The sequence below is a fragment of the Salvia splendens genome, chromosome 2, assembly GCF_004379255.2.
Source record: "Salvia splendens isolate huo1 chromosome 2, SspV2, whole genome shotgun sequence".
Classification (NCBI taxonomy): domain Eukaryota; kingdom Viridiplantae; phylum Streptophyta; class Magnoliopsida; order Lamiales; family Lamiaceae; genus Salvia; species Salvia splendens.
Genome location: NC_056033.1, coordinates 41,794,352 through 41,863,236, shown reverse-complemented (window position 1 = coordinate 41,863,236; position 68,885 = coordinate 41,794,352). Strand labels below are relative to the sequence as shown.

The 68,885-nt window shown below is 39.4% G+C and overlaps 9 protein-coding genes, 1 long non-coding RNA gene and 2 pseudogenes across 14 annotated transcripts; 3 read left to right on the top strand and 9 right to left on the bottom strand.

The window, feature by feature from the left end:
* The window catches only part of LOC121767009, a 981-nt pseudogene extending 127 nt beyond the window's left edge, over window positions 1-854 (bottom strand).
* Window positions 855-17,279: 16,425 nt separating this feature from the next.
* On the bottom strand, window positions 17,280-19,256 carry LOC121780145 (cytochrome P450 94A2-like). The gene is made up of 2 exons (XM_042177666.1): window positions 19,185-19,256; window positions 17,280-17,813 (listed from the first exon to the last, which is right to left on the bottom strand). The coding sequence occupies exons 1-2, from the start codon at window positions 19,254-19,256 to the stop codon at window positions 17,280-17,282; spliced, it is 606 nt and encodes a 201-aa protein (XP_042033600.1).
* A 4,857-nt stretch (window positions 19,257-24,113) lies between these two features.
* Window positions 24,114-27,125, bottom strand: LOC121766989 (probable myosin-binding protein 4). Of its 3 annotated transcripts, none has more exons than XM_042163212.1 (3): window positions 26,878-27,125; window positions 25,233-26,471; window positions 24,114-25,111 (listed from the first exon to the last, which is right to left on the bottom strand). In XM_042163212.1, the coding sequence occupies exons 2-3, from the start codon at window positions 26,377-26,379 to the stop codon at window positions 24,225-24,227; spliced, it is 2,034 nt and encodes a 677-aa protein (XP_042019146.1). In that variant the 5' UTR covers window positions 26,380-26,471; window positions 26,878-27,125; the 3' UTR covers window positions 24,114-24,224. The 3 variants fall into 3 exon arrangements, with proteins under 3 accessions (XP_042019146.1, XP_042019153.1, XP_042019150.1); XM_042163219.1 differs by having other exon boundaries at window positions 24,114-25,108; XM_042163216.1 differs by having other exon boundaries at window positions 25,233-26,460.
* Window positions 27,126-35,328: 8,203 nt separating this feature from the next.
* Window positions 35,329-38,640, top strand: LOC121792929 (fructokinase-1-like). Its single transcript, XM_042191068.1, is given in 6 exon segments — window positions 35,329-35,838; window positions 36,636-36,880; window positions 36,980-37,271; window positions 37,662-37,773; window positions 37,776-37,813; window positions 37,959-38,640. Coding segments are annotated over 6 exon segments (1,440 nt in total). The 5' UTR covers window positions 35,329-35,472; the 3' UTR covers window positions 38,346-38,640.
* Window positions 38,612-39,841, bottom strand: LOC121780136 (annotated as a pseudogene).
* Window positions 39,842-40,361: 520 nt separating this feature from the next.
* Window positions 40,362-42,393, bottom strand: LOC121792928. The gene is made up of 5 exons (XR_006048961.1): window positions 42,364-42,393; window positions 42,045-42,262; window positions 41,467-41,914; window positions 40,983-41,218; window positions 40,362-40,843 (listed from the first exon to the last, which is right to left on the bottom strand). It is a non-coding gene; the product is annotated as an uncharacterized LOC121792928 (long non-coding RNA).
* LOC121792927 (calmodulin calcium-dependent NAD kinase-like) lies at window positions 40,584-44,448 on the top strand. Its single transcript, XM_042191067.1, has 8 exons — window positions 40,584-40,788; window positions 40,944-41,167; window positions 41,246-41,304; window positions 41,413-41,634; window positions 41,761-41,887; window positions 42,103-42,422; window positions 42,505-42,649; window positions 42,775-44,448. Exons 1-8 carry the CDS (start codon window positions 40,584-40,586, stop codon window positions 43,012-43,014), a joined length of 1,542 nt encoding a protein of 513 aa, XP_042047001.1. The 3' UTR covers window positions 43,015-44,448.
* Window positions 44,449-44,595: 147 nt separating this feature from the next.
* LOC121792926 (histone H1-like) lies at window positions 44,596-45,759 on the bottom strand. The gene is made up of 2 exons (XM_042191066.1): window positions 45,482-45,759; window positions 44,596-45,375 (listed from the first exon to the last, which is right to left on the bottom strand). The coding sequence occupies exons 1-2, from the start codon at window positions 45,683-45,685 to the stop codon at window positions 44,725-44,727; spliced, it is 855 nt and encodes a 284-aa protein (XP_042047000.1). The 5' UTR covers window positions 45,686-45,759; the 3' UTR covers window positions 44,596-44,724.
* Window positions 45,760-55,665: 9,906 nt separating this feature from the next.
* LOC121766976 (probable WRKY transcription factor 21) lies at window positions 55,666-57,764 on the bottom strand. Of its 2 annotated transcripts, XM_042163207.1 has the most exons (4): window positions 57,593-57,764; window positions 56,607-57,451; window positions 56,406-56,531; window positions 55,666-56,036 (listed from the first exon to the last, which is right to left on the bottom strand). In XM_042163207.1, the coding sequence occupies exons 2-4, from the start codon at window positions 57,320-57,322 to the stop codon at window positions 55,892-55,894; spliced, it is 987 nt and encodes a 328-aa protein (XP_042019141.1). In that variant the 5' UTR covers window positions 57,323-57,451; window positions 57,593-57,764; the 3' UTR covers window positions 55,666-55,891. The 2 variants fall into 2 exon arrangements, with proteins under 2 accessions (XP_042019141.1, XP_042019133.1); XM_042163199.1 differs by having other exon boundaries at window positions 56,607-57,764.
* Window positions 57,765-58,722: 958 nt separating this feature from the next.
* Window positions 58,723-62,043, bottom strand: LOC121766972 (signal recognition particle 9 kDa protein-like). Its single transcript, XM_042163195.1, has 4 exons — window positions 61,823-62,043; window positions 61,665-61,733; window positions 60,246-60,339; window positions 58,723-59,075 (listed from the first exon to the last, which is right to left on the bottom strand). The coding sequence occupies exons 1-4, from the start codon at window positions 61,892-61,894 to the stop codon at window positions 58,996-58,998; spliced, it is 315 nt and encodes a 104-aa protein (XP_042019129.1). The 5' UTR covers window positions 61,895-62,043; the 3' UTR covers window positions 58,723-58,995.
* Window positions 62,044-63,735: 1,692 nt separating this feature from the next.
* LOC121780127 (GABA transporter 1-like) lies at window positions 63,736-65,653 on the top strand. Its single transcript, XM_042177653.1, has 6 exons — window positions 63,736-64,024; window positions 64,263-64,357; window positions 64,427-64,613; window positions 64,673-64,812; window positions 64,898-65,113; window positions 65,176-65,653. The coding sequence occupies exons 1-6, from the start codon at window positions 63,736-63,738 to the stop codon at window positions 65,560-65,562; spliced, it is 1,314 nt and encodes a 437-aa protein (XP_042033587.1). The 3' UTR covers window positions 65,563-65,653.
* A 107-nt stretch (window positions 65,654-65,760) lies between these two features.
* Window positions 65,761-67,962, bottom strand: LOC121792925 (40S ribosomal protein S21-like). 2 transcript variants are annotated; one of them, XM_042191064.1, is made up of 4 exons: window positions 67,824-67,962; window positions 67,380-67,448; window positions 67,017-67,149; window positions 65,761-65,966 (listed from the first exon to the last, which is right to left on the bottom strand). In XM_042191064.1, the coding sequence occupies exons 2-4, from the start codon at window positions 67,427-67,429 to the stop codon at window positions 65,901-65,903; spliced, it is 249 nt and encodes an 82-aa protein (XP_042046998.1). In that variant the 5' UTR covers window positions 67,430-67,448; window positions 67,824-67,962; the 3' UTR covers window positions 65,761-65,900. The 2 variants fall into 2 exon arrangements, with proteins under 2 accessions (XP_042046998.1, XP_042046999.1); XM_042191065.1 differs by having other exon boundaries at window positions 67,380-67,478; window positions 67,824-67,946.
* Window positions 67,963-68,885: the final 923 nt, after the last annotated feature.

Here is a 68,885-nt window from a genome sequence, read left to right as displayed (position 1 = left end):
TTCTGCAACAACAACAAAATTCCCCCAAATTCAAAAAAAGCCCTAATTTCCTCAAAACCTGGTTCCAACCACCGACGGCAATCCGCCTTCCGCCACCTCATCCTCATCCAGGAACAAATCCTCCGTCATCCTAAACGCCGCGTGCGCCACCACCACCGCCACCACCGCGATCGAAACCGACACCACAACGTTCAGCCACACGTTCGTCAGCACCAGCGCCAACACCGTCACGACCGCGAGCGCCGCCAGCACGGCGCGATCGTCCACCGCGCGGCCGAGCAACACGATCGGCTCGTCGCGGGAGAAGTAGAGTACGAGCCAGAACACGAGGACGATTAGAAACACGATCATCGAGATCGGGTGGTAGAGCAGGCTGAGGAAGACGATTATGAGCGCGATCATCGCGTAGTTCACGCGGAAGTAGCTGAGGTTGCGCCTCAGGCGGGCGGAGAGGTCGGCGAGGCCGTCGGGGAAGTTGTAGGAGGACGGGTGGGATAGGAACTCGCGCCACGAGCGGCGCGTGGGGAAGACCGACTCCGTGCGAGACTTGAATTGCGGAGGAGCACGCCGGAATCTTCGCCGGCGCCGCTGTACGGAGGGAGGCTGCTGTATCCGGCCGGCGACGACGACATTGGTTAGGGATTTGGATTCAGAAATTAGAGGAAGCGGCGGCGGCGGAGTGTTTGTTTGTGATGAATATATAATTCATGAATTACAGTACTACTATAAAATTACGGATACATCAAATCTTATCTTCTTGATTATTTTTGATTCCCAGAAATTCATTTTGAAGGTGCAACCAATAATTGACTAATCAAAGCCTACTTTATTTATTAATTTCTCATTATTTCGGATTCAAATATTTTCCGTTTTAATGCAAATTTTTTTGATCCGTTGTGACGCTCAAGTAAAAGAAAAAGTTGTGTAAAATATCTATTGTAAAATATTGATATTGAGCTTAGATAAAATTAAAACAATTATGCAATTAAAACAAATCATTAGAAACACTATCAAATTATACCAATGGTAATCGCGCAATTTCACGAGAAAAACCTTTGAATATTTGTTGTTAACTTGATTTTTCAAAACTTATTTGTTTTCTCATTTTTTAACATTTGAATATTTTTGGTTAAACACTTGAATTTGAATTGTAGTGAAGTAGTATTAACTTTGTTTTCTAGAATATGGTGTGAGTAAGTTGTGAATAATGAAAACTACTAATATCATTGCAATGAAACATATGAAAATTATTGTATCGAAATTTCAAACACGAAATTCAACACGAAATTCATAATGCATATCTAGTCCATATCAAAACAATTTCATGCGGCCAAGGGGAGGATAAGGGGCATTTGTCCGTCCCATAGTAGATGTCATACTTGGGATATGACACGAGATTTTAGAAGATGTTATTTTGTGTGTTAAGTGGTGAGAGAAAATATAATTTTATAATTGATGTAAGAAGGAACTTTTTCCAAAAGAGGAAATGTGACATCTTTTATGACAAACTAAAAAGGAAAATGTAACATCTACTATGAGACGGATGAAGTACTATTTTGTTATATAATAATTTACTAAAATGAGTCCAACATTAGTTATACATTGCGGCAAAAGAGGGAGGGAATTCAGCCACATGTCGTTAGTGATACTAAAAGATGCACTTTCGCAAACAGTTTGGATTGCGTTTTATATAATTAATAAAAAAAGCATTGGTATTCACAAATTTCTAAAATAAAGAATTTTGGTATAATTCTACTTTCTTTTTTTTCCTAATTTTAAAATTGATTAAAAATATTATAAACTTTATTTTTCACCTCCGGCCCAAACAAAATATTTTTAGCAATATTTTACGTGAGAAATTGTGAAATCTTTTTAAGTTCATGTCTAATTACACTATTTTATTCTTTATAGCCACCGATAAAAATAATAACAGTTACGCTATTTTATTCTGAGTGCGGCTAGTTTTAAAATTTAATAAAAAAAATTATGTTTAGTTCATAACTCCCGAAATTGATTGACATTAAAAATAATAATAAAGTAGTACGAGTACAATTTATATATTAGGTACTTAGAGCAACACGTGAATAGCATCACTCAATACAAGATTCATCACTTTATTGGATATAACTTTAAAATACAAAGGGAACATAAAAGAAAGATGGATCTCCGAAGATAATAATCATACACAGTTTAATCGACAGTGGGAGTGACAATGATCTCGTTCACCACAACCCAGACGCGGTTGCAGCTGAAATTCAAGATCTTGGGAGATCCTTCTTTTATAATTATCGATGTCACAAACTCATTCTCACTCTCTATTATAGCCGATGCCTCTTCCCCGTTCTTCATCAACAACTCTGGCCACGAATTCTTCCCTATACATACATTCACAATAAAATTAACTAAATATTTCATCTCAACTTATATATATATAGAGAGAGGGACATTCAACAAAATATATGTAGCTAGAGAGAATTAATTAAGGTTGTTCTTGCCTGGACATATTGATTCATCTACTATTGATTGCATGCTTGCTTCTTGCTTGAGTGAATTTTAGATGATTGATGATGCTATATTTGCAAAGACTTCACAACGTATTATTTACACAGATAAATAGATAGAAAGAGACAATTGCACGTTTACAGATTTTTCACGTTTAGAATAAAGTTTGAAAAATGGGACAATTGCAATTTTTTTATTATCATTTTGCAATATTTCTTGCTATGAATTTATGAGGAGATACATTGTCCAAACTTTCTCCTTCACACACAAATTTGATCTTATCCTTTCTCAAAAAATAAAAATAATGAATAAATCAAGAGTGTGTTTATTAGTTCAAAACTCATCTCTTAGGCCATCCACAATAACCGCCCAGCGACCGCCCAGCCGAGCGCCGGCGCTGGGCGGTTCGCTGGGCGATCTATTGCAGCCGCCCAGCGGGCGATTGGAGAGAGAAACCGCGCAGCGCTGGGCGGTCGCGTGGCGCTGGGCGGTCCGTTCGGCGCTATTGCAGCGCCCGGATCGCCCAGCGCACCGCCTAGCGCGAAAAAATAAATTTTTTTTTCGAAACACTATATATACGCGCTTTGTTCGTCATTTTCCCGTATATGTCTCGTAAATTAAATTTCGCATATTGTGTGATTGTTAATTATTTCATTTTGTATATATTTGTTAATAGTGATGTGGATAGTATTATTAATGTTTCTCGTATATGTCTCGTAAATTAAATTCCGTATATTGTGTGATTGTTAATTATTTCATTTTTATATAATTGTTATTAGTGATGTGGCTATTGATGTGGCTGGGCTATTTATGATGTGGCTAGACTATGGCTGAGCTATTTATGATGTGACAGGAGGATTTTTAGTGCTGATGATGTGGCAGTGACTAGGCTATGGCTGGGCTATTGCGGGGCTATTCCTATTGTGGATGGCCTTAATGAAGAGAAATTTGAAATGTCTCAACTTTTTTGCTTCGTTAGATCTGAATAATAGTCGAGTTGAGACACTAACATTTTAATGTTTGTACAATGAGCATACAGCATACTCTTGATCTTCTATAAGAAAAGGATAAGTTCAAATTCTAATTACTTGCACTCTAACGTAAAGGTAACTCATGCTCTTGATTTTTAGAGAAAACATACTTGAATTAAACCAAAAAATGATGAACTAACATCATAGAAACAATTCAGAATATATATAAACTTATAAATGACACGAGTTTTAATGTGTTATTGGTAAAGTAAGAGAGGAATAAGAAAAATTGAAAAACTAAGAGAGACAGAGGGGAAAAATGTAATGAAAACAGTGTTAGTGGATTGTGAAATCTATATTAGTAGTAGTACGTAATTGGTTATAAACTTCTCATATTTGGACTTTGATATAATTTTATAGGATGATTAAAAATGGTAAAACTAGTCTATTTTTAAGAGCCGGAATGACTATGTAAATAAACAAGCACCACACATTTTATATTTACTATACTTAGGGTGTCCACTATAGGGGGCGGACAGCCCCCTCCCACCGCCGCCCCCCTTCTCGAACCGCCGCGTCAGCCGCGGCTACTGCAATAGACAGCCGCGGCTATAGCCCCACTCCTTCTCTCTCTGCCACCCTCAGCCGTGTCCTCGCCCCGCACGCGGCGATTCCGCGTCCGCCGTCCCTCCCCTCACCCGCCGCGTCCACCCCCGCGGCGGACACCCTTCCCACTATAAGCCGCCCCGCTTCCGCCCCGCCATCGCCCCGCTCGCGGCTATAGCCGCGTCCACGTTATAGTGGACGCTCTTAGTAGTACCTTTTGTAATAAGAGACTATGGCGAGTAAATGAAGGTTTATTAGCCTTTAATAAAAGTAATGCACTTTTGTTTTGAGTTAATTATCAAATAAACTTTTATTCTATTTTTTTGAAGTAGACTTTAAACCCACTTAACAAATTGTAAAAAAGGAGAATTTTTTAGTAAATTAAAAAAAATGTTGTCGGCAACAAATAATTTGGACTGGAGATGATGTCTGAAACCAAACAATTTGGGCCGGAGTTAATATCAACTGCATCCAATTTAATCAAGAGGAAATTTATATAAAATATCATCTAATTCATTATAGCCACCAACAAAAAATATATTAAAAGTAATATTACATCCGTTTTATTATAGTTGCAACATTTATTTTTAACATGTGATTTAAAAAATTTACTCCATATCTTATTAGTAAAGTGAAGAAAAAATAAAGTAAAAGAAAAAATAAAATAAGCGAAAATAAAGTTAGATGAAATTACAAAAATACAATTAATTTATTTATTGGACACTTATCACAATACATAAGCATCTAAGATAAGAACATTACATTAGATTCATCACTTTATTCGACAGAACTTTGAAATTAAAAAGGAAAACATAGAGATGGATCTCCAACGCTCACTATAGTATAACACTATAGTTCAACCGACAATAGGAACACGAATGACATTTCCACAATCGTTCACCCAAACAAAGACGCGGTCGCAACGGTAATCGAAGGTAGTGGGACTTCCATCCTTTAGAACTATCGCCGTCACAAACTTATTCTCACTCTCTATCACCGCTGCCGCGTCTTCGCCCTTCTTCATCAACAACTCCGGCCAGCAATTCTTCCCTATACATACAATATTCATATTAAAATTACCTAAATATTTCATCTCAACTTATATAGACATTCAATAAAATGTAGCTAGAGAGAATTAAGGTTGTTCTAGCCTGGACATATTGATTCATCTACTATTGATTGCATGCTTGATTGGCTTCTTGCTTAAGTGAAATAGATGATTGATGATGATATATATTTGCAAAGACTTCACACCATATTATTTATAGAGAGAAATGGAAAATATAGATTTTTTTAGATGAGAGAGAGAGATGTTGCACGTTTAGAATGAAGTTTGAGGACCATTGCAATTTTTGTACCATCATTTGCAATTTTGATCTTTTTTATGAATTTATGTGGAGATACATTGATTTTATGATTCTTATCCATTCGTAAAAATAAAATCGAGAGTGTGTCAATTCAAATAATAAAAATATCAAGAGTGTGCTGTAATTTGGTAATGTGACTACTCATTCTCCAGAATTTCAAAAAATAAAATAATCAAGAGTATACTGTGAGAATGATTTGTTTCTTTATTATCGAATTATAATTTAACCGACTGTGGGAGTGAGAATGATTTGTTAAAATGAAGTTTGAAATTGCAAATATTTTATTTTTATATAGGGTATTTATCATTTGTAATTTTGCTTGTTATGAATGTATGTGGTCATATATTTTCCAAACTTCTAAATAGTTTCCCCTCTTTAAAAAAAATCAAGATTGTGCCAATTCAAGAAAAATAAAAATAAAAATCAAGAGGGTGAAATGCAATTTAGTTAGTAATGTGAATACTAATTAATTTTTTTTATTAATGAGCTATTAACACCAAGTTATATTACACACAAAATACAGATTCTAAGACGAATCGATAAAAAAATAATATTACTATAATATTTGATCATTAAAGCATCTAGATTAAAATTTAAATTCAAAATTTGTTTAGTTAGTTCATTACTACCGAAATTGAAAGGAAAATCGAGAGAAAGTTTTTGTTCGGATCCACATGTTATTATTGTGAAATTATTCTTTAATTAAAGCAATGCATATATGTATTGTATTAGTTGTCAAATAAACTTTAATCCCATATTTTTTGGTAAATTAGACTTTAATTAGTACCTATTTTTTTATTTTTTTCTTGAATTGTGGTTGTTTTTAAATTTGCATTTTGTTGGATAAAGTCTTAACTTTCCATCTAATATGGTGTATATAACATTTCATTACAAAATTTAAAGCCAAATTTATTCTGAAGCCAGAAACATAAATTTCATGCACCAAGTATTCTCACAAAACAAAGATAGTAGTACAATTTATTCATTGTGCACTTAATAGCATTACAACATTAATACTTCGATATCAGATTCATCATTTTATTCGACATAATTTTAAAATAAAAAAGAAAACATGAAGGATGAATCTCCACAAATGATCTCAGTGCAATTTAACCGACATAGGGAGCGGTAACAACGTAACCACAGGCGTCCACCCAAACCCTGACGCGATTACAATTGATTTCCTTGGTAGTGGGAGTTCCTTCCAGTATAATTAACGCCTTCACATACTTATTCTCACTCTCTATCACCTCCGCTGCATGTTCGCCTTTCTTCCTCCCCTATACCTACATTCACATCAAAACCAAATATCATTTTCATCTCAAGTTATTTTATAAACATATAGTAGATAGAATTATTGTTGTTCTTGCCAGGACAAAATGATGGAAAATCTAGAATTGATTGCATGCTTGATTTCTTTGTGAGTGAATTAGATGAAATTGGTTGATGATGTTAGATTCTACATACTTCGCACCATATTTATTGAGAGAGAGGGAATTGCACGTTTAAAATGAAATTTGAAATATGGGACCATTGCAATTTTTTATTTTAATATTTAGGGAATTATAAGTTTCGAATTTGATTGTTATGAATTTATGTGGATATACGTAGTATCATCCAAACTTTCACTGTCACTTCTAAGTAGCCGTCGATCCTTCACATACATAAATTTGATTTTATCCTCTTATAAAAAATCTAGAGTGTGAGAATTAAAATATAAAAAAATGTGACTACTAATTTACATGAACTAGCCATTAAAACCTAATTATATTACTCAATTAATTAAGCAAATTATTGATTTCATTGAATCCAGTTAAATAGTAGTATCATTAATTATTGAATAAAATTCCGAGTAATGTTCTAGTTGTAAGTTTAATTCAGATTTTTATGCCAAATAAATAAGAAAACCAAACTTACATTGTTTTATTCTGCACTAAAGTTCGTAATTAATGCATATTTTTATTTTCTCTTCTCGTTTAGATGATAAATAAGGGTAGTTTTCCATATATTCATATAACGACTCGAAACTTTCGACTTATTGGTTAAAATAGTATATCTCGGCATATCATATTTATTAGTAGTATTTTTAATAATTAGAGACTATCGAGTAAAATGAAGGCTGTATATAAAATTATCCTTTAATTAAAGAAATGCTTTTTTGTATTGGGTTTGTTAACTCTCAAATGAATTTTATTAGACTTATTCCCAAATCAAAGGATATTGTCAATATTTTTTGTATAGTGGTTTTAATTTGTCGAACAAACAATTTCGACGTGTCTCGACAAAACTAGAACAAATTTAATGAAAGAAACTCATTCCATATTTTGTTAATTTAAGAGTAAAGGTCAAAAGTGGTTCTGAACATATGTCGAAATTACGATTTTGGTCCAGAACATTATATTTCGAATTATTTGGTCAAGAACAATTGAAAACGGGTCGTATTTAGTCCTTTTTTGGATGACACCGTTTAAAATTAACAGTCAACGACTGTTGACTGTTAATTTTATGCTGCCGTCCAAAAAGGACTAAATACGACCCGTTTTTAATTGTTCTGGACCAAATAATTCGAAAGATAATGTCTTGGACCAAAATCGTAATTTCGACATATGTTCAGGACCACTTTTGGCCTTTACTCTTAATTTAATTCAAAAACTCACTTATAGCTAACGCTTCTGCAAATAATTACTTGGATCGCATTTTATTTGTTAAAAGAAAACATTAATACTCACAAAATAATTTTAACCTTTTCTTCTTCATCAGGGTTTTCGAATTTTAACGAGTGCATATTTAATGTAACTTTTTCATTATATTTCGACCCGTGAAATTTCACAAGTATTTCCAAAAACTTGAAGTTGTGTAGTCCGCAACAAAGAAATAAAGTAAATAAAAGTAAAGTACGATTTATTTATCGGTTTTTTATTGCATATACAATGAGATCCATCACTTTATTAGACATAGACTTTAAAAATAAAAAGAAAACACAAAAGATGGATCTTTTGAATTTATAATAGTATGCAGTTTAGCCAACGTAGGGAATGCGAATGACATTTCCACACTCGTTCACCACAACCCAGACGCGGTCGCAGCGGAAATCCAAGGGAATGGGAGTTCCATCTTTTATAATCGTCGCCTTCACAAACTTATTCTCGCTCTCAATCACCACCACCGCCTCTTCCCCGTTCTTCATCAACAACTCCGGCCAGGAAGTCTTCCCTATACATACATTCATAATAAAATGAACTAAATATTTCATCTCAACTTATATATGGAGAGACATTAAATAAAACAGATGTAGATTAGATTGTTCTTACCTGGACATATTAATTGATCTACTATTGATTGCATGCTTGCTTCTTGCTTGAGTGAATTGTAGTAGATGATTAATGATGGTATATTTGCACAAACTCCACACTATATTATTTATAGAGATTAATAGATAGAAAGAGAGAAATGCACATTTATAATGATTTTTCACGTTTAAAATGGAATTTGAAAAATGGGACCATGGCTATTTTTTATCATCATTTAGCAATATTGCTTGCTATGAATTTATGAGGAGATACATTGTCCAAATTCTTGCTACTTCACACACACAAGTTTGATCTTATCCTTTCTTATAAAAAAAAAAAATCAAGAGTGTGTTCATTCGTACAAATTCTAGAAGAGAATTTGAAATTTCTCAACTTTGCTGCTTCAGTTAATTAAGTATCGAGTTAACATATTAACATTTTATATTTGTAAGAACTCTAAAATTAACTTTTGATATTGAGAAAGCATTAATTGTTGAATTAAATTATATCGTGAAATCACACATATTACCATGCATAATCGTGGTGCCGAAGTTCGTTACCATTCATTGTGGGACAAGTTTCTTCATTTATTCATATGGTAACTCGGTTAAATGCATTAATAAGAGGAGAAGCGGTTTACCAATTAAACTACGCCACTGAACGACAAAGTACGAGGTAGGGAGGGGCTATGCGAATATGAGTTTGAATCCATATTTGGGGCTATGGAGAATTGAATATATTTTAAGACTATAACCCCAAATAAATTTAGTATAAAAATATATTCAAATTCTCCATGCCCCAGATATGAATTCAAAAATAGTACTTTATCCAAATTATAGTTTTACCTAATATTTTTTATAATAAGAGACTATAGCGCGAGTAAAAGTGTGTATAAAATTAGCCAATAATTAAATAAATGTATTTTTGCATTGGGTTAGATGTCAAACGAATTTTAATACTACCTTTTTTTTTGGTAAATTAGATTTTAATCCAGAGTTGGTAATGTGAATAGTAATTTTCCAGCAATATAATGAGTTATCAAATAAACAAATTATATGATGAATTGATCAAATATTTCCAATACACACCTCAAAATCTATATTACCAATATTTTTTTCTTGATTATAGAATAATTATTTAACCGACAGTGGGAGTGAGAATGATATTTTTTAAATTGAGGGACAGATGTAGACAGAGACAATTGAATTTCACGTTTAAATGAAGTTTGAAATTGCAAACTCTTTTATTTGTGTATAGGGGATTATCATTTGTAATTTTGCTTGTTATGAATTTATGTGGACATACATTTTCCAAACTTTCCTAAACTTAGTACGTAGTAGTATTCCCTCCTTCGCATACACAAGTTTTGCTCTTATCCTTTCTCATAAAAAAATCAAGATGCCAATTCAAAATAAAAATAAAAATTAGGAGTGTGCAATGAAATTTAATTAGTAATGTGAATAAATATTAATTCTACATTAATGAGCTATTAACACCAAGTTATAATACTTGATTAAATAAATAAATTGAAAAGTGCTAGTAACAGTTTTATTTTCACACAAAAAGTACGGATTTTAAGATGAATTCATCAAAAATAATAGTTATAATTAATATTTATCTTTAAAGCATCTAGTTTAAGGTTTAAATTAAAATTTTGTTTAGTTAATTACTACCGAAATTGAAAGGAAAACAGAGAGATTTGTTCAGATCTTCATATCATTGTTGTAAATTTATTCTCCAAACTGATAAGATTTTTGCTTCCAATTGATAGACGTACGTTCTCAAAATTCTTATTTAAGATCATTTTGATATGATCTATTTATTGTGTTCATTGTCAAATAAACTATTGTAATAATGGAGTGCTCATTTCAGTTGGAAGAAGAAGGCAGAGTTCGGTAAGCTCGGCTTTGAGCTGGAACTAGCCGAGAAGAAGAAGGCAGAAGAAGGAAGCTCGGCTTTGAGCTGGAACTAGCCGAGAAGGGAGTTCGGTTGTGAGACGAGAAGGGAGTTCGGTCTTGAGCCGAGAAGGGAGTTCGGTCTTGAGCCGAGAAGGGAGTTCGGTCTTGAGCCGAGAAGGGAGTTCGGTCTTGAGCCGAGAAGGAAGAAGCAACCTAGCCGAACTAGCCGTTGGAGCAGCAGTTAGTTAGCTGAGATGTAGCGGTTATTCTTCTTGTTTTCTTGATTCTTGTTGTAGTTAGTTAGTAGCAGTTGCTACTTGATTGTAGAGCTTTAAATAGCTCATAAACCGTGTATGTAGTTTAGTAGTTTAATCAATAAAGAGTTTTCCAGTTTCTCTCCAAGATTATCATCTTCAATACTCAAAGTGTGAGTGTGTGTGTTTCTGCATTGTGTGATCTCATACAACAGTGAGTGTGTGTGTGATCTTCTTGAGTGTGTGAAAGCCTTGTGTGTGTAAAACCCAACAAGTGGCGTCGTCTGTGGGAAGGGATATTGAAGCTGATTTGCAGAGGATCAAACGGTTTCAGAGATGGCAGCAAGGCTTGATGCAGAAAAGTTCACAGGCAAGAATGATTATAGCCTGTGGAAGATGAAGATGAAGGCGGTTTTGATTCAACAAGGCTTGGCCGCAGTTCTTGCAAAACCAGAGGAGAAAGGAAAGGCTCCAGTGCTTGATGATAAAGCTCAGGCAAAGATGGAGGAGATGCAGCTCAAGGCACATTCTGCAGTGATTCTGTGCCTTGGAGATAAGGTCTTGAGGGATGTTCAAGAAGCCAAGACTGCGGTGGAGATCTTGGACAAGTTGGATGAAGTTTACTTGGCCAAATCCTTGGCTAACCGGCTGTATCTCAAGAAGAGGCTGTATGCCTATAGTTTTTCTGGAGATAGGTCCATCATTGAGCAGCTAGAGGAGTTCAACAAGATCATTGATGACCTGGGATCTGTTGATGTCAAGATTTCAGATGAGGATAAGGCCATTCTCACATTGAATGCCTTGCCTAGCTCGTATGACCAGTTAAGTGATGCAATTATCTATGGAAGAGATAAACCTATCACCTATGCAGAAGTCTATTCAGCCTTGATGGCCAAAGAACTCCAGAAGACAGCCAACAGAGGCTCTGCAAGCTCCAATGTTCAAGCTGCAGAGGCCTTGAATGTGAAGAAGTTCAAGAAGCAGAACTTCAAGAAGAAGTTTGAGGGCCCTAAACCCTCAAGTTCTGATGCTCAGAAGGAAACCAGAGCTTGCTATTGGTGCAAGAAACCTGGACATTTGAAGAAAGATTGTCATGCATGGAAGAGAAAGATGGCCTCTGAGGGACACAACCAATCTGATTGTGTGGAGAGTGCTGATCCCCCGGCTCAACTTATGAATATTAGTGACAGTGGGGTCAGTCACAGGTGGATAATGGACTCGGGGTGCAGCTTCCATATGTGCCCCAATAGAAGCTGGTTTCATGATCTTCAAGAAGCATCGGGTACGGTTGTTCTTGGAAATAATCATACTTGTCAGATAAAAGGGATAGAGAAGGTGAAGCTAAGCCTACAAGATGGCTCTGTGAAGATCCTGACTGGGGTGAGGTATATTCCAGAAGTGAAGAGGAACCTCATCTCATTGGGAATGCTGGAGCAGAGGGGGTTCACTATATTAATGAGTCAAGGAAAATTGTTTGTGAAATCTGGAGATGCAGTGATGATGGAGGCTGACAGAGAGCATATTCTCTATTATTTGAAGGCTAAGGCTGTTGATGGAGAAAGCAATGCTGTGTCAGATGATTCCCTAATGCTATGGCACAAGAGGCTGGGCCATCCAGCAGAAGGAAGCTTGAAAGAACTCATCAAGAAGGGCCTGATCTCTGGAGATTTCAACAAGATGGACCCCTGTGAGCAGTGTATACTTGGAAAAGCAAAGAAGGCACCCTATCCTACAGGTATTCACTCTTCTACAGCCCCTTTAGACTACATACATAGTGATCTTTGGGGGCCTTCACCGGTGTGTTCAATTGGTGGAGGAAAGTATTATCTAGCTATCATTGATGACTATACAAGGAAGTTGTGGGTATATATTCTTAAGGAAAAATCTGAAACACTCACTAAGTTCAAGATATGGTGTAAGGAGGTGGAGCTAGAGAAAGGAAGGAGTGTTAAATGTTTAAGAACTGACAATGGCTTGGAATTCTTGTCTGCTGAATTTGATATATTTTGCAAAGAGAAGGGTATGAAGAGGCACCGTACTGTTCCTGGTAATCCCCAGCAAAATGGTGTTGTGGAGAGGATGAATAGGACTATCCTAGAGAGGGTGAGGTGCCTGCTTCTTGGTTCTGGTTTGAGCAGCAGGTTCTGGGGAGAGGCAGTGTATACAGCAGCCTATCTCATCAATAAATGCCCATCTACTGCCCTGAAATCTGAAACTCCTGATTACATGTGGTATGGAGCTCATAGTGACTACTCAAAATACAAGGTGTTTGGGTGTGCAGCCTATGCTCATGCTAGGCAAAGTAAGCTTGAAGCTAGGGCTCTGAAATGTATCTTGCTGGGATATCAGAGGGGTGTTAAGGGGTATAGGCTCTGGTGTATTGAGCCTGGTAGGCAGAAGGTGGTGGTGAGTAGGGATGTGGTGTTCTTGGAGGATCAGATGCCCTACTTGAAAGATAAGCTGGACTCCAGTGACTCCAGTGAAGTTGAGAGTGATTTCTTCAAGGTGGAGCCTATGGGAGTTGGCCTAGGAGCAGGTGGAGTCACTGACTCAGAAAATGAACCTGATCCAGAGGGTGATGGTGCTCCAGCTCAAGGTAGAAGAAATGATGAGCCCACAGCAGATCCTACCAGAGAGTACCAGATTGCAAGAGATAGGGGAAGGAGAAATGCAAAGCCTCCTGAGAAATTTGCAGATATGGTCTATTATGCACTGTGTGCTGCTGAGAGTATTGATATTGCTGATCCTCTCACCTATAAAGAGGCCATGAGAAGCAAAGACAGAGAGAGATGGATAGAGGCCATGAATGAAGAAACAGAGTCTTTACTCAAGAACAAAACCTGGATTTTGGTGGACAAATCCAAGCTGAATACAGATGGAAAGGAGAGGAAGCTGATCAGTTGCAAGTGGTTGTTTAAAGTGAAGGTGATTAAGATTAACACCTTGCATAATCCGGCTGACATGCTAACAAAGTCTCTAGGTAGAGACAAGTTTGATCATTGCAAGAAGTTGATCAATGTTTGTGCAAGAACTGAGATGAGCCCTCAGGTGGAGAATTGTAATAATGGAGTGCTCATTTCAGTTGGAAGAAGAAGGCAGAGTTCGGTAAGCTCGGCTTTGAGCTGGAACTAGCCGAGAAGAAGAAGGCAGAAGAAGGAAGCTCGGCTTTGAGCTGGAACTAGCCGAGAAGGGAGTTCGGTTGTGAGCCGAGAAGGGAGTTCGGTCTTGAGCCGAGAAGGGAGTTCGGTCTTGAGCCGAGAAGGGAGTTCGGTCTTGAGCCGAGAAGGGAGTTCGGTCTTGAGCCGAGAAGGAAGAAGCAACCTAGCCGAACTAGCCGTTGGAGCAGCAGTTAGTTAGCTGAGATGTAGCGGTTATTCTTCTTGTTTTCTTGATTCTTGTTGTAGTTAGTTAGTAGCAGTTGCTACTTGATTGTAGAGCTTTAAATAGCTCATAAACCGTGTATGTAGTTTAGTAGTTTAATCAATAAAGAGTTTTCCAGTTTCTCTCCAAGATTATCATCTTCAATACTCAAAGTGTGAGTGTGTGTGTTTCTGCATTGTGTGATCTCATACAACAGTGAGTGTGTGTGTGATCTTCTTGAGTGTGTGAAAGCCTTGTGTGTGTAAAACCCAACAACTATGATTCTATACTTTTTGGTAAATCGGACTTTAAGTAGCAGTAGTAGCTAGCTACTTTTCGGACAGTGTTTTCTCTTGAATTATGACTTGTTTTTAGTTTGGCATTTACTAGGATGGAATCTTCACTTTATATCTAATATAATACTACTATATAGTAACATTTTCTAATATAATTTAAACCCAAATTCACTTCTGAAGAAACATCAATTTCACATTTTCATACACAAATTATTTTCACAAAACAAGATATTTATTCATGGTGCACTTAATAGCATTACAATCGTAACACTTCACAACTGATTCATCATTTTATTCGACGTAACATTAAAATAAGAAGGAAAACAAGATAGATGAATCTCCACAAGTTATTTCAGCGCAATTTAACCGACATATGGAGCGGTAACGACGTAACCACATCCATCCACCCAAACCCTGACGCGGGTACAATTGATTTCTTTGGTAGTGGGAGTTCCTTCTAGTATAATTATTGCCCTCACGAACTTATTCTCACTCTCAATCACCTCCGCCGCCTCCTCGCCCTTCTTCCCCACCAACTCCGGCCATGCTTCCTTCCCTATACCTATATTCACATTAAAATCAAATATTAATTTCATGACAAGTTATTTATAGAAATATATTATAATTATATGAAATAAAAACATATGTAGATAAAACTAATGTTGTTCTTGCCTGGACAGAATGATGGAAAATCTAGTATTGACTGCATGCTTGATTTCTTTGTGAGTGAAGTAGATGAATTGGTTGATGATGGTAGATTCCACACTTCACACCATATTTATAGGGAGAATGAGAATTGCACGTTTAAAATATTATTTGAAAAATGGGACCATTGCAATTCTTTTTATTTATTATTTAGGAGATTATAATTTTCAGTTTCGATTGTAATCAATATATGTGGAGAATGGAGATACTATCATTCAAACTTTCACTCTCACTTCTAATTAGCCTTCGTTCCTCCACATACACAAGTTAATTTGATATTATCCTCTTATAGAAAATCTAGAGTGTGCCAATTCAAAAAAAAATAGTCTCATAATCAAATTTTTTACTATTGATAATGGTGATGGTAACTTCATCGGTAAAATTTACAGACGGATTGGTAATACGTTGGTAAATTTACTGTCGGTAATTCGTCAAAAACATGTTTCTATCATTAAATCCATAATAAATTCCGTCCTTTATTCAATGGAAAATCCTTCAAATATATTACTACCACACTTTACATCATATCCAACCATTTATTCAACATAACTTTATAATAAAAAGTACAAATATGGTTACACACTTAAAAAAGTAATACAAGTATTCATAACTTAACCAACGGTGGGAGCACGAACGACGCGGCCGTGATCGTCAACCCAAACCCAGACACGGTCGCAGCGGAAATCCCTAGTGACGGGAGTTCCATCTTTTAGAACTATCGCATTCACATTCCGATTCTCCTTCTCTACCACCTCCGCCGCGTCATCGCCGTTCTTCCCCACTAACTCCGGCCACGAAGTTTTTCCTATTCAAACATTCATAGTAGTAACACTTTATAATACTATAAAGTAATATGTAATGAAAACATATGTAAAGAGAAGGTGGTTCTTGCCTGGACAGCTTGACATGATCTTCTATATATATATATCGATTGATTGATTGATTTCAAATTCAAGAAGTGGATATTTGATTATCCTAATTTGGCAATATATTTATAGGGAGAGAAAGAGAGAGATTGGACGTCATGAAGTTTGAAAAAATGAGCCGAATTTGTTGAATGGTGAATAATTTCGCCTAACTCTATCTTTAATTGTCGGTGATTTCAATCTTTTTTTCTTTTCTTTGAAATTAATGCAACCCTCATTTTTCTTAAAAAATTAATGCAACCTTCTTTACTTTTGATTAATCTACTATCACGTGTTAATAGTCGTGTTAACTCTATGTTTATAGTATAATAATAATTGTGTCAACCTTGTCGATCGATGGTGAGTGACACATCAACCTTATCATATGAGAACATGGTTAAACGAGAACTCTTCTTATTGTAATAATATGAGAATCATTTTTAGTTCTTACATTGCAATTAATTATGATATATACATTTTTTGGCTAAATGAATGCAGATTTGGGTTCAAAGCCTACAAATAACACAAATGTATTTGTTTCCGAATGTAGGTGTGAATTAAAACAAAATCTTGTGATTGTAAGAATATTTACACACTTGCATTGAATATTATACTATAATACCCACTCCGTTCCACCGTAGTCGAATTATTTTTCTATTTTTGAAAAGTTTCGTTATAGTTAAATTATTTTCATATATGGTGATAATAATTAACATAGTTTATCTTTTCCAAAAAAATTTAAATTATAGGATAGGATAGTACATTAAAATTATAGGTACTTCTACTGTTTAGAAGTACAATTGTCAAAATTATGGTTTGAAATTGTGGCATTATATTTTGACTTTTGAGTCTTATATGGACCTATCTATTGCATTAGGTTTACAGTTTACTATATGCATGTAGGTTCGGTAAGTGGTTTCAGTCTCTTTCTTTTTCTTTTCTTATTTTATTTTTCGAATCTTGCTTCCCATAATTTTCTTCAAATTTAATTTCAGTATATAATAATCAATTGGTAGAACATTGAAAAATGGGAGGATTGAATATCATAATTTGATGTACACTCGTGCTAAGATTAAAAATACCACTAAATCAAGACAACACATAATTAATGATCAATTGGAAGAGCTAATCAACAACCCTTCCTTCCGCCGGAACCACAGTGAACCGCCGCAGAATCCCAGTCACCACCCGCTTCATCTGCAGATACGCCATATCCTTCCCCAAGCAAATCCTCGGCCCCGCCTGAAACACCGGATACGTGTACGGATCCCTGCCGACGAACCTCCACCGCCCCTCCTCCAGCCACCGCCGTGGCCGGAACTCCGCCCAATCCGCCCCCAAAACCTCCTCCACCCTCCCCATTGCGTACGGATGGTAGCTTATCCTCGTCCCCTTCCTCACCACTGTTCCGTCCGGCAAAACGTCGTCGTTCAGCGACGATTTCGTGCTCACCGGAACCGGAGGGTACAGCCTCATCGCCTCCGATATCGCCGCGTGCGTGTACACCATGCTCTTCACCTCATCATACACGCCGCCGCCGCCGATGTCAGAGTACTTCACCTGATTAATCTCACCGAGGACTTCCGCCTCCACCTCCGGGTGGCTCGACAGCAGCAAGAAGAACCACGTCAGCGCAGCTGACGTGGTGTTTCTGTCAAACTATACAAGGAAAGGATCCATAATTGATGAGAAGATTGGTAATTGTTTGGTAATTGATTTGTAATTAATACCTTGTAATAGGCTCCTAGAATAGATTGATCTCTTGCCTTAGATAGTTCTTCCCTTCACCTATAAAAGAAGGAGAAATTGTACACTTTCAATATACAAGAAATAAGAGAACTTATATACTATTCTCTACAAACTCTATACTACAATGGCTTCAATCGTCGCTGTCCCTCTCGATATCCATCTTCAAGATGGTATCAGAGCAGGTTGTTAACGTGGTGGACTCAGAGAAAGTTCATCACAGTCCCATACCTTCCCCGACCCATCGACCTTGAACCTGTGAGCAATCAAACATGTCAGATTCCGAAAGTTCAAACCCAACCAACTGTTACGATCCTCCTATATCTTAGGATTCCCCAAATATTTAGTTATCTTTTTATTCCTCATATCTTTTGATTCATAGTATATTTTCATATCTTGTTTTCTTGTTCCCTAAGCTAGTATTCTAGTATTATAAATAGGGCTAGGTTGTTATCTTTTTATGCATTGAATGAAGAAATAATATTCCCACATTACTTGTGCAATACTCCTTATCAAACCTTGAAGACTGCCGACGGAGGAAGTTCTCCGCGCCAGCCACGAATTGAGCCGCCGACCCCAACGTTCGGGGCGCCGGATTGGTGTGTTGCGAGTGTAATCGCAGGATTTCTTTGTTAAGAGAATTGTGCTCTTAACAACTGGTGCTTTCATCCAGAGCTCAACCATGGCCGATCAGCCCCGACGCTTCACGGCGAGTGGCTACCTCGGTGACGGATGGCAGCGGATACGACGAGACGACCCGGAGTCAAGCAGCGCGCTGCGCAATGGATCGGGGGCGCTCGTACCTACTTTGTCAGCGCTCGACAAAATTATGGCAAGATTTGATCAATTGGAATTTAAATTGGATGCGAGGGATAAAAGGGTTGATAGGTTGAAGGCCACACGCCTTCCCAAACTGGATCAACCCTATTTTTCGGACGACGGGGACGTCGATGGGTATCGTTCCCAGGGAGACGTCTGGCCGACCGACGAGGACGGCCCCCCAGTTTTCAATCACGGCAGGCGTGTCCGTTGTGGGGATGTCCGTCGGCGTAGGGGCACGGGTCGTGATTTAAACAGGCGAGAGGCAGGGCTCGCACAGCCTGGCTCTGGCACGATTCCATATCGCGCGCACACTGCTTCGTGGCCTCGCACGAGCTGGGATAGACCAGCAGCTCGCGTCACAACGGAGTTTGATAGGGTTTTCGGGGGTACCGATAGCCTACATCGTGGGACCCCCCATCAACCGCCCCTCCGGTTGGGATCCTCCCGGTAACCGACCAATACCGAGCTTCCAACCCTACGACCCACCACGGTCATGGCAGCCCTCTTGTTGGGAACCACCGCCTCACCGTGCATCGCAAGGATACTCGGATTATGATCAGCCACCACAGTGTCTGCCTAGTCGTTGGGATACACCCAGGCGACAAACCGATCACTTCCGGCAGCAGCGCAGCCCACGCCCGAGCACACAACCTTGGCGCCCTGAAATCATGGGGTTTGAAGAAAAGATGGTGGATGAAGAATTTTGCTATGAAATCGAATTGATTCCCGGCTGCCATTCTTCAAGCCTGGATCAAGAATCAGATGCTCATCAGGAAAAAAATGATTCCTCGAACTGGATGGGTAGTTTTCTTGAAGAGGCTGATGATTCAAAATCATCTATAGTAGATGATAATAATCATGATAAGGCTACTTTTGATGATGATGAGTTCACAAAGATGGAATGCCATTCTGTGAAGATGAGTGATGATTCGGACTTGCTTTGGGATGTGGTGGGAGTGACTGATTCATCTTCATCATGTGTTGATAATTGTTCACAGCATAAGTGTTTGGACTCTGATGATGATTATGAAGATGATAGAGTAGATGGTGATGAGAGGCGTTCCTACAACCTCACTGCTGCGGAGTTCCAGCTGGTAAGAGTCCTTGCGCAGCGATTCATGAGGACAAGCAGTTTGGGGGGTGTAGGAATGATGCCAGCGTCAGGAGCCGGTGCATGATCCGGAGCCTCCTCCAAGTCCCAGCCATCGAGGATGATTTTGTGAAGACGAAGGCGAGAGAGGAAAGGGACGGCGTAGAAATGTTGGTGGGAGTCATAAGTGAAATGATGGTGATCATGTTCCTAATCGCATTTGATCCAGAAGGTGACGTTTCAATGCTTTTGCTATCGTCGACTGTGCCCGTGGTTCCATGGTTCCCACCTTGAGGACAAGGTGGATTTTAACCGTGGGGGAGTTGTTACGATCCTCCTATATCTTAGGATTCCCCAAATATTTAGTTATCTTTTTATTCCCCATATCTTTTGATTCATAGTATATTTTCATATCTTGTTTTCTTGTTCCCTAAGCTAGTATTCTAGTATTATAAATAGGGCTAGGTTGTTATCTTTTTATGCATTGAATGAAGAAATAATATTCCCACATTACTTGTGCAATACTCCTTATCAAACCTTGAAGACTGCCGACGGAGGAAGTTCTCCGCGCCAGCCACGAATTGAGCCGCCGACCCTAACGTTCGGGGCGCCGGATTGGTGTGTTGCGAGTGTAATCGCAGGATTTCTTTGTTAAGAGAATTGTGCTCTTAACACCAACACATCCTCAAACACCATCAACATCCCAACCGATCTTGCGGCGCAATTCGTCGAGTTTCTCAAGATCAGCAACAAACCACCACACACACCACCATCCCATATTGAATCTCTCGGTGAAATTACCGTCCAGACCAAGTTGAATGGGGACAATTACCCCTTTTGGTCAAATCTGATGGAACGTGCAATCGGTGGTAAAGGGCTGACATCTCACATTCTCGGAGTTTCAAGCCCCCCACCACTGACTGATCCAAACTACCCAAAATGGCAGCAAAGGGATCACTGCACATTCAATTGGATTATCAACAATATCACACCGGATCTCGTAACAGAGGTCTCGCAATATGCAACCGCCAAGGACCTCTGGGAAGGCCTGGCAATTACATACGGAAGCGGCAGAGATCCGTTCCAAGTATATGACTTACACAGACAGTGTATGACGATGAGGCAGAGAGGAATGACCCTCGAAGCTTTGTGGGTCAAATTTCAAGATCTGTGGATATCCATAGATGCTCGTGACCCATGCACAATTGACCACCCACCATCAATCGAGAAGAATAACCAAACAATACAGAGGATGAGAGTGTACCAATTCCTTACCGCACTGGACGAGGGATATGAAGGGATAAAGAAGGAGATTATCAACAAGGATCCACTGCCGAACCCGAGACAGGCGTACGCAATGGTGAGGCGTGAAGCTGTCAATGCAGGGCTCATCAAGTCAAAAGAACCAAGCCACAGAATTGGAGCCGGCTTGATAACCCTGGACCGGAGCAGAGTCGCCAACAGCCAACCGCCGCCGCCTCAACCACCGTCGAGATTTTTAAACAATCGGAGGGGAGAAGAAGATAAAAGTCGATTAGTTTGCCATTATTGCGGAGGAAAAAAGCATACGAAAGATACCTGCTTTCTCCTCCACGAATATCCCGATTGGTGGGAGGAGATGAAGAAGAACCGACAGGCGAGGGCAAATCGCGGAGGAGGAAGGGCGGCGACGGCGTCTGTGGCGGTGGCGACAGGAGAACGGGTTGCTCACGCCGACTATCCGACGGGCAACACCAATCCTCCAAACACCGACTATCCGATGGGCAATCGAGGAACCGAGGAACGAGCCATCGCCACCGTCGCAGCTAGGGCACAGAGCGACGTGAAGAAGGGGGAGATGACGGCTAAATTTTGGGCTGAAGGTAAAGAGGGGTCTATTTCACAAATAGATCCCTCCTCACAAACTCACTCTCATATTTTACCCCATTCCAAAAATATTTCCATACCCCCCCCAAAAAAAATTTCAAACTTTACTCTTTGACCCGGGATCTTTACACAAATTAGTTTTTGAGCCCCCAGGACTTAATAATCTCCGAAAATTACCCCAAAAATCTGGAAATTATAATTCTGGTGACCCAACATTTGAAACTTTGAAAATGTTTTTCCTCAAACATCGGCAGCAATAGTAGTAGCCGAAACTATAGGGTAGTAGTAGTTGCAGCTGTTGCATAAGTAGAGCTGCAAGGCAGAGTAGTAGTTGCTGTAGCAGAGTAGCAGCTATAGGGCAATAGTAGCAGATGCAGAGCAGTAGTAGCAACTGTAGCAGAGTAGAAGATGCATGGTAGTTAGTGTCAGCTGTAGCAGAGTAGCACTGGACAGTAGTTGCAACTGTAGCAGATGCAGGTAGTAGTATCAGTTGTAGCGGAGTAGAGCATAGCATAACTGTAATTTTGGAAAGAGTGGTATAGTAGAACCATAATAGTGCAGAATGCAGCAACGTCAGAAACCCTAGTTTGGGCAGAGATTGGGCAGAGAAGAGCAGTTGTGCAATATAGTGGTGGTAGAAACCCAAATTTGAGCATAATAGCACAGTAGAGTAGAGTAGATGTAACGACCCGCTAAACCGATATTATTTGAAACAATATTATTAGCATGATTATCTATATAAGTGACTTTTAAGCTATTAAATCCGAACTGCGATAGATCGTTGTTGTTGTTTGTTTTGACGTTAGGTAAGTGAATAGAACACGTAAATATATTACATCTATATGAATATAACAAATTTAATAAATAAGGTTCCACAATCAAAATGTTAAATGTCCGATACATCCAACAAAAGTCCAACGAAAATTTAATTTATACATCGTATGTTTCAAGAAAACGGGTACTTCAACGCGAACGGCCACGAACTTGAAACGATTATACCTACACCAAAATTTAATAAACAAGTGAATAAATCAATAAACAATTATTTAAATAATTAAATAAAAAATATATATATATATATAATAATAAATATATTTATAAAAAAAAAAGGAAGCAAATCCTAGAGGATCAAATTTCCGACAGCTCATTTAATGCTGCAGACAAAATTTGTATCATACAATCTTTTCCTGACAGATGAAAATATTTGTGATAAAATTTTGTCAGACCACTTGCTATCATCACCCCTAAATACTATCCTTTTCACCTGTCCCACCATTCCACCAAAATATACTTATCACCAAAGAAAAGGAAAAGGCAGCAGAGATCCATCCTTCCATAGAGTCAGAGGAAAGTCCAAAAAGAAAAACAACAAAAACGAGTCACTTTCTTCTTCACACCACAGAGGTTACCTCCGCAAGTAAAGTCGGGACGAAAGATTCAAGTTAAGGAAACTAAACGATCAAGGTGAGCTTTCTTATACTAAAATACAAATCGTATTTTGTGAAAACACAAACACATGTTCGTGGATGTTTTAAAGATGTTGTCTTGCCATAAATGTTTTGTGTATGATGCCTATCTGTTTGGCTAAGGCCAAGTGAATTATGAAAGATGATATATGTGAATCGATTCGATTTTGAGTCCTAGTAGGGTGGTGTCCCTACTTGGAACCTCTGACCGTGAACGGCAGAGAAGATGACCGTGGAAGGTGGCCACCTTCCCGGTACATGGAAACCTCTGACATGATGGGCAGGGAAGGTGACCGTGTGAGAACACAATCTCAACGGCACAATGTGATCAGATATGGCTAAGTACAGGAAAAAGGGGTTGCAACCCAATGTGATATTTTTAGTAAGCTCGGGTCTTTTCAACAACACCCCGAGTGTTACTGTGATGATGGCTTGACAATATTTTCAAATGTATATGTGTATTCTTCGGCAATGTGTTCACTGAGTACTTTTTGTACTCAGCCTTGCATATATTTCTAAATGTGCAGGTTGAGCAGCGAAGTGGTGGAGGAAGTGCTATTGAGACAAGACATTCAATTCAGTCAGATTTTGACTCTCGGAGGTTCATGTCTTCATACATGGAACCGCGTTCATTTGCTTCCGTTGTGCATCTTAAAAGACTCAAGTCTATTTTGTTCAAAACTCTGATTTTAATTCGAGCTATTCCCGTTTGTTTCGAGCTATGGTCGATTTGTGTTGTTTTCCCCTTTCTTCCCCGCTTCTTTAATCCTCCCCTAGTCGCGATCAACCGTGTTTTCTATCCTTAGAAAATGCGGTCGTGACAGTAGAGCAGAACAAAACATAATTTCAGGTAGAGTAGAGTAGCGACGGAAGAGTAGAGTGGGGATAGTAGAGACGGATTTGAATCCGCTCTGATACCATATAGAATAGTAAAATATAGATATAAGTAAATAGACATAGTAGATAGAGTAGTAGTGTATTTGGTGTATATTATTACTCAACACAGGCCACATATATATAATACAAGAGACTAAGCTAGGCTATGTCACATCATCGATGTGGGACAGGATACTAATATTCTTAACATGGACCATGAGGCATTACATTGCCAGAGTACATATTTTCGTCTTCAAAGCTTGATGCTGAGCCACTCGTAGGTTTGCAGTTGCCATTGGGTCTCAGGATTTTATCAGCTTTGGAGTCACTAGACGCCCCAGGACTTGTTTCTTGTATATCATCTTCATCTGGCTCGTCAAGGTAGTTATTTCTGTAAGCATCTAGCTCATATTCAAGGTCTTGCAATTCCCTCTCCCTTTCAGAAAGAAGATCATTAGCCTTATCCAGTGCCTGAGAATCATATGCCGCTTGCTCCTCCATCATTCGTAGGTAATGCGATGCCTCCATACGTAACGCTGCTTTCTCCTCCTGCAATCTTGTAATCATAGCCATTGCTTCTTCTGCTGCAATAGCAGCAGCATTTCTTTCTTCGTCTAATTCCTTGTACAAAGAATTCAGGCAGTTGTGATCATGCTCAATCTGTCGTCTTAGTTGCTCAAGAATACTTTCACCTTCGATGTCATTCACAGCGATTTCATCCGCAGATACATATGAGTCATTATTCTCTGAAGAGGCTGGATACGGAAGTATCTTAGAATGAGGATCTCCTATTTTAAATTCATCACGCTTATGATGAGCTCCATGACTGCCTTCTTCTTGAAACGAGCCCAATTCAGAAGTAGATACTGCAGCCAAATCTTCAATTTTAGCAGAACCACGGGTGTCAGTTGGCTCAAAAGCACTCCTTGATGATAGTTGTAGAGTTCCGTCACCATGAACCGAAGCATCCATCTGATGCTTATCATTTTCCGTAGACAAACGAGTACCATCCGAATAAGTTCCTACAGTAGCTTTTACATTACTGGCCTCAGATGGTTCTCCATTCTCACTGGTTTCCCCAGCATATTCTACTGCAAAGGCAGTAAACGAGTCAGCTTATCATAACCAAAAATACTGAAGACTGTGAATGATTGTATGCACCTATTGGAAATGGAAAAGGAGAGGGACGTAGACGGAAGAAGAAGAGATTACCTTTTTCTGGTCTTGTGTCATTGGATAATGGAGCAACATTGCATACAGAAATAACCTCAGATGGTACAGAGATGGCTCGTCGGTGAGGGAGAGAAACACTGGATCCAGATGTCTCTGCTGAAGAACCAACAGCACCCCCACGAGGTGAGAAACTGTCGCATAAAGAAATTAGCTTCCGTGTCAAAGATGAACCGCGCTTATAATAACACTCTTCTTCCTGATCAAGAAGAGCAAAATGCTTTGTGTTGGCATCAGAAGAAAAAGTATCATCATTCTTGTGGTCACTAGTTTTAATCATACTAGGCGGATCAAGAGCTAGAGATTTCACATTAAAACCCTGACCCCCCTGGCTCTCTAGAGCATCACTATCAGACGGTAGTTCGTCCAGTCTTTGTTCGGTATCATGCTCCAGGATGACAGACGTGTTAGCAACAGAATCATTATTCACATCATCATCATCATCATCATCTTCTGAATGTGCAAATTCAGACTCAGAATCAGAGGACAGATCCAGCTTTGTATAAGCTACAGTAGACTTTATATCAACACCAACACTTTTTTCCTGAGCTGGTTCATCTGTCACCACCGTTCCAGCAATCTTTTCTCTAAACCTCTTTAAGCTATCGCTATGACTGAACTGAGTTGAAACTGGGGTACTTGGCAGAGGCTGCCCAATGTTAGTAGCCCTAGAAGCCCCGAAACCAAGAGGGTCAAGCTGTAGCAATCTTCCAGTGTTAGATTTAGCCTTAACCGTAATGTTGCAGCAGGAACATGCCATGTTTTCAAGGGAACTAGATTTTTTCTGCTTAACAATCGATGAGTGACACTCTTCACACAGGCTATGAACATCAGCAAATCTACAATGGACAGAACAGGACACTAGTGAAGATATCTCGTCTCTGTGGGCACTACACAATAAGCTCCAACATAATGAATGTTTCTTCTTCCCCAAACCATGATCAAGTCTAGAGCATAACAGACAAGGCGTTTCCAGTTCACAATAGCGCACAAATTTTAGAAGCAGATACCAAAATGCTGCATCGAGAAACAGCAGGAACATCAAGAACCATTCACATGCAGCGGATGACAAGACACTCATAAATCCATTGATCTTCCTCTTCCTCGAAAACGAAACTCCAGCAGCCATGGCAACAATATGACCTCCAGGTTCACCAAATATTAGCAGCTAATCGAATCCCACGGCTAACACTTTTCTCCCTACCATTACCTGTAATCAATCTATCCAATGAACACTCAGTGTAAAGAAGATTAAAAACAGCAGACTCATCATCAATCCTAAACAAATGCCTAATCATGAAATCCTCTATTTACACAATTTTCACAAAAACAAAATACTTCTACAAAAACACATGAATTTTCCACAATCACCTTCGCATTCAAATTGACAAAGCAAACAACAATCTCAGCCGAACAAAACAGAGGCAATATCATAGAAGGAACCCTAGATGAATCAGCAATGCATCAATCCCCAATTAATAAATAAACACACCTTCAATTGGAACAATCTAGAAATCATTCATACAGAATCAAAACTAAATGAATTTAGAAATTGCAGAAATTAATCATCAATGCCATTTCATTAAATTTAGAAAAAGGAGAAATGCGGATAAGGATGAAAAGTTACCGGATCGAAGGCGAGAGAAAAGCAGGAGAAAGAAGGTACGCAGATGATTATGAATCATGATCGCCATTTCGCCAGCCATGAAAAGGAAATCGAGAGCATCATTACGGTGAAAAGGAAATCGAGAGCATCATTTCGCCCTCCTCCAACTTCCATCAACCGTTACAACCAACTGATTTTCGGATTTCTTCAATATAGTTCTGGAATTAAAATTTCGTTGTTTTCACTGTTTTTTGTTTTGAAAAATTAAGTTGGAGGAGTTTTTAATTATCAGGATTATTTTTCCAGACATTAAAGATTATATCAATTTGATTAAAAAGGTTGGTAAAATAATTAGGTAAATAAATCACACTAATCTAGACGTGGGAGCACGTGTTATAATCATTATGACCATTTGCCATAAAATGTCCATCACTATCTTTTTCCTTCACATTTTAAAATTTTATTTTTTAAGTTCTAGTCAAATTTTGGTTGTTTCTAATATTAAATTATGAAAGTTTAATTTTTTTTTATTATTTTATTTTGTAGTATATAAAATATTTTTTTATAAAAATAAAAACGGCATTGTTTCAAGAAAATAAAAAAATGACAAATAAAGAATAATACTATGTTAATAAAACGTTCATTTTAAACATTATCAAAAATATTATTTTATAGACAAGACAACTCAGAAAAAATGAAAGATATTATTAATATTTCGATTACAAACATTATAACATTGATTAATATTTTACTAAACTTTATTATTTAAAATAATTATAATCCTTATATTTTTTATGTTTATTCGAGATCATTTTAGCTAGTTATATATTAGACTTGAAGCTTTCGTAACTTATCAATTTTTCAATTTTATTAATTAATCATCTTAAGATTACAAATAATTACACATTAGTTCCCTACAAAGTGCATAACTAAACTTTATCTCAAATACCTGACTATCCGTCCATTCACTTTTATTTATATTTGTGTTCAATAATTGCAATGATTAATATTTTAGATAAAAATTTCCAATCGTTAATAGTACCATATATAAATATATTAATTTAATTATGTCTATAATAATATTCACATATAGATTTATAGGTACTTATATAGAGTACAGAAAAATTAATTGTAAAAACAATTAATTGGCAATGAGTAATATATTTGCTTGCCCAATTTGGAAACAAAGTTTAGAGAACTATTTTTTGTAATCATTTTGCGTTTTGGCAAATGTATTTGAGTGGTAAATTGGTTTTATAGATTGGCATGTGCATCATCAATCAATGTTATTAATAACATTGAATTGGTTTAAATGCCGCAGTTACTCACATTAAAATCCACTAATTTCTAGTGGATAGACGTGGATATCATCACATCCCAATTAATAAAGTTTTTTTAAAAATAAATATTAATCTATTTTTTTTTTGTTGAAATCTCATCCCACATCTTTTTGGTCGAGTAATATGGTCTCAAAGATCAATGAATATGGTTGATGAAGCGGCGAATTTTTGATGTTTGTAAATGCAGGAAATAAATGAAGATCAACACAGAGATTTTACGTGGTTCGATTTACTGAGGTAAATCTACGTCCACGGGGAGAAATGGGGGCAGGTTTGTATTGCTTGATCTGCGAATTACAGCTTACAACACTGGCCTGCTTTATGATATTCTCTCTAGAGAGCTTTACAGAAGTTAACAGAAAAATCAGAAGATCCTTTATCTATCTGACCTAGGTCCTATTTATATTTTGAACCAAGATCGTGGCATGCAGCATTTATTAGGTAGTGGATGTCGTGGAGATCGTGGCGACCTTGCATGGGTCCACTATCCTGCCTGAGTTAATGACTGCTTGACACCACTAAAATAGATCGTCGGTGTAGCGGAGGTGGAAATCTTGCATGAGTCCACTATCTCCTAGTTCGGTCGAATACTGAGACCGAACTGCTGAAATTATTGCCGAGCAGCTTTTGCCGATCTGAGAGTAGAGCTTGATGCCGACAAGAGAGCAGAGCTTGATTAGTTGGCTTTTACCGAGCTATAGGCTAGGGCCGAACTCTTTGGTTTGTGCCGAATTGAACTCTTGGCCGAACTGAACTCTTTCTTGGGCTTTGGGCTAGCCGAGCTGTCCCTGCTATTGGGTTTGTTTAGTTCGTACTCCATCACTACCCCCCCCCGAAAAGCGAAGTGAATTACTTCGGCGAAGCGAGTCACTTCGGCATTCTGGATAAAGGTACGGGGTAAGTTGATGTTTGTCTTTGGTCTGATGAAATAAACATCTTTGTCCGGACTTGGCTTTGGTCTGATGAAATAAACATCTTTGTCCGGACTTGGCTTGTCGGTCTGATGAAATAAACATCTTTGTCCGGACTTGGCTTGTCGGTCTGATGAAATAAACATCTTTGACCGGACTCGTCTTTGGTCTGATGAAATAAACATCTTTGACCGGACTCGTCTTTGGTCTGATGAAATAAACATCTTTGACCGGACTCGTCTTTGGTCTGATGAAATAAACATCTTTGACCGGACTCGTCTTTGGTCTGATGAAATAAACATCTTTGACCGGACTCGTCTTTGGTCTGATGAAATAAACATCTTTGACCGGACTCGTCTTTGGTCTGATGAAATAAACATCTTCGACCGGACTCGTCTTTGGTCTGATGAAATAAACATCTTTGACCGGACTCGTCTTTGGTCTGATGAAATAAACATCTTTGACCGGACTCGTCTTTGGTCTGATGAAATAAACATCTTTGTGTTCTAATTTGGCGATTTTTGTCGCCGGGATCGAACTTTCCCTTGTCCTAATTCGGCGAGTTTTATCGCGTGGATCGGACTTTCCCAGTTAACCGAAGTGGTCTTATGCAGTAAACCTCTTTGACTAGACATGGTCGTCCTCGGTCTTATGAGGTAAACTGCTTTGACCGAACTTGGTCGTCCTAATTCGGCGAGGTTTATCGCGTGGATCGGACTTTCCCAGTTAACCGAAGTGGTCTTATGCAGTAAACCTCTTTGACTAGACATGGTCGTCCTCGGTCTTATGAGGTAAACTGCTTTGACCGAACTTGGTCGTCCTAATTCGGCGAGGTTTATCGCGTGGATCGGACTTTCCCTTGTCCTAATTCAGGCAAGTTTTATCGCGAGAATCGGACTTTTGTTGCAGTTCGTTTCAGACGAAGTGCTTGATTCTTAAGCAGAATTGTGGTCTTGTATCCTCTTTAGAAGCTTTGACGCACAATCGTTGGCTCGTTGCAGCTCGTTTCGGACGAACTGCTTGTTTAAGCTGAATTGTGGTCTTGTATCCTCTTTAGAAGCTTTGACGCACAATCGTTGGCTTGTTGCAGCTTGTTTCGGACGAACTGCTTGTTTAAGCTGAATTGTGGTCTTGTATCTTCTGTAGAAGCTTTGACACACAATCGTGGGCTTGTTGCAGCTCGTTTCAGACGAACTGCTTGTTTAAGCTGAATTGTGGTCTTGTATCTTCTGTAGAAGCTTTGAGGCACAATCGTTGGCTTGTATATGTTCTAAGAAGGGGATCAGCCTTCGAAGAACAAGATACCTCAGTTATATTTGTAAGAGACGACACTCACATAGACAGACACAACGCACGTAGAGAAGAACAAGTAAAAAACAAAGAAAACACATAAGACTGACTGAACTGTCTCTTACAAATGGAACTTTTTGAGGTTGGAAATATGCCATGCTCGGGGCGTTTATTCTCCTGAGAGTCAATTCATAAGACCCTTTGCCGAGGACTTCTGACACCCGATATGGAAATTTTTGATGGTGGGTTAGAGTTTGCCCAGCTTTTCTGCTCGGCCGACTTCGTTGTTTCTCAAGATGAGATCTTCCACTTGAAGTTGCAGCTTCTTCACCCTTTGGTTGTAATACCGGGCTACTTGCTCCTTGTACTTGGCTGCTTTTATGCAGGCCAGTTCTCTTCTTTCTTCGGCAAGATCTAGCTCGGCTCTCAGTCCGTCCTCCTTCAGTTCTGCTGAGAAGAAGTTTAGAGTTCGGAAACTGGGTATGCCGATCTCAACCGGAATTACGGCTTCAGGGACGATTTAGTCTTCCCGGCAGGGAAAGCATCAATGGTCAGGATTACTCCCTCATATTGTTGCTCGTCATCGTCTTCGGGATCCTGTTGCCTTTTCGGATTCTGAGGAAAGCAGCTCGTACCCCTCTGCTTTTTGTTTTTTGTTTTTCGGCTGCTTGCTTTGGTATTTTTTTAGCGTTCCTGTTTTCACAAGAACATCAATATCTGCAGCCAAATTTCGGCACTCCTCGGTATCGTGACCGTGGTCTTGATGGTAGGAGCAGTAGTTATCCTGTGGTCGGCGCGCGGCTGATTTCGTCATCCGCTTTGGCTTTTCGAATAGGTCAGAGTGCAGTTCGAAAATTTCCGCTCTTGACTTGTTCAATGGTACGAACTGAGTGGGTGGCGTCTCAGGATTGAGACGTGGTCCCAATCTACTTCGTACCGGTGCCCTCTGAATTCTTTCAAAAGGAGTTCGGCGAGGAAGAACATGTCGGGGGTGAGGATTCTCTCTCCTGGAGGACACGTCACTACTGCGGTAGTGACTTTCATGTCTGAAGGAGGAGGGAGAATCCCCCGTTTTCTTCTCCGGCTGCTGGCTTTTTTGCAGGAAGGCTAAGAACTCCTCCTGCTTCTCGGCCAAAAACAGCTTGACAACCTCATTTAAATCGGGCTGCTGGGAAGATTCTGTGCGATGACTCCTGGAGTGGCTTGCTCCTTCGTGAGAACTGGAAGTAGATGTCTCCCGAGGCCGTTTTTCAGACCTGCGAGCTAGACTTACTTCCTCACGGTTGTCACGGACAGAATTATGGGTGTTACGTGATCTGGAATGCATTTTTTTGGTGGAGGAGAAAGGGTCAAAAATTCGCTTTATCACAAATTTGGTTCTCTGTTTCCCACAGACGGCGCCAGTGATGAAGCGGCGAATTTTTGATGTTTGTAAATGCAGGAAATAAATGAAGATCAACACAGAGATTTTACGTGGTTCGATTTACTGAGGTAAATCTACGTCCACGGGGAGAAATGGGGGCAGGTTTGTATTGCTTGATCTGCGAATTACAGCTTACAACACTGGCCTGCTTTATGATATTCTCTCTAGAGAGCTTTACAGAAGTTAACAGAAAAATCAGAAGATCCTTTATCTATCTGACCTAGGTCCTATTTATATTTTGAACCAAGATCGTGGCATGCAGCATTTATTAGGTAGTGGATGTCGTGGAGATCGTGGCGACCTTGCATGGGTCCACTATCCTGCCTGAGTTAATGACTGCTTGACACCACTAAAATAGATCGTCGGTGTAGCGGAGGTGGAAATCTTGCATGAGTCCACTATCTCCTAGTTCGGTCGAATACTGAGACCGAACTGCTGAAATTATTGCCGAGCAGCTTTTGCCGATCTGAGAGTAGAGCTTGATGCCGACAAGAGAGCAGAGCTTGATTAGTTGGCTTTTACCGAGCTATAGGCTAGGGCCGAACTCTTTGGTTGTGCCGAATTGAACTCTTGGCCGAACTGAACTCTTTCTTGGGCTTTGGGCTAGCCGAGCTGTCCCTGCTATTGGGTTTGTTTAGTTCGTACTCCATCAATGGTCGTGTTTGCAATCGTCTTGTCATTTTATACCCGAATTCATCGTAATTTCTATATTTTATCAAATCTCTGTCCTCTCTAGATTGATTCTTTCTTCTAGAATTCAATATGCTTCGATTTTGAGTTTCTTTGACTTGTCCCTTTTATCTCTATTTATATATTTTTCGGTATAAAGTTATACGAAATAATACGGAATGACGGTATAGTATACCGAAGTTCGGTACGATACATCGAAAAATATCAATACGATAACGATAGTGATATTTACCCATACCGAAAGTTTGGTAAACCGTAATTCGATATACCGAAACTTTTGATACGGTAACAGTATAAATTTCATACCAGTATTTTTGGTATGGTATACGGTATAGCATATTTTGTCCTCCTAAGATTTGACTCTTTTCTCTAGATTTCAATATGCTACGATTACTTCTATTTTCCCCTTTTTTCTATTGCCTCAAAATTGTTATGATAATAGTGAGTAAGACAATATATAGTGTACTTTACTAATATTGTTATGATAATTTTTCACTAGATAAATTTAGTGTACTTAACTAATATTATAGTGAGTAAGACAATATATAAACATGGAAACACTTTAATAAAATTGATGTTACTTTGGATTAATCATATAATTATATGAAAGGGAAAAGCTTATACGAACCGAGTTGTTGAAGTTGGTATGTTATACACTTATACTTATGTTGTTCTTAATTTATTTCTCTGGTTTAAATATTACTACTAACAAAACAATACAAATAAATGTATGGAGCGTTTAATTGTGTACATCAAAATTCAAAAGATTCAACACAGTCCATAAAATTCCCTAACGGGCCTTGCAGTTTACAGGCCCAAATTTCAAACTTCGGGATTAGACATAAAGCCCGATTCATTTTCTCTTCATATAATGGATCTTTTCTTGCATAATTGCCTCTGCTCTGCAAAGCTACATACAATCTTGGAAATTAATAGATGAAGTATATACTACCAAATTATATTTTTTGTATTGGCCAACCAAATTTATACTAGCGTCAAATTTTATAAAATTAATTACATGTTCATGTAATCGGTTATAGGTCGAAATTTGAGTATAATAATGGGTTTGAATGCAATTATTACTTTCTTAAACTATGATGTGGGGAGATTGATGACATCATTGGAATAGGTTAATGGACAAAGCATATATTCTTGTAATGGATGTTAGTGATGCGTGTTACAAATGAATGGATAAAGTGTGAATTAAATTATGCTTTTATTCAAAGCCTAACAATTGAGATACAATGGAATTTAGTCAATTTATTCCATTTTTCTTTATAGACATTCAAAAATAACGCTTCACATACAATGGAACAATGGAATTTAGTCAATTTATTCCATTTTTCTTTATAGACATTCAAAAATAACGCTTCACATACAATGGAATTTCGTCAACATATTCCATCTTCCTTCTCGACATTCAAATACTAGTACTTTTTTTCCGGAAGAGATCACCTCATGCATTATATATTACATTTGCTAATACACCATTATAAAGTGGACAAATGGAACCCATATTTATGGTAGAATCTATTTTCAATACAACCTCTCTCATATTTCCTCTCTTTACCATTTTGAATCTAAATGGGTTAACTCTTTTTATAAATAATTGTATTAGTAATTAGCATTTCTAAAAGTTTTATTACGAATAGAATTATGCTTATTATGAGATCAGTTTATGAATTATGAATCTATTTAAACCTAATTAATTAGCCACATGATGTCTTTCTATAATCTAAGCAAATACACTTGTTTATACACGAATGTGTTCTTCTTTGCGAAGAAAGTAATGTGAAAAATGATATTTTGTATATGATATATCTAGCTAAACAACTTAAAGCACATGAACTTTAGAGTGAAAAATAATCACAACAAAAATTTAATTTTTGAATAAGTCATGCAATATTTGTTATTTTTATAGGAATCATTTATATCGTGAAATTTGTTTCAATAAACTATGAAAAATTAAGAAAATAATAAAAGAAAAATTATTTTGAAACAATCACTAAAAACTTATATTGCCATTTTATATTTTAAAATAATCAAAATACTAATATTATACATCCTCGTATTTAGCATGTGATATATCATAGCTATGAAATCATGGAGAATAAATCATTTGGCTTAAGTAGAAATCTTAATAATAATTTCGTTCAGAATAAGTAGCAATGTGATACTATTAGTATTTTTTTTAAATGAGATAACACAATTACTTTGATTAAAATAGTAGAAATAGAAAACAAAAGAGAGAAAGTCACGGAAGGCTAAAGAGATTATGTTAGAAATAGATTTTATTTCCCTCAATATAAATTTACATGTCCACTTTATATTGGTGTATTAACAAATGTAGTATATAGTGTAGGAGGTGATCCATTCCGCTTTTTTTCATGGTCTTAATCATAATAAAATAATTTAATTTGTTCTAATTTTACTACTACTCCTACAATTTTATTGTTGGTGTACTTTGATACTTACTTATATGTAACTTCGCATTATTCACCCGAAACAACAACACTGTATCATAATATATTAGATAATTTGTGTATTGTAATTTATTCCATCTTGGTTTCTAATTCGTCTCTTCTATATCTTATCATTCTAAAAATAAATGAAGTGTAATATTGTTCATTGTTTCACTGTTTAAAACGTAATATCATTCCAATAACATCACATAATAATTAAACTGTATTATTAATAATTAATTGGAAAATTTTTAAATTTAGTGTCAAATTATCATTTATAAAATAATCTTCATTACTTGGAAAAAAATTACAAAAATTTAGGCAAATTATCCTTATTAAAATAAGACGCCCATTTCAAAGATAGCCAGTGAGAGAGAAGAAGATAAACAGCAGCTGATTTTTCAATCCAAATGCAAATCTCCAAACTGCTTTGCTTCTGATCATCATCTTCATCCATTGCATTCAATTCACCCGATTCCGCCGTCGATAATTCCTGCTGAATGCATAATCAAGCTGCAATATCCCTCAAATCCAGTTATGCCCTCTTTTCTTCCTCCCCAAACGCCCTCCAAAACCCTAAATCCTGCCTCTCGCTTGTCAGACGGCGTTGCAGCTACTATTCGCTGCTGAAATGCAGAGGAATCGAGATTCCGGCGGTCTCCAAGCAGCGCGTCGCTTCTCTCTGCGTCGGCGCCGGCTCGGTGGAGGATGACAGGATTAAATCCGTTGGAGTTAAGGAAATCGACGTCGCCACGCTTGGGAATTTGTGCGTCGATATAGTGCTCAGTGTTCCTGAGCTGCCGCCGAAGCCCTTGGATGAGCGCAAAGCCTATATGGATGAGTTGTCCAAGTCGCCTCCTGATAAGGTTTTGTCGTTGCTGTTTTTTTATTTGTCTCTCAACTTTTTTTACAGTTTCGCTAGCTACTGATTATTTCTGGTTGGCCAATGCACGTTTCACGCTTGTAAATTTTGTTTTTGTAATGATAGTAGAGCATGAGATTTTGCTTGAAATTCAGCTAGAATTTGATCAAAATGTTCTACAAATGAGGGTAGGTTTAGATGCTTCACCAGGGAATAATGATGTAATGTATTTTCTAAAATCATTTTCAGCTATAAGGATGTTGTGATGGTGTTATTTGTAATGTTATTGCGGTTGGTGGGGGTATGGTCTGATATTTGATCGTCTGTCCGGACTAATGATGCAAATGCATGTTTATCGAACTTTGGTTGCCAAATGCATTTTCCACTCCAGGGAAGAGAAAAGAGCTTAGCAAACAGTACTAAATAATGCCACAGTTTTGTGATTTTGCCAATGAGTAGTGACCACCAATATCTGGATAGTATGAGGAAACCAGGTTGCCTATTAATCTTACTTAATGATGTTGTTTAGAGTGTTGACTGTTGATCTTAGGTGAAAATAAATAATGATATATCTGTCTCGTAGTTGGTACTTGGTACTTGGTACTGGATTTTTGAATTCTTGATAGAAGCTGTTGATTTAAATCTTGTCAATTTGGAGTATTCACAACCCAATCTTCACTGTTATGGACCTCAACTTTGTGGTGTCTAATGTTCGGCCAAATCTCTTCAGTCATCTGATAGAAGTCTATATGCCAGATGTATTTTTCTCTATGGATAATGATATCTTATTTTTATTGATAGAAATACTGGGAAGCTGGTGGCAATTGCAATATGGCTATAGCTGCAGCTAGATTGGGACTTAATGTTGTTACAGTTGGTCATGTTGGGGATGAAATCTATGGTCGTTTCCTCTTTGATGTACTCCATGATGAAGGAATTGGTATGGTTGAAATGAACGAACAGAAAACTGTGGCAAATCTGAAAGACTATGAAACTCTTCTGTGCTGGGTTTTAGTTGACCCCCTGCAAAGGCATGGTTTTTGCAGGTATTACAAACAGCTTAAGCATTAACTGACTTCCTTCTATGAGGGTTTTATTTGAAAATGTTGTATGATGAAACTTACTCTAAGTGCTTGTCCATCCAGCCGTGCAGATTTCAGTGCGGAACCTGCATTTAGTTGGATGAGCAGTCTTTCCATAGAAGCAAAGATGGCTATAAGAAGGTCAAAGATTGTTTTCTGCAATGGTTATGGATTCGACGAACTTTCGCCTAGCTTGCTTGTGACTGCTCTAGATTATGCCGTTGAAGTGGGTACATCAGTCTTTTTTGACCCTGGCCCACGAGGGAAATCTCTTCAAACTGGAACCCTCGAAGAGCGAAAAGCCCTTGAGAAGTACTTGAGGATGAGTGATGTTCTTCTATTAACTTCTGAAGAGGTTTGAATCTTAATTTATCATATGGACTTGCTTTATCATATTTGATTCTCAAATTGGTAATTCCCCTGTCTTAGAACTTGCGAAAACACTATATGGCTGCCCTTGAAAACATTCATTAAGTGCTGCATAATGAGGATGCTACCCCTTTCATTTCTCCAAATGTGCAAGTGGCTGATGTCTATAAATATTACTGTCTCTCATTTTCTCGGCATCTAAATTTTGTGAATCCCAAGCATGAAATCTATGTCTTTTAAGCTTGTTTAGCTTTGATAACTCTCTTTATGTTACCTAATTACCATTTTTTCTATTTTCTTGTGCCTTGTTTAACAAGGGAACCTATTCCCCAATATTCCTATCTGTTTTTGAGCTTGGCATTTGGTTTTGAATCAGGCTGAATCATTGACTGGCGTTGAGGACCCTATATTAGCAGGTCAAGAGCTGCTCAAGGAAGGAATTCGGACAAAGTGGGTGATTATTAAAATGGGTCCAAGAGGTTCTTTATTGTCACCCCTTCAAGTATCTCCTGTGCCCCTGGATTTAAGGTTAGTGTGAGAGTGGTACTTTCAAACTAATTTGCAAAAGTACTTCAATGGTTGGATCATTTTAGTTATTGTAACGCCTTGATGAATCTCATATTATAACACCATGCATTTTATCTATATGCCAATTTCTTGCTTTAATAAACAGGTTGATGTCATAGACACCGTTGGATGTGGAGACAGTTTCGTGGCCGCCATTGCATTTGGTTTTATACACAAAATGTCTCTGGTTTATACATTGACCATTGCAAATGCTGTAGGTGCTGCAACTGCTATGGGTTGCGGTGCTGGTAGAAATGTCGCTGCCCTGAAGCAGGTAATGGAACTTGTCAAAGGATCAAACCTCAAAGAAGACAACAAGTTCTGGGAGGACTTGCTAAGGGCGCACACGGATGCAGAGCAGATCACACTGCTCACAGAAATTGCTGTAAATGGAAATAGCAGTCACGTTCAACCCATCTCCTTGCAGAAAGTGATCTCTGAACTGATACCCAAGCTTGAATGCGCAGATCGAAAGCAGGTTGGAGTATGTTGATTAGCAGTATGGATTTCTTATTCGAGATAACGGGTGATACAAGAGAGAAGATATTGTTTGGAATGCAACACTCTGGACAACCAGCTGAACTTAGAACAGTGGGGATTCTGGTAATTTTTGCATCAAATTAGAGTTAGATTTATATTGTTTGCCAATTTTAACTGGTGTATTTTGATTAAATCCATCTTAGTTAGTACAGCTTCCATGTCAAAATTCTGCAATTATTGGCTAGGCTTTATATTATAGTACTATATGGCAGAGGTGTATCATCTTAATGGCATGATTTTTTGTGATAGATCTTTTGCCTTCTCTAACTGACCATTCTTGCAAAACCCATTTATCATGATCGAGTAAGTATAAGGTGTTGGTGCTAATCCCATATTTGGGAGTCTCTCAAATATCTCACAAGCCTGATCGAGCTTTCCTGCCTTGCAGAGGCCGTCAAGTAGGCAGTTACAAGCATGACTATTAAGCTTATAGCAAGACTTTTCAAGAGATTGGAACAGCTCTATTGCCTCCCCAAGTGAATCATTTTTGCAGAAACCATCCAGTAATATATTATAGGTTGAAGAAACTGGTGCCACGCCATGACCTTCCATCTTCGAATAAAGATCGTGTACAGCCACAATGTTCCCCACTTGAAGAAACCGTCGGTTTATGATCTTCTCTAATAAGCATATCTCTGAAAAGGGCCATTGCCTCTTCCAACTTGTGATGCTTCCGATAACCATTAATCAACACATTGTAAGTGGTAACATCCATTCGTTTGCCCTTATCTCTAATCATAACAAACAAGCCTCTCGCATCATCAAGCCTACCCTCGTGACAGTAACCAACCATCAAAGTGTTATACATTATAAAATCCGGCTCCTCCCCCCTCTCCAACATGAAATCCAACATCCCCCTCGCCTCGTCAGTTTTACCCTCCCTGCAAAGCGCATAAATCAACATATTAAACGTCAAAACATTCGGACGTATCCCTCTATCCATCATCTGGAAGAACAACCCCTTCGCCCCCTCCCAATCCCCCATCTTACACAAACCATCGATCAGCGTGCCAAACGCTACCACATCCGCCGAGATCCCCCTCCCCTCCATCTCAGCAAACAATTCTTTTGCCTCCTCCAAAAGCCCCTCTTTCGCAAGGCCATCAAGAAGACAGCAATAGTAAATCAAATTGGGATTAAACCTCAAACCACACCCAACATCTCCATCCCTAATCTCTCGATGCACCCGAAGAGCAATCCCCACATTCCCACTCCTACACAGCCCATTAACCAAAGTGCCCCAAGTTTTCACATTAGGGTAAAAACCCATTGCAATTATATTCCTCAACAGAGATATGGCATCACCTACTCTATCTTCAATGCACAAACCCTTAATCAAGGAAGTGAATGAAACAATGTTTGGATTATAAGCTTAGCCTTTTGAGAATTCGCAGAGACGAGAGCCGTCGCAGCACAAGCTGCTTCACGAGCACGTGTTGTAGAAACCATGGCTGTGTGTGAGACAGAGATGTGCTGAGATTTTAGTTTGGATTTCACTCATTTCGGTTTTCTTTTTTCATTCTTTGTTCTGTTATTAAGTTTAGTTAATTCGTTGTTTCAACAAAATTATTAAAATAAATTAGGATTAATAATTTCAACTATCAAAAAGTCTGAATTTTGTTTAATTCATCTTTTCTTGAATTTTTGTGGTATACTTGTCGAGAATCATTATTCATCATTTATGTATTAGAATTGGCGTTGTGGTTAAGATTAATTATCATTACAATTGTAGTAATTTATTAATCAAGATTGTTAAGTGATTTCCTCTCCGGATAAACTATTACTTAACATTTGCCATACAAAAATCCTTTATAAAACAGAATTGCTAATTATAATTGATAGATTTATGACTTTGCTTATGCATTCTTCTCTCACAAAATTAATTAACACTGTCAAATTTAAATTATACACGTGGCATGCAACATAAAACAGAATGTTGTTTGATAATTCATGATGCAAATTGACCACATACAAGGAGTTGAAACATTCAGACATTCATGAATATCCATCTCCAAATTCATAGGAACAAAATAAACAGAAAAACACACACACACACAGACACACAGTGAGAAAGAGAAAGAAACAGAGGAAAAATACACATTCTTGTCCTTCCATAGGCAAGAGATGCATAGTGGCAAAACATACGCAAAAACTGATCTACAAAAAAACTAGTTTCCCATCATAGATTATTATGTTTGATTCTACGGCAGATGAGATGAACAGCAGCGCTAAAGCAACGTATACGCAGATCCTTGTGGCCTCCTCCGTGGGGCTGATCATAGCAGCTGCGCTGCATTACCGCATCAGGAAAGTACTCGACAGGAAGATCATACCTCGGAAGAGAATCTCCGCTGCCGACCAGGTTTTGAGCATTGAGAAGTTCTCTCACTATGTAGGTAATAAGAAATCTCTGCCCCTTCCTCTCCGTCTTTGGATCTTCGATCTCGTTTGCTGTGATCAAGATCATCAATATTAGAGAATATATGTATGAATAATCAAGATATCCCTTAGATGATTCTCAAACATGGTGTGTGTTGTGTGTGTGGAGCAGCCAGGCAGATGGGATTCAAAGACAGGAGAGAATGCCCACATTTGTGTAAGTTGGCATCCGAATACATTAAAAAAGCTGAGGGATGCGAAGAAGACATGTACGCGTTTTTTGCAAATGATCCTGAATGTGATTCTCTCTTCATCAAACTGGTGGAAGAATTCGAAAGATGCATCCTCAGCTACTTTGCGTTCCACTGGAAACATACGTCGTTTATGCTCAGCCAGGCATGTCGATCTCAGGCTTCGATTCAATCCAACATGTATTTCCTAGAAAAACTGTTGAAAAACATATAAAAATTTCAGGTGCTGGGTGCCGAAGAGCCGAAAAAGAAGCTCAAGAACATCGTCATGCAAGCAACGAGGTAGGTAGATCATCATATCTTCTATCTCTCATAAATTTCATTCATAAATTTTATAAAACTGAATTCTAAACATATTTGTTTGTGTATTTCCTGATTTGTGCAATAAAGAGAACAGAGAGTTGAGAGGGTGACAAAGAATCTAAAAGTGGCAAGAGTGTTTACCACATTAGTGGAGGAGATGAAAGCTATTGGACTCGTGACAAACGACGATTCACAGTGCACGAATGTCATGGTACCAATGGCTCATAGCGACAGAAGTCCAGTGCTCCTCCTCATGGGTGGTGGGATGGGGGCCGGGAAGAGTACTGTGCTCAAGGACATTCTCAAAGAGTAAGCGAATCTCGTGTAGCTGTACATAATAGAAAGTTAGAAACGAGACATTCCAAAACAAATATTTTGAGCTAATTGTACGTAGTGAGGTGATTCAATAACACAGTTTGTTTATCTGCACCATAGACCATTCTGGGCTGGAGCATCAGGGAATGCAGTTGTCATCGAGGCAGATGCCTTTAAAGAGTCGGATGTCATCTACAGAGCCTTGAGCTCTAGGGGGCACCATGACTTGCTTCACACTTCTGAACTGGTATTTATCTCTCCCACTTCTCATTGTCTGCAACAATATGTGGCAAATGAAAAGATAAATGATGCAGAATATCTATTCAATAAAAAGATAAATGATGGTTGCTCCGATCTAGATCAATAGTTGTTGCATTTTGAGACCCCATTCTTTCCTGACCCACCCTTCCTTTGCAAGACAATACGATGATGATTTTTCAGCTTCACTTGTACTTTTTCTAGGTGCACCAATCATCTACAGATGCAGCATCATCCCTGCTAGTAACTGCACTCAACGAAGGGCGAGATGTGATCATGGATGGAACTCTTTCGTGGCTGCCATTCGTCGTTCAAACAATAAACATGGCCAGGTCTGTTCACCGTCGCAGATACCGCATGGGAGCTGGCTACAGACAAGATAATAACGGGGTCGTGACAGAGAACTACTGGGAACAAATGGATGAAGAACAAGAACATGAAGGAAATACGAAGAGAAGACCATACAGGGTAGAGTTGGTTGGCGTTGTTTGTGATTCTTATTTAGCTGTCATCAGAGGAATAAGGTAAACACAACATTATACCAGCCATGAAAACTATCACAATTTTAATTCTTACTAGCTGATTCTATTTCTTACTGTGAGACAGGCGAGCTATAATGTGTAGAAGGGCAGTGAGGGTGAACTCTCAGCTGAAATCACACAAGAGATTTGCAGAAGCATTTATGACATACTGCAATCTAGTAGACAATGCTCGACTTTACAGCACTAATGCGTTAGAAGGCGCTCCTAAGGTACACAGCTCAACCCTCGCTTGCTAAATTGAGACCAATTCAGTCATGTGACAAAACTTAGGAACGGCCAGCTACGAGCATAACCAAGAATTTCCATTTCCACTAATAATTTGTGTGTTCTGCAGCTTATAGGATGGAAAGACAAAGACAAGACTCTGTTGGTCGATCCGGATGAGATAAGTTGTCTGAGCATGGTATCCAAGCTGAACGAAAATGCAGATTCAGTTTTTGATCTCTACAAGACCTTCCATCCGGCTTTCGAAGAAGGCTCTGTGTGGAACGACATAGTTTTGTCCCCTTCAAGGTTGAACATCCAGAAAGAACTAAAGTACTCTATTCAGAAAGCTGAGGCAATGAGAGAGTGATCACAAGAAAACAATTACATACGTACCGGTACATGTAAGAGTGGAGATATATAGATCTTGATGGAGTTGTCTACCTATATGGATACTGTTTAGATAATACTGAGATGGGATTTACAGAATCATCATTAAGACATTTGGCAGTGGGGAAAACAAGTTCAAAAGGCACAGGCGCACAGCTTCCTAAATGCAGACTGAAAACTTAGCAGCAAAATTCTAGAGGTTTTTATCACTTGTCTATATTGTGAAAAGAAGATATATTTAGAGACATTTTATGTGTCGTAATAAGGGTAAAACATTATCAGCAATCAACAACTAATTAAGAACCTCCTACCTTAAATTCCATGTATAACACTAAGAGACATAATATTCTAGCAAAGCACACGTTAAAAATCATGAATCAAGGTAAATTTCTCTTAAATATACAAAAAGAAAAAGGAGGAATTTAAGCATCAAAAGGATGAGCTCCAACTCTAGTAGTGGAGTGACCTCAGGCAGATTCCATGAATAGGCGGTTTTGTTGATTATGCAGGAACCCAAACATTATCCATAGAAATAAGTTAATGGTTGAGAGGTGGCAATGTATTCCGGTTAAATCATTATCTGAAAATCCATAGAGATATTTACATTCATCTTAAACTTTATTGATGCAATCTCTTAGGATGATATCAAGATATATGTTTATAGTATCCAGAGCTTATATAGCTGGATATACCACTTTCAGCCTAAGAAAGAATTATGAAGATGGGAAATGCCTACCTTTGTCTGCAGATATCAAGCTTATAAACCAGCATCTCCTACCATCAAGTTCTTTTACATCTATATCGCTATAGCAGAATTCAACAACGCTGCTTAACTAAACTAGAAAAGCTTTTATGTTTAAGCTTTAAACCCTGTACTGTTTATTTACACCTCAGCAATATGTTTTCAAATACGTGGCCTCACACAAGGCTGTTGCAGCATGCAACCTACTTTTTGGCTGTAATGTTCATGAATACTTGCACTGCTAAGTTCAAAATCCTTTAGGCATTTAGCTGTATAGTGTCGAGTTATAGATCATGCCATCATGGAACTGAATAAAACTGAGCCAAATATTTGACTCTCTGCAAATACTCCAATTAACACAGTTACAAATGACCTTAAATATCTCCACATTCCCCTTTGCAATGGTGATGCAGTCAAGAAAATGCAGTAATAAGCATGTTGGAATTGACCGAGAAGGGTATTAAAAACGTACCCATAGCTGAAGTAAATGGCCTACAAAAGCGTGGTCCAGTGCTTTGCGTACATATTTCGGAATCCCCCCATCCCTCCCTTGTTCACTCATCTTCTTCAAACTTGATATGTTCTCACGCAATCGCACATGAACCCTGCAATTTGGCAAGCGTGTGCCGCCAGTGATTGGGCTCAACCCTAGCCACCAAATGCTCAAGCTATAGCAAAACACAATTAATACACACATTTCAGAGCTACAGATGCACAATTAATAGATGATATACAGATTCAATTGAACAGAATTTAAATCGGTGTGAACTGAATAAAACGAAGAAAGAACCCTAAGATATGAAAATGGGGGCAACGAAAGAAAAAGAATCCGTTCTATCATACTCTTGAGGAGTGAGAAAAGGCAACTACACTCTCTATAAGCATAGAAAGAGACCAGCGTAAATTTACAATACTATCCCTACAAACAAACATCTTTTTCCATTAAAACTACTTCTTCGCCTTCCTCGCCGCAGTCTTCTTCGCCGGAGATTTCACCGTCTTAGCCTTCACGCTCTTCGCCGGAGCCTTCTTCACCGGAGCCGCCTTCTTCGCCGCCGGAGCTTTCTTAGCAGCCGCAGCCACTGCCTTCCTCGGGGTTGACCTGGTGGAAGTCCTCGCCGCTTTCGCCGCCGGCTTCTTCTCCGCCTTAGGCTTCTCCGGCGCCTTCCTCTTCGGTGCCGCCTTCGCCTTGGCAGGAGCTACAGCTTTTGGCTTCGCGACAGTCTTCGCTTTCGTAGCCGGCTTGGCCTTCGCCGCTGGCTTCGCTACAGTCTTCGTTTTGGCAGGAGCGGCTTTAGCCTTCGGTTTGGCTTTCACCGCAACAGGCTTCTTCGCAGGCTTCGCCGCCGCCTTAGGCTTCGCAGGAGCGGCCTTCTTAGCAGGCCCGGCGGCGGGTTTAGGGGCACGAGCAGGCGGCAGCTTGTACGAGCTCTTCACCTTCACAAGCTTATCATTCGCGGCGAATTTCCTCAGCTGAACCAGCAGCATCTTCCTGAAATTCGACGGCAGAGTCTTCTGCTTATCTTCGATGAACTTCTGGATCGCGTACTGGCTCGATCCAGTCCTCTCCTTCAGCGTCACGATCGCCTCCTGAACCATCTGCGCACACATCCGAGGATAATTCAGATCTTGATTTCCAAAAACAAAATTCAATTGAGAAACAAAAACACATAAATTGAGAAATTCAATTCAATTCGATTAATACCTCGAAGTAGGGAGGGTGAGTAGGAGCGGAGCGCTTCCTCGGCGCCGGAACCTTCTTCTCCTTGGGGGCGGCTGCCTTCCTCGCCTTGCTGGATTTCGGAGGCGGATTGTCCTCCTTAGCAACCTCCTCGGCGGCGGCGGCGGCGGCAGGCTGCTCCGCCTCAATCTCGACGTGGACAACTGGTTCCTCTGTAATAGCGGCCATTGGATTCGGATTGAGCTGCAAATCTATGCTTTGAAGCTATGAATTCCCAATATTGAATGAGAATTTGGTGTGAGACTGAAGGCGAAAAATGGGCGGATTTAATAGTAAGCTAATATCAAGAAGACGCAAGCTGATTGGTCGAGAGGCAGCCCACGCGGATTCATAGCGTTCGTAAATTTTAAATCCTAACCGTCCGATGCGATCTAATCTACGGCTATCACGGTAGTTGAGTATGACGGATTGTAAAGCTTTACCAAAGTTGGCTGTTTTTAGGGCTTGTGATGTGTTTCTATGCTTGACTAATCTAAGAATAACTCGAGCTAGGGTTCTTGGATTTTTGTGATTCTTGTCTTATTCTCTAGGGAAATACGAAAGGTTTCAAGGAAATGTCCGTTTGTGCGTTGATGATTACAGGTTTGGGAGATACTGCGGTCGGAAGGTGAAATGGTCTAGAGTAGTCTTTACACCGAGCGTGTTGCGGTTTCTGAGCTGTACGTGTGAATGCTTGGGTTGGAATGCTGATTTTAATGTTGGATGGTGTTCTAGGTTAATGTGGGAGCGTGTTGAAACGAGAATCGTCCGAATCCGTTGAGATTTGGTCGGGGAAATGTTCGTTTGAAGTCGATCCAAGATGAACACATTATTAGCTAGTCCAATGTGACTAGTCTTAACTCATGTAATTTGAGATTTTTGTCATAGAATCATCTTAAATTGGGATTTTCTCATTGAGTAATCTAGTTCTTTGTAAATTGATAATATCATGTAATATGTCGTTTGTAATCGAAAATCGGTCCAAAAAGTGATTATCGTAATCTGTAACGATAACCGGCTTTAAGTGTGCACTATCTTGTCGGAAACCATTCATATATATCTCTAAACCAAATTTGCATTCATTTGGCCAAAATCACCATCAAAATATATCTTGTTAACGCAAATTTTGTTAGGAGAATTAATCTGACACTATTTTTACTTGTTATAAGTCTATTCAAAAGCAACTATTCATCCATTTTTTCGAAAAGGACCTAATTAATCGCAGACCATACATTTATACATGCTATAGAACTAGTTGACATATCAAATTACGCTTTGCATAAAATTTGTCTATACTTTCAAAATTATAAGAATTGTAACTTACTATTGAATTTTTTTAGTTATCTAAAATTGCTTACTATTAATCATGTTGTCGAGTAAGTCAAACCTTAACCTATGTGGAGTCTAATTTACATAGTAAATCAACGTATAAATAAAAAAAAAATCACAACGTTAATCTCTTGATAAATAACAAGCACCAAGGTAAGGCTGAGTAAATTAGCAATAACAAAAAAAATATTTATAGTAGTAAATGCTAAGATTCCAACCTCATTCTCTAGAAATTTCTTGTCTCTTGCATTATTAGTTAGGCCAAGGCATTATTTATATGAATTTTCTTTTCTTCATCGTGACGGTAAATCTAGTCATATTTCATGTACCACTTGGCGATTCCGCGAATTTTTGATGATGATAAATGCTCGTAAAAATAAATTACGACACAGAGAATTTTACGTGGTTCGATTTACTGAGGTAAATCTACGTCCACGGGGAGAAATGGGGGCAGGTTTGTATTGCTTGATCTGCGAATTACAGCTTACAACACAGACTTTCTATATGATTATTTCTCTAGAGAGATTCTAACCCCCTCTATCAGATCTAAGTTCTATTTATATAATGAATTCAGATCATGGCTTGCATCACCACCCTAAGTCGTGGATGTCGTGTAGGTTATGGCCTAAGATCGTGGATGAAGCGTAGGTCATGGCCTACGATCGTGACCTGAACTGACATCACGTGGTAGTGGGTGTGTTGGACATCCTGTATGGGTCCACTAACTCCTTGTTCGGCCGAATACCGAGACCGAACTGCTTTGGTTGCCGATCTGAGAGTAGAGCTTGATGCCGACCTGAGAGCAGAGCTTGATTGGTTGGCTTTTACCGAGCTGTAGGCTGAGGCCGAACTCTTTGGTAATGCCGAACTGAACTCTTGGGCTTTGGGCTGGCCGAGCTGTCACTGCTATTGGGCTGGCCGAGCTGTCACTGCTATTGGGCTTGTTTAGTACGTACCCCATCACTACCCCCCCCGAAAAGCGAAGTGATCCACTTCGGCGAAGCGAGTCACTTCGGCATTCTGGAAAAGGGGTACGGGGGAGGCTGAAGTCAGGGGACGTGCCCTGCGCGTGACTGCATTAAATGCGGCATTAAATGCGACAGTAAAATCCGGCCGTTGAATCCTGAAAAGGTGGGATATGAAACGGTGCGATGATTTGAAATCTTTTCCAAATCTGATAAATACCGTCTTTCTTCATCATTTGAACACCTTTGCTATTGGCTTCTTCTGCACTCTCTATCTTCTGCGTGAAAAATTTCCTTCCGCTTTCAAAAATTTCTTCAGACTACCTTCACCTTCAAAAAGTAAGAAAAATGTCTTCTTCTTCTTCTTCGGAGTCGGGTAGCGTTAGGAAAGGGGGTAAGGGGTCTTCTAGCCGGAAAGAATCCGGGGAGAAGACCGTAGAGTATTTTCACAGTATCTTGAGTAAGGATACTGTGATATCCCTTTACGAAAAATACTCTTTTCCTGGGGGGAAGGCGGTGGTACCTGACGGTGATCACAGGGCTGACTCCCCGCCGGAGGGTTACGTCACCGTGTACGAGGCCTGCTTAGAATGCGGGCTTCGTTTCCCCCTCCCTTCTGCCTTTATAGATTTACTAGATTTTTTTCAGCTTCCTTTAGGCCAGGTGACTCCGAACTCTTGGAGGCACTTGTCGGCCTTCGCTGCCGAACTCCGTAGGTTAGGAAGGGATTTGTCTTTGAAGGCGATCCTTAAATTCTTTCAATTTAAGAGGAAGGGGTCTTGGTTTTACTTGATCCCTTTACAGCCCTTTAGGGCCTTTTGTAAAACGAAGTGGCCGAAGTGGCAAAATCGCTTCTTCTACTATGATAGGACCGCGGCTCCTAGTTTTCCCTGGAGAGGGCCGGAGTCCGTTATCCGTCACCCTCGGCCTGAACCGTTGGACGAGCTCGATGGCGAGCTCAACAAGATTCCCATAGTTAGGAAACAATACACGGAGTCTGAGCTCGTCAAGGGCGACGTCGTGTTCGACATCTCGTCTTCGGACGAAGAGGCCGAGGGTGAGGATTTCTCTTTATCTTTATGCTCTACTGCTTTAACGAAGAAAATCTGACTTTGCTTTCTTGCTTTTTGGCAGTGTTCATGTTGAATAAGGCTATCAGAAAGTCCTCCGAGCTTGTGGAGCCGGAGAGAGAGAAGGCTACCAGCTCGGCGCCTGATGCCGAGAAGAATCCGAAGAGGCAAAAGACCTCTTCGGGTCCAAAGAAGCCGGAGTCGACTTCGGCAAGCAAGAAGGGGAAGACCCAGAAGCCCCCAAGGGCGCCAGAGAAAGACGTGGTCTTGGCGCCTCCTTCGGAGCATATCTGTGAGCCATTTTTATGGCCCACGGACTTCGCCGAGGTGAATTGTCTTCTTGATTCCTTGGCTTGGCTTCTGTCTTGTATTTTTGGTGCCCTCTGTTAACTTTTTTCCTTATCCATTTTCAGAGGAATGATATGCTCTCCAAGCTCGTCGCCGTCGAACTCTCCAAAGCGTCCAACGACTATGCTGAGATGCAGAGGAAATTGGCGGCTGCTTGTCACCGGGCCGAGCAGGCCGAGGCAAACTTTGAGAAAGCCAGAGCTGCTAGGATTTCGGCCCAGGATGAAGCTCAGTTTGCCAAAAACCAGCTCGTCATCCAGCGAGAGCAGACGAAACGGAGTGATGCTGCCGCCGTGGTTGCCCAGGGGGAGGCTCTCCGTGTTTACACGGAGAAACTCTTTTTGAGCAGCCAGTTCTCGGCCTTTGTCGGTAGCCTGGTAAGGCTAATTGCCGATAAGGGCGAGCAGGGGGCCGACGTCGTGCTGCCTCTGTACAGCCGAGAGATAGCAGCTCGGCTTCAGAATCTGCCGCTCCTTGAGGAGCTCGCTTCATCTTCGGTCCTGCTTTCTGCAGACCGAGTCCGGAGTTGTCGAGCTGATCGGGACGAGAACCTGGAGGCTATCTTTGCCTCCGTGGGACCCGTTTCGCCCGCTTCGACTTACAACGGAGAGGGTGAGGCCGAGCCGCTGGAGCGGGAGGCCGAAGTCGATCAGGCCGGGCATCCGGAGAAGGAGGCCGATCAGGAGGCGGAGGCGAGGCCGGCAGGAGGCGAGGCCGAGGCTGAGGTAGCCCAGGAGAAGGAAGCTGTACCAGACCGAGGAGCCGGAGACGAAGCAGGCGGAGTATGATTTCGTCTCCCTTCTCTTAGTCTAGTTTCTTCCTTGTAAAATGGCCTTGAAGCCCTCCTAGTGTAAAAAATTTTCCTTGTGAATGAAAAATTCTCTACATTTGTCTTCGTATAGCTTTTCGTACTCGCCTTTATTCCTGTTGTATTTTACTATCTGCTCGGTATAGCTGCCGAACTAATATAGCTGCTTTGTACCCAAGGAGATGGAGATACTTCACTGGAAACGGCTGTACTCTTCGGCTTTGGACGAAGCTGAGAGAAGAGCTATAGCCGATCAGACGAAGAATGACGAGCTTCTGGCTCGTTTAGTGAAGCTGGAGGCCGATATCAAGGACTTAGAGTCCGATAAGAAAGATCTGGAGGCCGAGCTGAATACGGCCATTGCTGAGAGGACTGCGTATGAGGATTACATCCGTGTGCGCGGGGGAATGACCATATCAGAGGTTCAGGAACGAGTTGACGAACTGTGGGAGGAGTATAATGTACTCCGGAGGAACAATGCGCTGGAGAGCTCGGCTTGCCAACAAGTCGTGAAATCATTGCGGCGCTGGGCTTCTCGGTATGACATTGTTCTTGCCCGGCGTCCCTCAATTGAGAGATTCCTCCGGCATATCGCGCCAACAGATGCTCGCACTCCAGATCAAACCTCTGGTTCCCTTGTTCAAAATCCTACTCCCAGCCAACAACGAACTCCGGAACAGCCGGAAACGTCAAGACGAGAACGGGCTCAGGAGCAACCGGAATCGTCAAGACGGGGACGGACTGAAATTCGCCGAGGAGTTGTGACTATGAGCGAGCAAGATCAGCAGATGCTTATTGCAGAGACTCTTCATCGCCGAGGTGTTAGGACTTCTCGGGCTCGGGGAAGAGGCGTTGGGTCGAGGATAGCATCTCGTCGACCTGCTTATTCTTCATCTGCTCGGAACAACCGAACTCGGCTTCCAGAGGATTTTGCAGATAGGTGGCTTAACTTCAGCAACCCTGGACAGTAGAATAGTCCTTTGTAATAGCGTAACGCCATTTTGTAGGGTAGCGGAGTTGTATGCCGAACAAGATTTGATAAATGAAATTTTGTTTTCGCTTCTAACACTGTATTTACAGCTTAGCGAAAAATTTCATCGTACTTGTCCTCGGTCTTATGAAGTAAACTTCTTTGACCGGACTTGGTCCTTGGTCTGATGAAATAAACATCTTTGACCGGACTCGTCTTTGGTCTGATGAAATAAACATCTTCGACCGGACTCGTCTTTGGTCTGATGAAATAAACATCTTAGACCGGACTCGTCTTTGGTCTGATGAAATAAACATCTTTGACCGGACTCGTCTTTGGTCTGATGAAATAAACATCTTTGACCGGACTCGTCTTTGGTCTGATGAAATAAACATCTTAGACCGGACTCGTCTTTGGTCTGATGAAATAAACATCTTTGACCGGACTCGTCTTTGGTCTGATGAAATAAACATCTTTGACCGGACTCGTCTTTGTGTTCTAATTTGGCGATTTTCGTCGCCGGGATCGAACTTTCCCTTGTCCTAATTCGGCGAGTTTTATCGCGTGGATCGGACTTTCCCAGTTAACCGAAGTGGTCTTATGCAGTAAACCTCTTTGACTAGACATGGTCGTCCTCGGTCTTATGAGGTAAACTGCTTTGACCGAACTTGGTCGTCCTAATTCGGCGAGTTTTATCGCGTGGATTGGACTTTCCCAGTTAACCGAAGTGGTCTTATGCAGTAAACCTCTTTGACTAGACATGGTCGTCCTCGGTCTTATGAGGTAAACTGCTTTGACCGAACTTGGTCGTCCTAATTCGGCGAGTTTTATCGCGTGGATTGGACTTTCCCTTGTTGCAGTTCGTTTCAGACGAAGTGCTTGTTAAGCTGAATTGCGGTCTTGTATCCTCCTTGGAAGCTTGGACTCACAATCGTTGGCTTATTGCAGTTCGTTTCAGACGGACTGCTTGTTAAGCTGAATTGTGGTCTTATATCCTCCTTGGAAGCTTGGACTCACAATAGTCTTTAATAATCGATCTAAAAAGGGGATCAGTCTTTAAAGAACGATATACCTCAGTTTTATTTGTAAGAGACGACACTCACATAGACAGACACAACGCACGTAGAGACAAGAACAAGTAAAAAACAAAGAAAACACATAAGACTGACTGACCGGACTGTCTCTTACAAATGGAACTTTTTGAGGTTGGAAACGTACCATGTTCGGGGTACTTGTGCTCCTGACGCGTGAGTCAATTTGTAAGACCCTTTGCCGAGGACTTCTGACACCCGATATGGACCTTCCTATGTGGGTTCGAGTTCGCCCAGCTTTTCTGCTCGGCTTACTTCGTTGTTTCTCAAGACGAGATCTCCCACTTGAAATTGCAGCTTCTTCACCCTTTGGTTGTAATACCGGGCTACTTGCTCCTTGTACTTGGCTGCTTTTAGGCAGGCCAATTCTCTTCTTTCTTCGGCAAGATCTAGTTCGGCTCTCAGTCCGTCACCATTCATTTCTGAGGAGAAATTGAGTTCGGGGACTGGATATGCCGATCTCAACCGAATCACGGCTTTAGTGCCGTACACCATCGAGTTCGGCTCCGGTGTGACTTTGGTCATTTCGCCGGCCTCTGATTCCGGCTGCTGTGATTGCTATGCTTGATGGTGCCGAACTGATTGCTCGGCACTTTTAAGCGCAATCTGCGAACACACTTGCTCTTTTTCGATCACCTCGGATGACCGCTATCTCTCCTTTAGTGGAGAAGGTGTTCGGCGAGGATGCCTCTGATCGCTATGACCGGGCTTCTTTTTGTCTTCTCTAGATAAGCTGTCTAAAGACCGTTTTCGACGGTCTGCCTCATCGGCACGAGAAAACTTGTCCGCAATGTCCCACATCTCTTGAGCTGTTTGCGGACCGCACTCCACGAGCTTTCTGTAGAGAGCTCCGGGCAGGATTCCATTTTGGAATGCCGAAATGACAAGTAGATCATTGAGATTATCTACTTGTAGGCATTCCTTGTGGAATCTCGTCATAAAATCGCTGATCTTTTCGTCGCGACCTTGACGTATAGAAAGCAGCTGAGCCGAAGTGATCCGGGCTTCCGCTTTCTGAAAGAACCTCCTGTGGAAAGCATCCATTAGATCTCGGTAGGATCTAATGCTGCCTTGGGGGAGGCTATCGAACCACCTTCTTGCGTTCCCGATAAGCAGCTCGGGAAACAGCTTGCACATGTGGACCTCGTTGAGACCCTGGTTCGCCATGTTATATTGATAGCGTCCCAAGAAATCATGAGGATCCACGAGTCCGTCATAGGTTATCGACGGAGTTCGGTAGTTCTGTGGTAGGGAAGTTCGGGTAATATCGTCCGAGAACGGAGTCCTCAATGCTCCGTACATGGCGAACCCGACATCTCTTCGGTATGGAGGAGTTGGAGTTCTCCTGTGATTCCGGTACCGAGGATTCTCTCTCCTGGAAGACATGACACTACTGCGGTAGTGACTGTCTCGTATGGAGGGAGAGGGAGAATCCGCCATTTTCGCTTCCGGCTGCTTTTGGCTTCTCTGCAGGAAGGTTAAGAATTCCTCCTGCTTTTCAGCCAAAAACAGCTTGACAGCCCCGTTCAAATCGGGCTGCTGGGAAGACTCGGTGTGACGGCTTTTGGAGCGGCTTGTTCCTCCGCCATGAGAACTGGTGGTGGATTTATCCCTAGGCTGTTTTCCAGACCTATGGGATGGGTTGGCTTCCTCCTGGTTCTCCCGGGCAGGAATACGGGTACTCTGCGATCTGGTATGCATTTTTTGGGTTGAAAAAATGGTCAAAAATTCGCTTTATCACAAATTTGGTTCTCTGCTTCCCACAGACGGCGCCAGTGGCGATTCCGCGAATTTTTGATGATGATAAATGCTCGTAAAAATAAATTACGACACAGAGAATTTTACGTGGTTCGATTTACTGAGGTAAATCTACGTCCACGGGGAGAAATGGGGGCAGGTTTGTATTGCTTGATCTGCGAATTACAGCTTACAACACAGACTTTCTATATGATTATTTCTCTAGAGAGATTCTAACCCCCTCTATCAGATCTAAGTTCTATTTATATAATGAATTCAGATCATGGCTTGCATCACCACCCTAAGTCGTGGATGTCGTGTAGGTTATGGCCTAAGATCGTGGATGAAGCGTAGGTCATGGCCTACGATCGTGACCTGAACTGACATCACGTGGTAGTGGGTGTGTTGGACATCCTGTATGGGTCCACTAACTCCTTGTTCGGCCGAATACCGAGACCGAACTGCTTTGGTTGCCGATCTGAGAGTAGAGCTTGATGCCGACCTGAGAGCAGAGCTTGATTGGTTGGCTTTTACCGAGCTGTAGGCTGAGGCCGAACTCTTTGGTAATGCCGAACTGAACTCTTGGGCTTTGGGCTGGCCGAGCTGTCACTGCTATTGGGCTGGCCGAGCTGTCACTGCTATTGGGCTTGTTTAGTACGTACCCCATCACCACTCATTCTCTAAGTTTTTTGTTTTTCTGACTTTACTTTTTAGGTTATAAATGTAACGAACACATTGCATTCGTACAACATGTTCTCCAAGCTTAACATTTTTCAATGGCTATAGCTTTGTATTCTCAGACGGTGCAATACAAATGTTACATTCGTAGTAGACATGATTTTGTAATAATTGGCTTGAATAAGTCACCAGCGTTTTAGGCACGCATATCATGTCAAAATCATATTCTTTTATTTCTATTGGTTCAAGCAAGATCTTAGAACAATCGGTTTGAATAAGCTTCACATACCTGCGCCGCCGAGACAGCAACATCAAGCCATGCTACAAATGGTGCGGATATGTGCCAATTTTTCCTGGCCGATATGTCTCCCTTAAATTCATCCAATGGAGATGTCGACGACCTCACAATGCGGCAACTCCGCCCCACCCTCAAAGACTGAGGTTCATTTCCGTTCTTATCGACAAATTTTCCTTCCGGTGTTGATGATGGCAGTTTCAATGGACTCAACCTCACGAGTTATATTTCCTAGATCTAATATTGGGGTGTAAAAGGTGACATGTGGGCGTAACCTTATTGAGATACTTATTTAAAAAAAAAAAAATAGAACATGAGCTATAAGGTTGAAGTAGTAAAATCATAGTAACATATTGTTATCATTTTTAAGGAAATGGTCTATCATGAAACAAATTGAAGGCTGCGTTTATATTTATAAATTATCATTCCGAATATTATATTGTTCCTTAAAATAATAGGTGATGAGATTTATCGGCCCATTTTGCCACTAGCTCGTGTGACGGTGAAGTTTATGTGTTTTGGGGGTTTGGTTAGTTTATCTGCACAAATAATAATTGAATAAATTGAAATGTGTATTTACTTATTTTAAGTTTTTGAATAATTGAATGATAATTAAATATAGGTGAGGAGATTATTTTTTTTTGGGTTAAGGCATACCCTCAACCTGTCTATATCAAAAATCACGAAAGAAACATACATCAACCAAGTCCAAAAGTGACTCGGTCCGCACAGGAGATACAGATCACAAGAGCTAACAAAGCTACAATGGTATCCCCACAGACCGGTTACTAACCATCTGCTAATGAACGAACGATCCTTATGATTGTCGACTCAGGAATGCAAGCTGCTAATGTATCAATCAGTGAATCAACAAGAAATAAAACACAACAAATAATGATATGCTGCTGCAGATTCTGGTTCCTTACATTCAAGAAACTCAACTAGTTAATGAATTCTGATGACAGCAAGGCTTCGAAACGAATGATCTAAACAACAATTTAACACCATGTACATGTACTGACCAAATATGTGTGTACACAACGAACAATTCAAGCCGACTTTAGGGGTATCTGAACTGCATCTTGACCCTTTTTCGGGTGAAATTCAAGTGTTGGCCGACTGTGAAGGTAAATTTGGGTGGTTATGCTCACCTTCATAAGTTACAATTATCATCGTGGAATCTTCCACGCATCTCTCAACATGTTTCCTAGCAGGACAGCCTCTCATGGTGCTACATTTATAGTACCCCCTGCAAAGACCCGATACATTCAGTGCAATTACAACAATAGAAGTGAGACTGCAGAAGCATTTATGCCTACGAGAAGAGAGCAAGCAATGGCAATACGCGAGACTGTAGTTACTTCCAGTGGTAGCTGCTCGTCAGTACAACAAGAATGTGTAACTACTAACTAATACATGTAAAATTACAATCTAATAATCCAAACAAAAGCAACAAGTAGCATGAGTTACCTCCACAAGAGTATGCGAACAATGAAATGTAGCAGAGTTAAGTTTCAAAGAAAACGATGACAAATTAACTTAGGATGATCTCAATAACTGACAGTATAGAAGCATTGAATCAAAACGAAAGCTTGTTCGGATCACAAGGAGACGGTACCTTGGATGAGGAGATCCCTTAATAGGTTTTTGACCGTACTTCCTCCATGAGTATTCATCAGGAGGGATATCAGCTAAGTTACTGCTTGTAGCAGGTACCTTGATTGACCTTTTAATCTTGTTTTTCCTGCAAAAGAAGAAACATAAACATGGAGACAAATATTGCTATACAATTTGATCGAACACAAGCCATAAAGAGCACCTGTTCTTCGAGCAGCAACGACACCTACTACTGTCCCCACATTTCACACTCCCATCCTCTTCCCTCCCACAGCACCTTCTCTTGTGATGATAGGAGCCTTGATCTGCAGAGCGCGACGAACCAATCAAATGGAACACGCTCCCATCCGTATTCGCAACACTGGAGTCTACGCTCAACGAAGAAATAAATGACCTAGCAGACGACATGCCCGGAGTGAAGGTGCCATTGGAATTCAGGCTAATTCCACTACTACTGCTGCGATACATCACCTCAGCCTGCTGCTGGAGCTGAATCTTCCGCTGCTTTTGCTGATGGAGGACATGATAATTAGCCGAAAACTGAGGTAGATTCTTCGCGTGTGGGCTCAATTCCAATGTGAGTGCACTCTTCATCTCTTGAAGGGGATTACTACTCTCCATAGGATTCATTTGACTAAATGAAGGCGGTTTCCAATACTGATCCTCTATTCTAGCTATTGGATTCTCTAAGAACATATTTTGGGGGAATGGAGATTGAATTTTCTTGAATCTCCTCACTCTAGCATGACCATTACTGGAACTAAGGAGAGAGACAACTTTCCTGAACTTGCTTACAGCATCCCCTGTTTGATCCGAGAGATTTCCGTAGTGATTCTGATTTTGGGGATGGGACAAGAGATGAACGACTCTATAACAGCTTTCAATTGCGGCACTATTTGCCCTTTCTACCTCTTCCATCGAGAATCGGGGGACAAAAACTAACTAAAATGAATAAAACCCTAGTTCCCAAATCAGAACACAAAATCCAGATAGCACGGAAAAGGCCTCCAAAGTGATGATTCAACGTACCTTGAGCAATCATGAATCCTACAAATTCAAAACCACATAATCGGCAGAAATCAAACTTACGCTATCCGTCGCAATCAGGATTCATGGCGATTGGCGAGAAGAGAGAAAAGGGGGAAGAACATAAGTGAGAGGAGCGGGGAAAAGAGAGGAAAAAGGGACCTTTTTTGTTAGATTTCTGGTAGAAAATGGCGTAATACCCATGAGATGATGATGATGATAGAGTAAAACGACAGACGTGAAAGAGAAGACTGAGAATTTGGCTTTTGTGAGCTCTCAAACCCAGAAAACAGATTGCAAAGGTGAAATCTTGGCTCCATTTTTAGCCTACTGAATTACTGTTCAGCTCAATAAATTAAACTGGCTTTAAATCTAATAGTATAAAATAAAAATTTTGCAGTAACTTAAATTTGTAAGGGTATCAACAGCGGTGATAGCCCAGCAAAAGCCCAGCCACAAACTCCTTCTGCCACATCATCAATACTAAAAATCCTCCTGCCATATCAGAAATAGTCCAGCCATAGCCTAGCCATATCATAAATAGCTCAGCCACATCAATAGCCACATCACTAATAACACAATATACGGAATTTAATTTACGAGACATATATGGGAAACATTAATAATACTATTTTAATTTTTAAAAAAGTACAATAAATTAAAAAAGTACAATAAATTTAAAAAAGTACAAAAATTTTAAAAAAGTACATTAATAATAAAAATTACATTAAAATAGAGAGAGTACTCGTTAATACAAGTGGTGCGAATGAAAATGAAGTGCAAATCGCGTATATATAGTGTCTCGAAAATTTTTAAAAAAAAACAAAAAAACCGCTGGGCGATGCGCTGGGCGATCCCGACGCTGCAATGGCGCCGAGCGGATCGTCCAACGCCCATCGACGGCCTAGCGCTAGGCGATTTTTAATTCCGAAAAACCGCTCGGCGGTTTTCGGAAGCTGCAATGGTTCGCCTAGCGCCGGCGCTCGGCTAGGCGGTGCGTTAGGCGCCATTGTGGATGGCCTAATGTGTCAATGATGAAGGTTTTCGAATATTGGGAAAATTTATATTTTTATCTAAGTTACGTAACTTATAGTGTTTCAAATCTGTAATCTTTTCAATCATATACTCCTACACTATTTGAAATTGTAATGAAATTAATATTTTTACTTATGGGAAATAATTTAATTAAAATATGTACCAAACAAGAAAGAATTAAACAAAATGTAAAAGAGGTGTTTTTTGGTATTAAGTGATAATATTTATAATAATTTATCTATGCTTCACGTTTCATATTGTTCACAACTCTATGATTCAATATAAAAATATTTACATAATTTATGTAACAACAAATCAGCGAAAAGGGGTTTTGAACTAATTTTAAGATGTGTGAAGCATGGGATAGAGTTTGCCACAGCAGAAGTATCAGTGAAATGAAGTAAACAAAGCCATTTCAACCTCAATACGAGGAATAAACCAAAATTCTTTGCATCTAAATTATAAGAAAATCAAACTATGTTTCACAAAATGGTTCTAACGTTTGGCCAGACGACAACGAAACGGTAAGACTATTGCTGCTTCCTTCCTCTTCCTCTCCTGGCTGGCTGTGCTTCAGCTTGTTCTTTTCCACCACCTTCGGATATGTCGGCTGGAAAAAAGAGTAGCACAGTTTCCAAATTAGAGCACTCATCTAAGATTATGAGAACGAACGAAACAGACAAAAGCAGAGCACACCAAATCTATGCATATTTGAAGTAACTAAGCAAGGAACGAAGCCAATCACTGAATGTTGTTTACTCAAGAAAGTTCAATAGTTCAAGACTTCAGGCAATAGATATATTTACTCAAGAATGTTGTTTAGGTGAACGAAGCCAATCAAAGAATCCATGCAAACAATATATCGATCACACTCCACAACATATTCACAATGAAAACAGAACAAATCACAGTATCTCACACATTTCACGGTAACACTTTTACCAGAGCAGAGCACAAAATATTAAGCATTGGCACGAAATCTTCCACCTGAAGTGGACTATCAACGACTTAACATATACCTCTACCCAATAAATGGTGACATCATCAACCTTGATTCTATATTTCTATGTGGCATTTTCCATAAAATAAATATCAACAGTCTTTTCAAAAAATTTCTATATATTTATTTGTACTATAATCATGCTCTTTGCTTGTGCTGAAGGTTAATAGAGAAGGAAATAGCATCCCAATATCTGCAAATAACAGGTCTAGGAAATTTTGAGCATCATTATCATCCTACCTCCATAATATTATTGGATCATCATAGCTTGCTCATCCCTATATCTTAGTACCCAAATTTAAAATAAAACAACTGACAGCAGGAGTTTTCTATAAAACAAAATAATTCAAAAGAAGAAAATGATGCCAACAGACTTTTCCAACAAAAAAGTTAGCAATGACCGTAGCACCATTAGGTAGGGAGATAGACATTCTTTCTATCAGACTCTCGAAGGCACATATGCAGTTGCTGATTATGAGACATTATGGACCTTTTTTATAGTAGGTAATCATGTAAAGCTACAAACATTAGTTTCAATCTTAACTTTGACACCACTTCTGAATTCACAAGCACATAATCTACATAAATTGGGCCAAATTTCTGTCTTGACTTATTACTTACGTTACATGTGTAACAAATGCACCTACACACCAATTTTCTATTAACCCTAAGCCCTAGAGAAAGGCAGCTAGATTACAGTGAAACCCCCACTATTTGCTTCCTTACATTAAGATGGAAGTGAATGGACACGCAGATGGAAATAATGAGTCAAGAAAATACCATCAGGTCCCCGAGCCATCAAAGTAAAGAAGATGTTATTGAACTTCTCCATCTTCCTTGCATCCTGTGCTTGGTCTGTCTTAAATTTGATACACTGAAAGAAAAGGAAAGAGAAGTTACTGAATGTCGTTCCAACTTCGATTCTCACATTCTACTGTATAAGTTCTTATCTTAAGATTGTGGCAACGTATGTAAGAATGGGCAAAATACAAATAGCCAGCCATATTCAGCTAAATTTCAAAATATCAAGCATCTTCAAGATAGTTTTTTAAACTAATTTATAAAGTGCAAGGTGGGCTAATTTAGAAATAGATAATCACACTGAATCCATAACTAGCAAGAAAGATTTTTTGCCTTGTGGATGGTTAAGTATATATGACTAAAGGGATGAGTAAATCTGAGACAAAGAAAGGACCCACTTAAAATGATACATCCATTCTCCAAATATTAACATCATAAGCATCCTGTCCTATTAGTGTAACAATCTAGTGCTGAAAAATGGAAACTATAGACTGCAAGTAATATGCCATGTCGCTGTGAAAGTCGAACAGCTACAAAAGGACCCTAAAATAAATAAAACTAACAACTTGATCAAATAAGATAGAAACTGATAATATAAAATCAACCAATACTCTTCCATCCCTATGAATGACTGAACTTTTATCCCATCAGCATGACAGATTCAGGGCAAACTAGTACTGGAATGTCATAAGCCAACACAATTTTGGTATGCTGCAGCCTGCAGCTGAGGTTCACCTAACCCCTGTCAGAGGACACTTCTAGTGTGAACTATGAACAGAAAATATAAATGTACAGGTACTAGTTAGCCAATCACGACACCACCAAGAATGAAGTTGCATTTTGCTCGCAAGGTGATCGGAGACTTCAATGCAAAACAAAATGGAAAAAAGAACCAACTACATTTTTACTTTCTAAGGACATTGCTCAACATATTTGAAATTCTTTTAAACTGGAAACGTGACAAACTGGTTGAACTTTGAAGTAGCACTTTTACTTATGCGTGCAACACCCCAAAAAACCTTCTGTGAGCGACATTAACTGAAAAACAATGCTGCTAAAACTTGTCCATTATTACATATACCAATAGAAACTTCCCTAAACATCTTCATCAATAAATACATCCTCAAGAGTAGCTTCATCACTCTCAAAGAGATAGACATCACATGATAATCATAGTAAGTATATACACATAACAGAAGGAAGCATTCAATTCAATTCAATTCAAGGGCTTCAGCATATTTAACATGAAAGCACTATATCAAAAACTCCAGAAGCAAAGGCATGAAAATTCTATCACCAATTCGAACTAAAAAATCGACCGACAACAGCTAAGCATTCTAACATTCGCCATCCAGGATTTCGAAAACATACATAAATATAAGTATTATGAAACTTCACCTCTCTATCATCGGTGACTTTGAGAACCAATTTGCCATCACAATGCCTGTATTTCATGGCATAACGAGTCTGCGCGGCCAGCAAAACGATAGCAGTCCGTTAGATATCATCGAATCAAAATTAAACGAGTGCAGCGTAGCTGAGTTGAAGAGAAATACTTTTTCGGGATCGGATCGAAACAATTGGACGGACTTTTCCACGAAATCATCCCACGATTCAATGTAAACCATGATAACAAAACTGAGAAATTCACCTCCTATATCTGGTCTATGCGTTTAGGGTTAGAAATGGAATAGACGTTAGAGAAGAATCGGAGCAGAAACGAATGGATCGATCGCTGGGAGAATTATGCAGCTTTTTGGGCGTCAATTTTAATTTTAATATTTTTTAGAACCACTAATTATAAGAAAATTTAATTTTAATGCCGTATAAAAGTTTGGTGGAATCATATAGGGTAAGAATATAGTATAACATTTTATTTTTTTAAAATAATTACTTCTTAATGATTTCATCAATATAAATATTAAAAGTTGTGATTAATAAGTTTGATAAACTTGATATAATCTGACAATTTTTTACATAATATGAAAATATAGGATGAATGTATGAAAAATTAATGATTAATTCATATTTTTTTAATTGGGTTTAAGTAACCTTGATAATTAATAGATTATCGTTACAATCATCTTTGTTTCAATCTTTGTTTTCAATATCGATACCGGAAGCCCTCACGCTTCTCCATTCCTAGTCTTCGTTTCGCTGCTAGTGTTTTCGTGTCATGACCTACACGATTTGGTAGCCCTAGATACAATTACTAAAGTGAAAATAAAATTGATAAATTTTAATGTCTAATTAATGAGTGAATTACATAAATAAATGGGAGTACGTGGATTATGTAGAATGCATATTTGGACATAATTTTAGTTTATTTTAGAAAAAAAATATATAAATGACTTCCTTATAGGGTTTATAAATTTTGAAGTATATCTTCTATATTAGGATTTACGTTAATTATCTAATTAGATTTATTAGATACGAGTTATCTAAAATCTAGTAACTAATAGTGGAGTAATTAAAATCCACATATTGTCACTACTGCTATACTACAATTTGGGGCAATTGATTGGGCCGATAGTAGGATAATTCAATTTGGGCTATTTGTATTTAAATTAAAATCATGACTGATTTCCTAATAAATTTGGTGATGGATATTGCTAATTGCCAGAAATAAGCTAGAACAACATAATATGAAGTACATTTGCTCAAATTTTTTATTGTTCATGTAAAATTAAAACACTGCATTTACAATTATATTGTTTAAATGTTATACAGGAGTAGTAGCTTAAATGCTAGGAGCCAATCGTGACAGTTTGGGTCAGGTTCGATCAACTTGTTAAATAAAAGATGATTGAAGTATTGTTAGTGCGGAATGAGACTCACCTCATTAAAGAGAAAAAGTTTCTTTAAAAAGAATAAGTCTATTTTTAAAGGATATCCAAAAGGCAAATGTAGTATATTTTTAAGAGACAGAGGAAGTATTATTTGTATTACTTTACAAGATTTAGAATTATGTTTTTATTTTCTCACTTTTCACCATTTTAATTCTATATTAGTTGCCTCAATCACTGCTTCAGTAAGATCGTGTTCCTCCATCCATTGCATTTGTTCTGTGACGTTATCGTGTGTTGTTGAGTTCGTGTCATTATGGTGTTTGTTATATAATCATCGTCAACACAGATAAGATTGTGCCGCCAATGCAGATTTGAATTTGGCCTTAACAAGTTTAATCATATCAACCCCATAATAACTCAATTCACATTATTCCTAAAAGCGAAGAATAAACTGATACATTTCAAAAGTTTAAGATACAATCACTTTTTTGTGTTAAACGTATAAATATGTCTCAATCATCTTTCATTCAATAGTCAACATTCAAAGTTATTTCATTAGAAAATGAATCACCTATTTTGACTTATATAGTTATATTTCAAAAAAAGTTGGTTAAAAGTATATAAATTTTGTCTTAAATTTTAATTTCCTTTCATTTATATTTGACTGAATATCTTCTGTAATGGCGGAGGAGAACCCTGAAACTCCCACCACCGCCAAAGATGTTCAACACCAAACATCCAAAGGCAGCTGGGCTCACGCCGCCTTCCACGTGGCCACCACCATCGCCACCCCCGCCGCCTACGCCCCTCTCCCCTTCGCCGTGGCCTCTCTCGGCTGGCCTCTCGGGGTGGTGAGTTTAGTTGGAGGGACTCTCTCCACATGGTATTCAAGTCTCCTCATTGCTTCCCTTTGGAGATGGGATGGCAACTCCCACACCACCTACACACTTCTTGCCAAATCCATCTATGGTCAGAATTCTCCATTCTTCACTAAAATACTCCCACCGTCTCATAAAAAATAGAAACTTTTGCAACTATACATGTTTTAACACACAAATAGGGTAAAGTAAGAAGTATAGAAAGAAAAAGTGAATAAAGTATTGTTAACAGTTATTTTTATGGGAGAGTCAAAGTGGTCTATTTTTATGGGACGGAGTGAGTAAATATGAACACTAAGTATCAATAATATCCAACTTCTTGATTGAAGGATCATGGGGTTACTGGTCTATTGCCTTTTTCCAGCAGGTGGCTTCTCTTGGCAACAACATAGCCATCCAAATTGCTGCTGGCAGCAGCCTCAAGGTAATGCCAATCTTGTTACTTGTTGTTTGATTGTTGTTTCATTGTTTCCATCCATCTCTTTAAGAATAGGCAGTGTACAAGCACTATGATCCAGATGGTGGCTTGAAGCTGCAGCATTTCATAGTCTTCTTCGGTGGATTCGAGCTCGCCCTCTCTCAGTTCCCGGACATTCACTCGCTCAGGTGGCTGAACGCGCTCTGCACCCTGAGCACCATCGGCTTTGCCACCACCGTCATTGGGGTGACCGTGTATAGTGGTAGGTTCCAATCGCGTCTATTTGGTAAGAGAAACAAGCATTTTAGTGACCCTTGGTAGGCGTTGCAGGGAACAGGGGGGATCGGAGCATGGTCACGTATGGCTTGGAAGGGAGTTCGTCTGATAAGGTGTTCAGGCGCTTCAGCGCACTAGGAGCAATCGCCTTCTCGTTTGGAGATGCAATGCTCCCGGAGATACAAGTAACATACTTATATGGCTAGTCATCTCATTTTTGGTGCTTTTATGCATTGTTCTGTAGTTTCCAACTTGTGTGTTTCTTGGTAGAGCACGGTGAGGGAGCCGGTGAAGGCTAACATGTATAAAGGTGTATCGTCCGCGTACTCTGTCATTGCTGTGACCTACTGGCAGATAGCGTTTCTGGGCTATTGGGCATTTGGTGCGGATGTTGAGCCTTATATCGTGGCTTCTCTTACGACGCCTCAATGGACCCTCGTCGTTGCCAATCTCTTTGCATTTGTTCAGATTTTGGGATGCTATCAGGTAATCAACAAGAAATGAGTTTGCATTATTCTTGACATTCTTTGATTTGAACCATCACGTAGATTTACTGCAGGCCAACATATGCATACTTTGAAGGGAGGGTGGCGGCGGCCAAGAACAGCAGGCTCCGTGGCTGTGTGCATCGCCTCGTGTACACCTTCGTGTACATTGCTCTGATAACGCTTGTTTCCTCAGCCATGCCGTTCTTTGGGGATTTTGTTTCTATATGTGGAGCTGTTGGCTTTACGCCGTTGGATTTTGTCTTCCCCGTTGTGGCTTACATGAAGGCGGGTAAGATGCCGAGGAGCAGGAAGCTTCGCCTCCCGTTGCTGCTCTTCAACACGGGTATTGCTGTCTGGTTTTCGATAGTGGCGGTGTTGGGTTGCGTAGGAGCAGTCAGATACATCATCCAGGATACTAGGACATACAGCTTCTTTCATGATATGTGAAACACACTCACACGCTTAGCATACACAGGCTCTGCTTGTATCAAACTTACATGTTTAATTGCATTTTCCAATATAATCTTCTTCTTGATTAGATTTATTAGTTAGTAGTATATGTTTCTTGTTGATTTCATTATGACAAGGCAATAATGGTTAATTAAATTGTAAAACAGAACATAAAATAAGATCAGGAAACAGATGTATGAAAAAACAGTGGACTGTATTTCTGATTTCTTCCTAAAATTTTACCATTAACAAGAAATATGGTTCCTCACAGAAAGTAGCAAACACAGCAGTCTTAAAAAACCATTGAAAAACAACTTGGATGAACGAAAGCTCAATTACTGTTGTTGGGTTTCAGCTTTCTTCTTCTGCCAGAGGCGATCAAGTGCACTGTCGGCATCGCCCTACATAAGAGAATTTGCAAGAATCAGAGAACAAACTAACCAGCGGAAAACTTGTACATTCTCTCCCGTCCCGTACACATAAAGTTGAAAAACTTGGATACCAGGTTTTGATCCCACAGAGTAAGCAGAATCATCTATACGAAGCTACAAACAGGCATTCAGCTTCGATAATTGATATAAAGAATGAATATTAATCATCTCACGTATGTTATTTAATTTAGTAAACAAGTGAACAGGACAAAAATGATGACTATTATAAGAAAACAGAACGAAACAGGAAGCGTTATGAAAAGCTAGAGACAAAGCTTATGGGCAATGTGTGTTTATCTTTCCCAAATACTACATGTGTCTTCAGTAATCCTCTTCTACAAGCCCAAATACACACATATGCATTCCAACACATCTCATCTCATATTCTTCTACAAACACAGTATTTAATACTAGTAATCAGTATCATTCAACTTGTTAAAGAAAACCAACAACACAATGTGTGGCGATAAATAAGAGCAGAATTCATTTCTGCATATTAGACTACAGCTTCATTACACGCATGGTGAATTCAAAAATTGTTCTTTGATCCCACAGAGTAGTGCAAAGTGGACTATGCTACGTTTTGGGTTTAATGCAGGATCATCTATACAAAGCTACATACAGGTATTCAGCATAATTGGTATAAAGAATGAACATGAATCATCTCACTATTGAAATATGTTACTACTTACCTTTGAGAACAAGACAAAAACGATGACTATTATAAGAAAACAGAACGAAATAGGAATCGGTTTGAAAACCTAAAGACAGAACTTAGGGCCATGTGTGTTTATCTTTCCCAAATAAATGTCGCTTCAGTACTCCTCCTCTACAGCCCAAATAAGCACATGCTTTCCAGTTTCCAACTCATCTCATCTCAAATTCTTCTACAAACACCCAAAACCTACCCAAATGATAGATTCGATAATTGCTATAACAGTATCATTCAACTTGTTAAATAGAACAAACAACAAGCCACACAATACAATGAGTGGCAATAAACAAGAGCAGAATTCATGCCTGGGCGCGAATAAATCCACACAGCGCGAAGGTTGAGAATTGCCCGGTGTATCTGCCACTCTCATCCAAATGCCCGATGTTGATCTGGACAGACGCGTGATCCTTGGAAGTGATCAGCCTGTTAGTGGCAGAGCTGCACCACCAAAACACGACAATCAGATATGCCCTACAGCCATACTAAAAAACTTCTCAACATTTCTAAACCTCCACACCAATCACCAAAACTATCTCCTATATTTTTCCAACATAAATTCCAAAACACCCCATCTAAATTCACCTGCAACTGCGACTGCCAAAACCTAATCTCTCACAAGTCACACAGGATGAACAAAGAAACAATAATACATCGAATAATATACGCACCACTTCCTGGGAATATAAAGATCCATGTTTTGCCCCTCCTCATTCTGCATATTGGCTGAATCTTCGAAACTGGATACAATTCAAATAATCTCAATTAACCTATACCGGTTAAAATTCAATCAAATTCTCAATTGAGCAGTACATCAAAAACAAAAGGATATAGAGTCATACAGATTCAAATTGTACTTATTTTGTTGGCGTTAGCAATATAAAATTTACTGAGCTCAAATAAAATAGCTAAAAATCTAGTAAACCAATGCAATTTAGGCATAAATCGAGAGGATTACCAGATATCAGGACCAACAAACCATGCAATCAACCGATCAAAAAATAAAAAATAAAGCAATACAACAAAGCATTGAAGATTTCGATTTCGATAAGTAGAGACTATGTCGCAATCAAGGTAGCATCAGAATTCGCGGCAGTCGGAATTAGGAATATCACCTCAAATCAGTAGATCAAACGAAGAAAATACGCAAAACACCCCTCGAAGCTGTCCAAAACCCTAAATCCCTTTACCAATTTATATTGTTGAATTCTCTGAGGTCGATTTATCCACAATTTTATTTTTAATAATTTAAATCGATTTATGAACAATTTTGTTTTTACAAAATTAAATGGATTTGTTTATTTAGCATATAGTTAAATTATTTTATATTGGGATTTGCTAAGGATATTGATTAACATTTCTGTTTTAATTTTCGAATAATAATATCTCCATCCTGCTTCTGTTTACTTCGCGCCTTTTCATAATTAAATAAATAAAAACAAAGGATATTGATTAACATTTCTGTTTTAATTTTCGAATAATAATATCTCCATCCTGCTTCTGTTTACTTCGCGCCTTTTCATAATTAAATAAATAAAAACAACTGCGACGCTTAAGCCCGGTTTGGTTACTCCAAAAAAAGTTCGATAAATATTTTTCCGACTTAGGTTCTTTACTTCATAATTTTTCTCCCTTTTTCTTGATATCCCAAACAAATCCCTAGAGCATCCACAACAGGAAGGACTTCCCCACGGACTAGCACTAGAACTTCCCAAAAACACCTTCTAGCACGTCACTAGGACTTCCCACCCCACTGCCACATCACTAGGACATTCCACTACACAATAGTGGACAAGCACTAGGACATTTCGACGGACAAGCACAGTAATAAAAATTCACAAATACACAAATACACAATTATTACGGAATTAAAATTTCGACACGAATATGGGCGGAGAAAGTGCAATAATAATTTTATTAGATAAAAAAAGTAAAAATAGTACAATGCAACAAAATAACAACAATTTAAACAAAGTACAGGTTAGTATGCCTTGAATCTTGATAGTTTGCCGCTAACCGAACGGGGGTAATAGAAAAAATCGAAAAAAAATAAAAAAAATCGAGAAATGCTCTCGTCCGTCGGGATGTCCGTCGACCACCCACAATAGCGGACGAGAGGACGTACGTCCGCATTATCCGACGGACGATAGGTCGTCCGTCTAGCTGGTCCGTCGGGC

Bases quoted from the DNA above. Each gene is read 5' to 3' on its own strand.
- LOC121780145 (XM_042177666.1), bottom strand. From the start codon at position 19,256: ATGCACGGTGAGGCGGTGGTTCCCAACAAGAGGGCTGCCATGACCGTG. The intron at 17,814-19,184 runs GTATTGGTCGGT...TTCCTTGTATAG, and splicing joins GTCGTAGGGTTGGAAGCTCG to TTTGACAGAAACACCACGTC.
- LOC121766989 (XM_042163212.1), bottom strand. From the start codon at position 26,379: ATGGCTGCTGGAGTTTCGTTTTCGAGGAAGAGGAAGATCAATGGATTT. The intron at 25,112-25,232 runs GTAATCTCTTCT...CTGCCTTTGCAG, and splicing joins TGACACAAGACCAGAAAAAG to TAGAATATGCTGGGGAAACC.
- LOC121792927 (XM_042191067.1), top strand. From the start codon at position 40,584: ATGTTTGATTCTACGGCAGATGAGATGAACAGCAGCGCTAAAGCAACG. The intron at 41,168-41,245 runs GCATGTCGATCT...TAAAAATTTCAG, and splicing joins CGTCGTTTATGCTCAGCCAG to GTGCTGGGTGCCGAAGAGCC. The intron at 41,305-41,412 runs GTAGGTAGATCA...TGTGCAATAAAG, and splicing joins ATCGTCATGCAAGCAACGAG to AGAACAGAGAGTTGAGAGGG.
- LOC121792926 (XM_042191066.1), bottom strand. From the start codon at position 45,685: ATGGCCGCTATTACAGAGGAACCAGTTGTCCACGTCGAGATTGAGGCG. The intron at 45,376-45,481 runs GTATTAATCGAA...ATGTGTGCGCAG, and splicing joins CTCACCCTCCCTACTTCGAG to ATGGTTCAGGAGGCGATCGT.
- LOC121766976 (XM_042163199.1), bottom strand. From the start codon at position 57,322: ATGGAAGAGGTAGAAAGGGCAAATAGTGCCGCAATTGAAAGCTGTTAT. The intron at 56,532-56,606 runs GTGCTCTTTATG...CTTCTTTTGCAG, and splicing joins CGTTGCTGCTCGAAGAACAG to GAAAAACAAGATTAAAAGGT. The intron at 56,037-56,405 runs GTACCGTCTCCT...GGGTCTTTGCAG, and splicing joins AAGGGATCTCCTCATCCAAG to GGGGTACTATAAATGTAGCA.
- LOC121766972 (XM_042163195.1), bottom strand. From the start codon at position 61,894: ATGGTTTACATTGAATCGTGGGATGATTTCGTGGAAAAGTCCGTCCAA. The intron at 60,340-61,664 runs GTGAAGTTTCAT...CTTTTCTTTCAG, and splicing joins AAGTCACCGATGATAGAGAG to TGTATCAAATTTAAGACAGA. The intron at 59,076-60,245 runs GTATTTTCTTGA...TCTTTTTTCCAG, and splicing joins GATGGCTCGGGGACCTGATG to CCGACATATCCGAAGGTGGT.
- LOC121780127 (XM_042177653.1), top strand. From the start codon at position 63,736: ATGGCGGAGGAGAACCCTGAAACTCCCACCACCGCCAAAGATGTTCAA. The intron at 64,614-64,672 runs GTAGGTTCCAAT...GACCCTTGGTAG, and splicing joins TGGGGTGACCGTGTATAGTG to GCGTTGCAGGGAACAGGGGG. The intron at 65,114-65,175 runs GTAATCAACAAG...ACCATCACGTAG, and splicing joins AGATTTTGGGATGCTATCAG to ATTTACTGCAGGCCAACATA.
- LOC121792925 (XM_042191064.1), bottom strand. From the start codon at position 67,429: ATGCAGAATGAGGAGGGGCAAAACATGGATCTTTATATTCCCAGGAAG. The intron at 67,150-67,379 runs GTGCGTATATTA...TTGGTGGTGCAG, and splicing joins CTTTATATTCCCAGGAAGTG to CTCTGCCACTAACAGGCTGA. The intron at 65,967-67,016 runs GCATGAATTCTG...TCTCTTATGTAG, and splicing joins GTGGATTTATTCGCGCCCAG to GGCGATGCCGACAGTGCACT.